The 72,089-nt window shown below is 43.4% G+C and overlaps 1 protein-coding gene across 1 annotated transcript; it reads left to right on the top strand.

The window, feature by feature from the left end:
- The first annotated feature begins 32,473 nt into the window (after window positions 1-32,473).
- On the top strand, window positions 32,474-38,210 carry LOC123397561 (disease resistance protein Pik-2-like). The gene is made up of 4 exons (XM_045092093.1): window positions 32,474-33,570; window positions 33,663-33,758; window positions 34,227-34,973; window positions 36,253-38,210. Exons 1-4 carry the CDS (start codon window positions 32,503-32,505, stop codon window positions 38,050-38,052), a joined length of 3,711 nt encoding a protein of 1,236 aa, XP_044948028.1. The 5' UTR covers window positions 32,474-32,502; the 3' UTR covers window positions 38,053-38,210.
- The last annotated feature ends 33,879 nt before the right edge of the window (window positions 38,211-72,089 follow it).

Here is a 72,089-nt window from a genome sequence, read left to right as displayed (position 1 = left end):
GACGAGTTGAGTACGCGTGGACGACGCCGGTCCACGGGTTCATGCCGTAGGTCCATGGCGGGGTGGGCTGCTGTTGACGAGGCGCCCGCCGTAGTTTGGTTGCTGCTGCTTCTCACGTCCGCCTCCGCGGAAGTCGTTGTGCCAGTCGCCACCGCCGCCGCCACCGCCACTGGGATGCCGCTGTTGCGGCATGGGAGGCGCGGGTGGCGTGAGGGACACCGGAAAGAACCCCGGGGGCACGGGAGGAGCTGGGGCCCGAGGCGCTAGTGGTGTGGGTGGTGGCGGAGCGCCGCGAGATGTACCTGCGGCGAGAGTGGTGTGCTGAACCCGTCGCTTGACCTGCTTCATCCGGCGTTCCTCCAAGCGAAGATAGGCGACGAACTTGGGGAAATAAGGCTCCGTCATTAAGGTGAGGTTGGAGCAGCGTTGCGGAAGTCCTCGTTGAGGCCGGCGGTGAGCGTGATGCGATGGAGATCGTCGCCGACCTTGGCGCCAATGTCGCGGAGTTCGTCCGACAACCTCTTGAGGCAGAGACAGTAATCATCAATGGGTTGATCATCTTGATGACAGCCAAACAATTCCTGTTGCAAAAGAACGCGACACTAAAGCTTGTTGTTGGTGAAGAGGCTCTTGAGTTTCACCCACAAGGCATGCACGTCATCACCATCGTTCACGAGGTGTGGAAGAGATCCTTCGAGATGGTGAGGAAGCACCACCGGATGAGCATAGCATCGATGGCAGTTCACTCAGAGTCATCCTTCATGGCACGAGAATCGATGGAGCCGTCAATGTCATCCACGATGTTCTACTCGCGAAAGACGAGCGAGAAGTAGGTTTTCCACGCATAGTACATGAAGTCATGGGGATCAAGGGTGACGGGAATGCACCCATGGATGTCAAGGTTGCGGATGTCAGCGGGATCCGGGCCGGCGAAGGGGTTGGTATTACCGGGGAGCAAGGAGTTGATCGACATGGGCGGCGGCGGGGGAGGAGGTGTGGCGGCGGTGCAAGTAGGGTAGTGCGGCGCGGTGATTGTGGTTAGATGAAAGGGAAGTGGATTAGGGTTTTGGGAGGGTGGCGCGGCTGTGGGTAGATGAGAGGGAGATGGCAACTGTGGTGGAGGGAAAGCAGCGGCAACAGCTGGGGCACATGACGAGTTGTACACCCAGGGAAGGGTCCTTGAGGCTGCTGACCTACGGCTGGTTGGGGAGTTCGACGTCCAAGAAATGGAGCGTGTGATCGTCGTTGGGCTCTGGTGCATGCACTGCCCATGACTGGAGCCTGAGACCTTCCATCAGCGTGCTACGGTTTGAGGCTCCACTGCCAAGCCTCGCTGCAAGGATGCCGCCGGTTGGCCCACCTGCAGACTCTCTTCTTCCTTCTTTGCCTGTGTGTGGCGATCGCAGCAGTAAAACTAGCAGCACATACCTCAGCTAGTCCTTTCCACCCATCCTCCAAGCTGTTATTGGATTCATGCATGGTACTTGGATGCTCCGCCAATCGATAAAAGATAGAAATATTCTAGGTACGGAAGGACGGTTTTGTTAGAACTAATCTAGCTAAGTTTTAGTTATATCTCATTCATCTTTTATAATTATTGGATGTTATAATTTAAGATGCGTGTGTGTTGATGTGGTTATATCTATTTTTTTTTATGTGAATGAGTTGATGGAAATTATATCTCATCTACATGAGTTCTAGGCACTCCCTTTTGAAACTCATCTAGGTTTTGCTAGAACTCATCTAGCTAAATTTTAGTTATGCCTCATTCACCCTTTTGGAACAAGTAAAAGAAGTATTAGAGAGGACGTGATGCTGAAATCATCAAAGGGGAAGAGCACAAAATTGGACATACCAAATCAAAGAAAGATTGAGTACAAAGTATTCAGAGTATTTCTACATTCTTTCTGTCTTGTACACCGCTGGGATAGTTTTTGGATTCAGTACAAAGTATTCAGAGTATTTCTACATTCTTTCTGTCTTGTACACCCCTGGGATAGTTTTTGGATTCAATACAAACCAGCGGATGTTCACCGGTAGAAATGAACATCTCCTACATGGGTGATGTGTTTTTGAATATGTGAGTGGTTTTATTACCGGAATGGGGTGTGAAACGATAAATCTTGGTTTTTCGTCGGCATCTATCCCTTTGCTCCATCAATTCGTATGGGATGCTTTTTTGTTTTTTGTTTTACCCAATTATAATCCCCATGACCAATTACTTTATCATAATTGTATTGTAGTGCTGCTTGTTACGCGTGAAGTTATTGCACAACTCTGAACGCAAATTCAGCCTAGCTAGTTTATTAGTTATAGGGAGAGAAATGAGTTCATATACTTCCTCCATCACGGTTTAGAAGGCACGCTTGGAAAATCTCTGACATCAAGGTAGTCATCGATTGGTTGTGAGATGTAGTAGGTGTAGATGCTAATGCGCCTAATCAACTGAGAAAATACTACTATTAATGCGTGAGCAGCAAATTAGAAGGGCGCATGCATAAGTAGTAGTACTAGTACTAATAAATAGGAGTAATTGCTTTCGCCCCTTAAACCTGGTCTATTTTGAAAAAGCACGCAAGTTTAACTGTGTCTTTTAAACCGTGACGAAAGGAGTAGTTGAATTATCTAATCTATGCCCTCTGTGTTGAAGTTGTGTTGAGCCCGATGTAGTGCTAAAGTGCTTGAGCCTAACCAATTTATAGCCGATATTGTGGCGGTATTATCGTTTAGGGCAACTCTAACGCACGATCCTGTTATATCCGGCTTTGTTTATATGGGCTCAAACAGACAAACGGCATGGTCCAACGCGTGACCGCAACTGAAATTTTTGTCCGTTTAGTGACCGTGTGATCCAATTTGACGACACATCCCATAGTCACTCTCATGCCTAGGTGGTAGAGTAGAAGGGAGATGCACATGGACGAACATTTAATAAGGTTTATCCTACTCATACTATTAGATTCTTAGTGCATATGGTTTTTGTCATTGTTTTACCAGTTTTGATTGAAACACACACGTCGAATAAACATTATGGAAGCATGAACAAGCTTTTGTGTCGCCACATTTTAATAGTCAGACCAGTGCGCCGGTTGTAAGAGGTGTATTATATATGAAACGGGGGACTGGGGGAGTTGTACGTGAACTGTACAAATCTGGGTTCGAATAGAAACTGGTGACATCAGAGAAACAAATGCAATTTTGACCGCTGTTTTTTGTTGTAATATATGTATGTGTGAACCATAATTTTTCGATCGATGCTCTTTGAGAGATGTTTCTTTTCTTTTGATTTTCAAGTTTTACTTGAAAATAAACAACATCAGAGGTACACCGATCCAAGACATCATTTTCTTCCAAACTGAAGGAAGTGCACGACTAACACTAATAACACTGGTGGTTGTTTTTGCAGCATGACCCCGTAGCAAAAAATCCGTTAAACTTCCTCACACTTCATTTTGGCCTTGTTTGTAAGGAAACAAAACCTTTAGGGCGGTATGCACACAAATGGTCGGGTCTTAGTTGCAAGATTTTGTTAATTTGCGTGGATGGAAAAGGAGTTTTTTCTTTCTTTCTTTCTTGTTTGAAGGGAGTGATGGAAAAGGAATTCATTCGTTGAGAAGAAGAACATAGTCACGCTGGGCCGACATATTAGAAGGGGGACTTACGGCGATTGTGCGAGAGATAAGGTGCATCCTGTAGTTCTAGTTCTACTTATCCATCGATAATTCCGAATGCCTTCCATGCCTATGCATATCCAATTCGAATCTCTAATATGAGAGTCACAAACAACTATTGAGCAGAATGGTACTAGATAATTCTAAGACATCTTTAGCTTGGGAAACCTTTGCTCTTTTATAAGGGACTTGAATGCCACCCTCACGATCAATAAGTAGCTTGGACCTCGGGTAGGTCGGAGGTCACGTGAGCAAATGATGCATTCACTTATCCTTTCATTTTTGGAAAGGTATAATTTCATACTAACTTTTGATCTCTATATCATGACCATACTTCTAGGCAACACACAATTTTGTAGTACAAAGTTTATGGGGAAAAAACTCCAATGGCTAATTTTTGTCTCAGGGAGAAAAGACGAATAAAGTAAAAACTAAATCCAAATAATAAATTATTGTGTGCCCACTAGGCTTTTTGCTTACCAGCGGCACGCGCGAGGTTGTGTCTACCGGTAACATTTGTCCAGATTAGCCATGAGACAAATGGTATCAGTGGCAGGCACAAACAATGCCCGTCACTGGTACTTGAGTTACCAATGACGGGCAAACAATATGTGCATGTCATTGGTATTTTTGTTCCACAACTATTATGTCCAAAAATTAGCCAATCCTGCAAACCATGACACCGATGCTTGAGTTACCAATGACGGGCAAACAATATGTGTTGCTCCCCTTCCCCCCCTCTCGGGCCAATCCCGCATCCACTGAATCTTTGCAAAGCCCGTCTGTGGAGCTGTCATCCGGTCCTCCTATGTGGCGTTATCACATGTGCACCTTTTGTGTTAGCTGACTTCGCATTGACATCACCACGTTCTACAATGAACCGTTTCACAAATAGGTTAATGCATAAAGGACTTTGAAATACATGCCCGTGAATGGCTTTCCTCCTTGTCCACCATGTAGCCCAGAGAGTTACTTCAGAGGAACAAAAGCATCGTGTGGCATTGATTCAATCATTGCAAAAGAGGCACTATTTTGCGCTGGGTTCAGTCGATGCAATTAAGTGCTCCATTAAAACCTCATTGACAAGAGCACATATGCTCCGAGACATCGAACACTCGAGCAAGGAATGCCTCCACGAATCTTCCATACGACACATAATCCACACGGCTTCCTCGCCTATAGGGCGCCGGTGGTACGCCGGCCTAGTAAGACGTGTCACTTCATGCTAATGTCACTCAATATCTTTTTGCTTTTATTTTTTCATATTTTAAAATCATATATTTTAAAAACTTCAATTTACTTAAGAAATTAAAATACCTTGAATAGGATTTTTTTAAACATAGTATCCGTATTTTCGGCAGAGTTTTTATTAAAATGATGATAATTGTCAAAATACATGTTCGTGCCAATCAAAATATGTCCCCGCATTTCGTAAAAATCTTTACAAATTTTTAAGAAGGATTATACAATGTAAACAAAAAGTTCGCGTAATTTCAACAAATGTTTTGTGTAATTAAAAATAATATGTGACATTTCATAGAAAATTTTTGGCATTAAAAAATCTTGAAATTTTTAAGTACGTAATATACAATGTAAACCAATGTTCTTGTTCGTAATAAAATACTTATTTCTATTAAAAAATGTACGTGACACTTTAAAGAAATAATCACGTGTTTCAAACAAATGTTTGTGTAATTTTACAAAAGGTCTATATAAATGCATAGTTTATTGTCTTTAAAAATACATGCAGCATGTATGTCAAAAATGTTGCCGTGTATTCAAAAAAGAGGTCAAAGCTTGTATGGTAAATAAAATGTATATACTGTTTTTGATAAATGTTCAACATTTATATGAAAAAAGTACCACTTGTCCTCTCAAAATGTACATTGTGTACTGAGATTTGTTTTTACATCTTTACCTATTAATAAATAACCTATTGCTTCTATGGTACGTCATGGAAATTGCTCCTGAAATTTGCAAAAATTACCCACCATGTCAGCGTTAAGTAATAAAAACCATTTCACAAAGCGAAAAATCTCGGACTGGGCCGGCCCATGTTAAAACCTCATATATTACGTTTTGCATCTTGGGAGAATATCCAACACACCATATGGCCTGGCCCATGCACAGGCCCAGTTTTTTTAGTTCCGTTTATTTATTTCTCTTCAGTTCCATTTAATTTTTCTATTTTAAATAATTTCGAACTTCAAATAACCTTTAAACTTTTAATAAACTTAAAATTTCAAATCAACATATTAAAAAAAGTAAAATGTTTGTGACTTCAAAAACTGCTCGGAGTTTTTGTAAAAAAATGCTCGCATATACAATAAAATGTTTGCAAGTTTGAAAAAATGTTTGTAGAATAAGAAAAGTCCACGATTTCAAATCGAACTCCATGTATTAAAAATTATTAAAAGCATTTAACAAAATGCTTTCTAATTGAAAATATGTTAATGCATTTACAAAATGTCCTAAAATTTTAAAAATAGCTAATGCCTGTTTTGACATTATTTTTTATTTACATTTTTCCTTTCTATTTTTGTTTACTTCTAATTTAAATAATTTAGAATTACAAAAGCATTTGCATATTAAAAAATAGGAATTTTGAATTAAAATGTTGACGAAAACATAAAATGTTTGTGGATTCAAAAAAGGCGACGGAGTTTTATAATTTTTTTTGCAAATTCCAAAACAATGTCCGTGACTTAAATAAATATATTACTGACTTATAAAAATGTTTGTTTATTCAGAAAAACTTCATGTGTTTAAAAAATGTTTGTGAATTTAAAGTAAAATCCTCCAACATAAAAAATTATGTTCGTCTTTTCTAGAATTGGTTGCCAATTCAAAAGAAAATATTTAAACCTGTTTGAAATATAAAAACTATTCACGATTTTTAGTAAATGTTTGTAAGTTGTAAAAAATGTTCTCGATTTTATAATTGTTCTCATATTTGTAAAATTGTTCATGAAAGTTCTAATGTATGTAGTTAAACATTAATGCTTCTAAGTCTTTGTGAAAATATACCCGTGTGATTTTTGAAGAATTAACTGTTGGATGGATCGGATTATTATTGTATGTTTTCTAAAATAAATTCTTGAAATTAAGAATAATTCTTTGAGTTACCAAGATTTTTGACAACCATGATACTTTTTTTTGAAAATGTAAAGATTGCTTCAACTTTTTTTAAAATATTTTCTTGCATTTGTGCAGAAAATTTCGAAATCAAGCAATGATGTGTGAAGATTTTGTTTTTTTTCTTCTGTTGCAACGCACGGGCCATTTTGCTAGTGTGATAAAAAAAGAGGAAACCAATAAAACCGACAAAGAAACAGAAGGAAAAGAGAAAAAAGAACAAAAGAAAACCAAGAAAAAAAACAAAGATAACCAGAGTATAACAAAGAGAAGAAAGAAAAATCAAAAAAGCTAATGAGAAAACAGAGAAAACAGAAGGAAAATGAAGAAAAAAAAGGAAAACCCAAGATAACCGACAAAAAAATAAAAACAAAAAGGTTTTCAAAGGAAAACAAACCCAAAGAAAAAGGGAGTAGAGCAAACCTACAGCATACAAAGAATGAACCGGGAAGCTTGTCTAGACCTGCCAGGTCTTTGCAAAAAAAGAAGGTTATCCTTCAGTCTACTTTCCTATACATTTTTTTAGCTTTTGGAAAGTCTATGACAAGTCAAGCTTGTTTCTATTTTGCAATCCTTACCTTTAGAAGCAAATGCCCATTTTTTTTCCTACCTGAGGACGATTTTGGAAAACAAGCAAAAGAAGTATTTCAGAGGACGCAATGCTGAAACGAAATGTCAAAGTAAACAAAGGCCCAAAACCGGACACCGGATAGTGTCCTTGTTCCCAATGGAATGACCGGACACCGGATAGTGTCATTGTTCGGGGATAGGCCGTCGGCACAAGAGGTCATTCTGGTAGTGTGTAAACACGAGCTGAAAATATTTCGTCACCGGTATGCATATCTATAAGACACACAGATGCCAATGGGGCATGGATGCAACAGTTAATTGATCATGAGGAGCCTACAAATTACAAGTGACACAAGTAGCTGAGCAAATTAATTACCCTGCAAGAGTGGCGCATCATAAGTGTAGTTGTAACAAATGTTCAGACTGACTTTCCAGCTTACTTTTGCAATTTGTAGTGCTAAGGTCCTGTCTGAGACAACTTTTACAATATCTAATGTTGGGGTCCTGTTTGATACAATCAGCTTTGGACCTGAAAACAAAAGAGCATGGCTGGAGTTACGGTGTGTGTGGAGGGGGCACAAAAATCTGGGACCTTAGCCTGACCGTGCATACCTGGATAATTCCAGACGGTGTAACAGCAAAGACAGAATCTTAACATAGTATTCAACACCTAACCAGATGTAATGGATCCTTGAAGAAGAATGGGTTGCAGCAGAACATTTCATTGACAAGTTGACTACTAGCAATCATTCCTGTTTTTTGTTTGCAACTTAACAAATAAAATGACCTCGATGCAAAAAAACCAAGCAAATGTTTTAGGTCATCCAGCTTCCCGTCATGATCGTGAGTGTGCAATGTGCATTCCCACGATGTAGTAATACAATGCAGACCATGGTCACGTCTGAAACTGAAATGTGAGAGTAGGAGTGAGATGAAAAACGAGACAGAAGCTAAAGAGGTGCATTTTGTAATTCCAGTAATCTACTTTTGATTCCTGATACCTTCTGAGCCTATACTCATCAAATTCGAACCCCTGTTATGCAGAGACAGCAAACAAGGTATGAAGACATGAGCTGATATTGGATACTTCTATAGCCGAACGAAATGACGAATAGGGTACTCATCTTTGCTTAGGCAAGCCTTTATCTTTATAAGAGAATTGGGCGGTAGGCAGTGATGTGAACTCACTAGTCCTCTGGAAGAACAATAACAATAGCTGCAAGTTCCTTTGTTATAGGTTTGGTCAGGTAGCTAAGCAACTAGCTTTAAATTATATTTTGGTGGTGTTTTTATTTACTGCATATCAGGCTGGGGGCTGCTAGAGACAGTATATGTTCCGAGAGAAGAGTGGGGTTGTTCGGTGCGTGGTTGTGGTGTTTGTTTGAGAGAAGAGTGGGGTTGTTTGGTGCGTGGTTGAGCTGCTAGAGACGTAAATTCAGCCGAGCTAGTTTATTAGTTACAGTGAGAGAAATTAAGTTCATATAGTTAAATTATCTAATCTAATGCCCACTGTGTTGAAGTTGTGTTGAGCCCGATCTAATCTAATGCCCGTTGTATCTTTTGCATAGTTAATTTTTTTTGTCTTTAAAAATACGTGCAACATGTATGTCAAAAATATTGTCGTCTATTTAAAAAAGTGGTCAAAGCTTGTATGGTAAATAAAATGTATGATTTTGATAAATGTCCAACATTTATATAAAAAAAGTTGCACGCGTGCTCTCAAAATGTACATTGTGTACTAAGATTTGTTTTTACATGTGATAAAAAAAGAGGAAACCGATAAAAGCCGACAAAGAAACAGAAGGAAAAGAGAAAAAGGAACAAAAGAAAACCAAGAAAAAAAACAAAGATAACCAAAGTATAACAAAGAGAAGAAAGAAAAATCGAAAAAGCTAATGAGAAAACAGAGAAAACCAAAGTAAAATGAAGAAAATAAGAAAAACCCAAGATAACTGACAAAAAAATAAAAACTAAAAGGTTTTCAAAGGAAAACAAACCCAAAGAAAAAGGGAGTAGAGCAAACCTACAGCATACAAAGAATGAACCGAGAAGCTTATCTAGAGCTGCCAGACCTTTGCAAAAAAAGAAGGTTATCCTTCAGTCTACTTTCCTATACATTTTTTTTAGCTTTTGGAAAGTCTATGACAAGTCAAGCTTGTTTGTATTTTGCAATCCTTACCTTCAGAAGCAAATGCCCATTTATTTTCCTACCCGAGGACGATTTTGAAAAACAAGCAAAAGAAGTATTTCAGAGGACGCAATGCTGAAACGAAACGTTGAAGTAAACAAAGGCCCAAAACCGGACACCGGATAGTGTCCTTGTTCCCAACGGAATGACCGGACACCGGATAGTGTCATTGTTCGGGGATAGGCCGTCGGCACAAGAGGTCATTCTGGTAGTGTGTAAACACGAGCTGAAAATATTTCGTCACCGGTATGCATATCTATAAGACACACAGATGCCAATGGGGCATGGATGCAACAGTTAATTGATCATGAGGAGCCTACAAATTACAAGTGACACAAGTAGCTGAGCAAATTAATTACCCTGCAAGAGTGGCGCATCATAAGTGTAGTTGTAACAAATGATCAGACTGACTTTGCAGCTTACTTTTTCAATTTGTAGTGCTAAGGTCCTGTCTGAGACAACTTTTACAATATCTAATGTTGGGGTCCTGTTTGATACAATCAGCTTTGGACCTGAAAACAAATGAGCATGGCTGGGAGTTACGGTGTGTGGAGGGGGCACAAAAATCTGGGACCTTAGCCTGACCGTGCATACATGGATAATCCCAGACGGTGTAACAACAAAGACAGAATCATAACATAGTATTTCAACACCTAACCTGATGTAATGGATCCTTGAAGAAGAATGGGTTGCAGCAGAACATTTCATTGACAAGTTGACTACAAGCAGTGATTCCTATTTTTTTTTTTTTTGCAACTTAACAAATAAAATGACCTCGATACAAAAAGACCAAGCAAATGTTTTAGGTCATCCAGCTTCCCGTCATGATCATGAGTGTGCAATGTGCATTCCCACGAGGTAGTAATACAATGCAGACCATGGTCACGTCTGAAACTGAAGTGTCAGAGTAGGAGTGAGATGAAAACGAGACAGAAGCTAGAGAGGTGCATTTTATAATTCCAGTAATCTACTGTTGATTCCTGATACCTTCTAATCCTATACTCATCAAATTCGAACCCCTGTTATGCAGAGACGGCAAACAAGGCATGAAGACATGAGCTGATATTGGATACTTCTATAGCCGAACGAAATGACGAATAGGGTACTCATCTTTGCTTAGGTAAGCCATTCTCTTTATAAGAGAATTGGGCTGTAGGCAGTGATATGAACTCACTAGTCCTGTGGTAGAACAATAACAATAGCTGCAAGTTCCTATGTTATAGGTTTGGTCAGGTAGGTAAGCAACTAGCTTTAAATAAACATGCCTTTAGTTTCCTTATCTTTTCCAAAAGGTGTAATTTCTGTTATCTTATTTTGACCCTTGCATCAAGATGTCGTAGCTATCAAACACACAATTTTATCGTACGAAGTTCATGGAAAACAAACCCCAACAGCTAATGCTCCTTCCTCAAAGAGAAAAAAATGAACCAAGTTGTGTTCCTAGTAAATTATACCGTGCAATCCTAAGAGTGGCATGACATCAACTTCACTAACGGTATATTTTGTCAAGTAAAAAAATAAAGCAAATGGCGTATCATACTAGAGGATAGCACACGCTTTGCCATGACGTTCTTCACTAATTGAATTGTCTTTTTTCTCCAACATATTATTGCGGTCGGTTACTTTGTTTTAGTTTTACCATCATTTACTTGTGGAGCAGGCTGCAAAGTAGTTCCCTATGAGGGGCACGGTCTCGCCGGCAAAAGGCAGGTCGGTGTCAACCTTTGCCCATGTTATGTTGCGTGCATGGGAAGAGAAAGCCCCCCCCCCCCTCCACAAAAAAGACAACCTATCATTCTCAACACACCGCTTCTTCTAAGATTACCTGTAGTTAGCACACTATTCCTCGATACTAACAAGACGAAACCTTTAACGTCAATGGTACTTTGTATGAACCACATTAGGCACAATGAATATGCATGTCTACTTTTAAAGCATTGTATAAGGAACATCAAAATTGCCAGAAGAACTAAGAAGCCATGTGTATCTGTCCACATTAGGTTTTTCATAAAAGAAAATAAGTAGTATTAGAGCAATCACTCCCTCAAATTCTTTTTTCCTATGGGGAATCACTCCCTCCAACTCACAAAGAACGGTGCTATACACATTACGCATTGATATAGTCTTCATAATGCAAACAAATGCAGTTGTAATAAATGTAACGAGGCTTGGTATCATTATGTTGTTGGATCAATTGTTACCTTAGTTATGATTTTGGTCGCATTTGTTGTTGCATTTAAATATTTTACATAGTTGTATATTATTTTTAATTTATGTTCTATGAGGACTATATGTATGGACTTTATGTATTTATTTTTTCAGTAATAACATTTGATGAAGAACTTTTATTAATTTGGTCACTTTTCAGAGTTCATTTGTAGTGCTTTTGAATTCTAATGTCATTTAGCTCAACAAAATTATTAAATGCATGAACAATAGAAAATGAAGTCACGAAAGGGTTGAAAATTGATGATGCGGCTTTGGATGGTGCATATTTACCCCACAAATAGTCTGAAGTTAAACTATGTTCAAAAAATGAAATACTTTTTGTAATAGATGAGTTTTCGTCCAAAACCCTGATACTTCGAAAGAGATTATCCAATTTGTACACGAAGTGCATCCAGTTTTTGCCGTAACCTTCTCAACTTTTTAGCACAAGCTTTGTGGGTGAAATTATGATACCAAGCCAAGTTTCAACCCTTTCTGAGTTTATTTGTAGTTCTTTTTAATTTCAAGGTCATTTAGCTAAAAAATATTTAAATGCATGAAAAATAGAAAATGAAGTCAGAAAAGGGTTGAAAATTTATTACGTGGCTTTGAATGGTGTATACTAAACGCACAAAAAGTCTGGAGTTAAAGTTCTAAAAAATGAAATCCCTTTATAACAGATGAGTCTTCCCCTGGAACTTTAATACTTCGAAAGAGATTGTCCAGTTTGTACACGAAGTGCATCTAGTTTTTGCTGTGACCCTCTCAACTTTTTAGCACAAGCTATGTGAATGAAATTATTATACCATGCAAGTTTCAATCTTTTCAGAGTTCATTTGAAATGCTTTTCAATTCCAGGATCATTTAGCTTAAAAAATGATTAAATGCATGAAAAATAATATAAAATGAAGTCAGAAAATGGTTGAAAATTGATGATGTGGCTTTGAATGGTACATATTGACCTCACAAATAGTCTCGAGTTAAACTATGTTCAAAAAATGAAATCTCTTTGTAATAGATGAGTGTTCGTCCGAAACCGTGATATTTCGAAAGAGATTGTCTTGTTTGTACACGAAGTGTATCCAGTGTTTGCCGTAACCCTCTTGAATTTTTAGCACAAGCTATGTGGGTTAAATTATGATACCATGTCAAGTTTCAACCTTTTCAGAGTTGATTTGTACTAATTTCAATTTCAGGTCATTTAGCTCAAAAAAATCATTAAATGCATGAAAATAGAAAATGAAGTCAGGAAAAAGTTGAAAATTGATTACGTGGCTTTGAATGGTTCATATTGACCTCACAAATAGTCTGGAGTTAAAATAAGTTCAAAAAATCGAAATTTCTTTGTAACAGATGAATTTTCGTCCGAAACCGTGATACTGCGAAAGAGATTGTCCAGTTTGTACACGAAGTGAATCCAAATTTTGCCGTAACCCTTTCAACTTTTTAGAACAAGCTATGTGGATGAAATTATGATACGATGCCAAGTTTAAACCTTTTCAGAGTTTATTTATAGTGTTTTTCAATTTCAGGATCATTTAGCATAGAAAATGATTAAATACATGAAAAATAGAAAATGAAGTCAGAAAAGGGTTGAAAATTGATGATGTGGCTTTGAATACTGCATATTGACCTCGCAAATAGTCTGGAGTTAAAATAAGTTAAAAAAATGAAACCCCTTTGTAATAGATGAGTTTTCGTCCGAAACTCCGATACTTTGAAAGAGATTGTCAAGTTTGTACACGAAGTGCATCCAATTTTTGCCGTAACCCTCTCAACTTTTTAGCACATGCTATGTGGATGAAGATATGATACGATGCCAAGTTTCAATCTTTCCAGAGTTTATTTGTAGTGCTTTTTAATTTCAGGGTCACTTAGTTCAAAAAAATCATTAAATGCATGAAAAATAGAAAATGAAGTTAGAACATGGTTGAAAATTGATTACGTGGCTTTGAATGATGCATACTGAACGCAAAAAAAGTTTGTAGTTAAAATATGTTAAAAATAACAGGAAAATGAATTTTCATAAAGTATTTTTTGTTAAAAACTTTAATATTTTTTTAAATGCCACCTACTAATGCAACAACTGCCTGCATACAACTAAAAACTCATTTATACATGGCCAGGATGCAGGCCCGCATAGAATGTAGGCCCAACAGGGCAGATATGAAATTTAGGCATTTACTCCTTGTGTTAGAGAGAAGCTCGGGACGATAGCCGCATCGGGGCTTATAAACCGTTGCAAGTGGCCCTCGCTCGGCGAGGTGGGACTAAACTTCCACCCCGCCTCAGCACCAACCCTTTAGTCCCGGTTGGTGCCACCAGCCGGGACTAAAGATGTCTTTTTGTCCCGGTTGGAGCCACCAACCGGGACTAAAGGTGAAATTTTGCCAGAGCAAATGGCGGGAGACCAAGCCTTTAGTCCCTGTTGGAGCCATGAACCGAGACTAAAGGGGCAATTTGTCAGTCGAAAGGGCAGGATCCCAACCCTTTGGTCCCGGTTGGAGCCACAAACCGGGACTAAAGGGTTTGGATATATAACGTCTGTGGCCCTCTCTCGCCAATGTTCCTCTCCACTCCGATGCCGAACCCACACGACGCCGCCAGGCTGCCGGATCGCCGCCGTCTCCGCTCCCCCGAACCCCGACGCCGCCGTCGCTGGCTCCTCTCGTCTCCGACCCCGATGTCACCGTCTCGTCTCATCAATCATTGGAAATCATATAGAGAATGGTTTACTAGAGGTGGATTTGAATAATTGTGCACTTTAAAAGAAGGCCTGATTAATCAACTCATCTCGCCGACAAAATCAATGGAAACAAACAGAGCATGCGAGGGATAACAACATATGTGTGGATGCAGAGAAGCGAGGTGTAAAGGTGAGCCTATCACCCGGTAGGGCATGTCGCACCCCTCCCCCCGCCACACTCCCCTCTTGTCCCTAGCCCCCGCCGCCGCCCTTTTTTCCATATAGATTGCATATACAACCAGAAATCAAAATATATTTCGTTGCTTCTGATGGCTAGATCAATTACCCTTTGCAGCAATGCGCACGTCCAGAAAAGCTAGCTAGCAAGCAAGCTAGCAGCTTAATTGATGAACAGTGCCTCCACGTTCACCGTACGCGTACGTGAGTACAGTGGCGGAGCTTGCCAATTTTTTACTGAAAAATTAGACCTAACACTAACATATATATGCATTCATGAGTAAACTTCCGATTTGATGGTCTTCCGGCGAAGCGACCGGGGAAACTGGATGATGCATTGCCGCAGGCTCGTCTTCAGTAAACTTTGTATTGCCTTTGATCTGGTGATTACACGGGGCTATATGTGAGTATATATAGCAGCTAGGATTGCCTACTCGGTTTGAAGTTCTAATCTCACTACTACTATAGATGTTGATCTATGTCCGACTAGAACGCAACATCAGGGGCGGAATCAGCATAAGGTTACGACTAGGGGTAAATTGGTTTGAGTGATGTACTTTAAAGGTTTTTTATACTTTATAAGAAGATACATAGACCAGTGTCACTACACCTAGGGCTATAGCCCTATTTACCCTAGGCTTGTTTCCGCCACTGCACAACACCACACGTCGAGGTTAGTCCTACATATTTCCTGCAGATCGGGACGGGAACTTTTAAAACTTGGGTGTGTATACATCTTATATGTAAAAAAATAATAATTCAACAAAATATAAAAAATCAAAATATTTTTGAAATAAAGTTGACCCAACACTAATTAACATGAGGTGGAGAGATTTACTTGCGCTATGCCCCTGTTAGAAGTGAATTGATTGAGAGAATCAACTGTATTCTTTATTGATAAGATGAACTATTTATACATGCCCAAGGGGCCCCACGAATGGCCCCACGACGGTTGATTAAATGACGGTTTAGGAAAATCATGGATTACCATCTAATTATTTTAATTAATTAATTCTTAACAGTCCCAACACTAATTAACATGAAGAGGAGAGATGTACTTGCGCTTTGGATTTGAATAAAGCAAAGATGGAGGGAGCCTGATGCCGGCGTCAACCACCGGAGTGGATTTGAATAGGTGGGGCATCTATCGAATGGGAGTGGATAGGTAGAGCAGGAGGAATGACTGCCTCGTCAGTCTTTGGCTCAGCTACCTGTTGCAACTGAACTGTAAATCTGGTTGACACCTTCAGTGTCCAAGTGGAGCTCCAAGTCATCTGCCGGCTGTTCCTTCTGTGCTAAAGTTCGGTTGATCTCTTGAACAAGCCCCCTTCAGTAGCAGCAGCAACCGGACTGATTCTCTTACATTGCTCTTCATGAAGAACCTCCCTCCCTGGAGGGATGTCTTGTTGCAGCGGGTCAGTAGGTTGATCAATGTCCAGTCATCGGCATGATCTCATGGCAAGGAATTCGGCGAACATTTTTGCAAGTCCTTGAGTTTCTCTAAGGATGGCAATGGATCGGGTTCGGCCCGGGTTGAACAATATCAAATCTATATCCACATCCACGAGTATGTTCTTTGCTCATCCATGAAAAAAACCACGGGCGAAAAACTGTGTCCATGTCCAAACCCGATGGATATCCATTGGTTATGGATATCCATCAGGTCCTATAAAAAGTGTTGTACATAATACCTTGAAAAATTAAATAACATAGGACAATATTCACATAGAGGCATAGATTCTCAAAAAATGGCATTGCAAAACATGAAATCAGCAATTCAGCATAAGTATGAAATTACATCCTTAATTCCTCACAAAATGACATATTAATAGAAGCACAATTTTCCAGTCTTCGTTTATTACAAAATGCATAGGAATATCCCAACATAATTCCACAGTCATAGTTTCTTACAACCATCACAGTTCTCACTACAAATGAAGGAAGGTATTCTTCTAGGCATCATCTTCATTCTTCATCGCATGATGGACTAAGTTTCAGTTATGATAGACTCGAACTCATCCTTCATGTGAACATATCATAACAACAATAATTAAAATCATGGAAGTAAAAATAAAACAACGAATATTATATCATGTAAAAATCAACTATAACAAGTTCAATATCTTACCATAGTTTCTTCATCATCATCAAGAACACTTTGAAATGCAGCAAAGAGACTGGAGTTGCTTCCCCTGATGCAAGATTTAAGTGATGAAGGAACACTCAGTACAAAATAAATGTTGTGTAATATGAATTAGATGAATGGTTGCAATCTGAGAGGATGAATTACCTATCATATCGGCACGAGACCAAGCTTGCATACACATGAGTGCTTCAGCCATACTTGGCACAAGTCGGCTACGATGTGAACTAAGTAGCCTGCCACTAGTACTAAAGGCTGATTCTGATGCCACCAATGTCACTGGGATAGGCAATATATCCTGAGCAATCTTCTGCAAAGTAGGATATTTTGCACCTGCAATCTTCCACCAACTTATGATGTCCATACCTTTGTCTGGTACTCTCTTGATAGTTTGCTCTTCCAAGTACAAGTCCAATTCTGTCCGCACTTGAGAACCAGAAATCATAGATTTTGAGGACATATATTGATCAAAAATATTCATTACATCATCTGCTCTGACAACTTGTGCAACAACAGTGCCCACAACCTCTGAAGTAGCCAGAATCTCATCATCTTCTCGATATTCTTCCAACAAATTAGCCATTAACTTCATTACTTCGTCAACTTTCACATCTGCATATTCAACTCCATAGAGAGAACCAAACAAAGCTTGCAACATATGAAGCTTGTACCTTGGATCAAGAATAGTAGCAATAGACATAAGACCATGTACGTCTTTCCAATATTTATCAAATTTGTGTTTCATTTGCTCGGACATCTTTTGTACAACCTTATTGTCACTAGCAGACCATTTCTGTATTGCCAACTGAATACCACATATTTTAGGAAAGAACGGATTTGCAGTGACATATTTAGTGCCTGAAAATACCTCAGTGACATCATAGAAAACTTTCAGCCTGCAACAAAGTTACTTAGCAATCTTCCAATCCTCTTTGGTTGGACAACAACTATATAGTTTCTCACGACCCTTTAGTTTTTCAAAAATATCTACATATTCTAATGCAATGGATAGCATTATGTAGGTTGAGTTCCATCTCGTTTTACAATCAAGAAGCAACCTTTTCTTGTATTCAATGTTTAGAGTTCGTGCCATTTTTTCAAATTTCTCGTGCCTCTTAGGAGTAGCAGACCAATATGCAACACTGTCACGAACCTGTTCTATACTCTTCTCCATGATATCCATACCATCCTTCACAATCAGATTAAGTATATGTGCAGCACAACACATATGCAAGTACTTACCCTCCAATATTAGTGAATTGGAATCCAACTTATCTGGCAAATGTTCCATTGCTTTTATCATTTGGTGTGCAATTGTCCAGAGTCACCATCGATATCTTTCTCTCAAGATGCCACTCAACAAGGGACTCATGCAGTGCTTTACATATAACTTCAGCATTATGTGGGCAAGGCACATAAACAAACCTAAGACAGAAGGAAAGCAAATATTTCAGATTACAAAGATTAAATTAACAACATTTACGATTTATAAGGATTTGAAAATAACATGCTCTTACCTCAAAATAATACTCGTTAGTTGCCAAAACTCATCGATGAAATGTGCGGTGACTACCATGTAACCTCTCTTTTGATGTCCTGCTGTCCACATATCTGTGGTGATGGCAACTCGATTTCTAAAGTTTGCAAAGTACTTCACCATCTTATCCTTCTCAGCTGAATACATATCCAAAATATCTTTTCTAATAGTATTCCTTGATACCATTTTAAACATTGGTTGCAATGTACTCCCTCCGTTCCTAAATATAAGTCTTTTAAGAGATTTCACTAGGTGTCTACATACGGAGCAAAATGAGTGAATCTATACTCTAAAGTATGTCTATATACATCCGTATGTACTCCAGTAGTGGAACTTCTAAAAAGACTTATATTTAGGAACGGAGGGAGTAGAACAAAATTTCCGGAAACCTGAATGATCGACCATAGATAGAGGGTACTCATGAACACATATCATTAGTGCAAGCTCTTTTCTAGCAATATCCTGATCAAACATAATGTTCTCCAAATTGGCTTTTCCCTCATCAACCTTTGACAACCTTAATTTTTGTTGCTTTGGGCCTATTGGTGCATGCCTAGCACCACAAGAGCTCATATGACTCAGCAAATGTGAAGTGCCACTGGAACCTTATTCTCTACTCCAATCGTTGATGCAGAGTCACAAACAAGAACATAAGTTATGCACAAGAAAACTAGACGTACATGAACAGGAACAAGAAACTCACCTTGACGGATGGTTGTTTGGTGTGGTCGTCGCCTCCACGGCACGGTCCTGCTCCCCGTCGTGGTGTGCGCCTGCCTTGCTGCACCTCCATGCCGCCATACTTCTCGTGCTGCGCACTGCCGCACACTGCATCGTCGTCAGGGCCGGGCCGGCAAAATCAGGGGCCCTGTGCCAAATTCTAAGATAGGCCTACCTCGTTCTAGACATCGTCCACGGCAGGCTGCGTGCATAAAACGTATTTTGAAGTGTTCTTTTTTCTTGACATTGTTTGTTTTGAAATGTCTTACCACATACACCTTGTGGTGAGGTGTTCTTTTAATTGCCTTGATATAATTTTTTTGCAGGCATTTGATTAAAATGTCTAGAAAAAACAAAGATATTTCCTCGTTATGCATCAAGTGATCGCAAATACAAAAGCATTTTGGCATTAGAAAATACCTTCGCAAATGGTCGAAAGCTTAGAACTGTGTAATTTAAATACTGCTTGACATCAGAAGTAATAAAAGCTATTTTTCTTTAAATCACGTCCATGAACTGGTTGTTTGACGCAACCCTTTTTACAAGCCTTATACGAGAGGTAGCTTGTTTGAATCCTGACAATGCAAATAACAAGCTTTTTAATGGGCCAACAGGTTGGCCACTGGCTACAAAATTCGGGGCAATTCGGGGCCCCTGTAAACTTGGGGCCCTGTGCGGGCAGCACACCTGCACATGCATCTGGCCCGGGCCTGATCGTCGTGTTCCACCTCGATGCGTTCTTGGAAAAGCTGAGATGGAGGAGATGGAGATGGAGTCGACCAGCCACCAGCCCGTGGAGTCGACCAGCCACCAGCCCATGCGACAAAACATGGTGCACGGCGGAGCCGCGGCGCCACTATTTCTAGGTCTACAGGAGTAAGAGTCGAGAAGATGAGAAGGTCCTTAATGGTGATTGACGAGTGGTATACCGAGGAGATGAGAATGGGAAGGAACGGTGGAGTAATTACTTGGTGCCTTGGTGGGGATTAGGGAAAGGAGCGGTGGGCTGGAGGAGACGTGGATTGGGAAAAGGAGCGGTGGGCTGGAGGAGACGTGGAGTAATTCCTTTGTGGGGATTAGTGGGGATTGGGTAAATTTCTTTTGATTTTTTATTATATATAAATATAACGTACAGGGTATATACACTTACGGGTCGGGTTCGGGTATATCCACGGGTATAAAATTATATACATGCCCTATCCATAATTAGTCGGGTCGGGTTTGGACAATGTCCATGGGTGTAAAATTGTATCCAAACCCTCTCCATCCGGGTTGGGTATCCGCGGATATCCGTGTCCATGGATAAAATTGTCATCCTCAGATTTCTAGTTCATGACTGTATGCTTGTACGAGCCCATCCGATGTTTCATGCCATAGTCACGTCCAGGCATTAGAGTAAGAGGGAGATGTACAGGCATTAGAGTAAGAGGGAGATGTACGAGGAAGCTGGAAGGAACAATGTGCATGTCATAATTGTAGTTATCCATTGGTAATTCCTGATGCCTTCTATGCCTATATTTATCTAATTAGATCTCTAATATATATGAGTCACAGCAAAAAATGCATAGAACAGTGCAAGATACTTCCAAGACATCCTTTGCTTGGGGAAGCCTTGCTCTTTTATAAGAGACATGGGTGTCCCTCTCCCTCAATCAATAAATAGCTTGGACCTTCGGTAGGTCCAAGATCACGCGAGCTTTAAGCAAGTGTTGCATTCACTTACCTTTTATTTTTGGAAACATATAATTTCATTAACCTTCTGACCTCTATAACGTGATGATGCACCTACAACATACAATTTTGTAATACAGAGTTTAAGAAAACAAATGCCAACTGCTAATTCCATTCCTCGCGGAGAAAAAGGAAGTGAAGTAAAGCTAAAGTCACGTGATAAATTACAATGTGGTCATCACATCAATGCTCACAACAGGAAATCTTAAATTGGATGTCACGTGCAAGATTTATTTTTCTTTTAGGTAGTTAACGCTAACCAGTTTGCAGCTAGTATTTAATTTGGAGGAAACCTTTTTTTAAAGGACCTATTGGAAACATAATTATTTATCGGGCCAAGGCTACCATCTAGCACGGGAACAACCATATTGATGTACTTAGAGATGAATTTGGCATGATTGAACAACATGATCACGAAACCAAAGCAATTATCTTATTCAGAGCTTCCAAGCACATAATGGTAATTTCTATGCCTACTGATAATCCACTACACATTTTTTAAAGGAGGAAAGCCTCCAGCCTCTCCATCAAAATGATGCATGCAACTATTTTATTAAATAAAGTATGGTATCAAAGTCGCAGATCCAAGTCTGGCTCACAAACGGAGCACAAATAAAAAGATATAAAAAGATGCCATAATCGGTGATAAAGAACATGCTACGATGACTAGACACCTAGCTTATTATTAGCTCGCCATCCAAATCGGTTAAAGATAACCCATGGCACCGTCTTTCAACGGCTGCACCCAATAAACAGAAGCTCTCTGGACTTGCATAATCCTTTACTCTTTAATGAAAGACAAGTTGAGAAAAGGGACATGACCTAAGCCATTTCGCTACAATGAGCTAGCCATTGCCACATGTAGCTTGACAGCCAGCGGAAAGCTCGGGGAAGAAGGTTTCTGTTAGTTGGCAAGAGAGGGATTGCATGCATCGATAATTACATTGATCATGCACTAGGCACATATATAGGTACAAGGGGTGCATTTCATGTCTTGTCTCCCAAGTTACATAAAAGGTACAAAGAGAGGGAGACGGGATAGGTGCAATATACAAAACCCAGACCTATACACGTGTACGCAGAGTATGCATGTTCAAGGAGACACAGAGACTGGACCGAAAGCCCTCGAAGGTCAAGGTTGGTAGTTCCTTTGTCATGACATCGGCGAAGTGCTGATCAGTGGGTACATGCAAGACTTGAATGCGGCCAAGCACAACATGCTCACGAACAAAGTGAATGTCGAGATCAATGTGCTTGGTGTGTCGATGCTGAACAGAGATGGCTGAGAGGTAGACCACTGAAACATTATCACAGAAGACAATCGTGGCCTTAGGAACCTCACACAACAACTCCTGAAGCAGCTGACGTAACCAGGAACAGTCCATGACTACATTAGCCACAACACGGTACTTCGCCTGAGCGAGATACCTTGGGCTGTCGTTTAGGCGACCATGATATCAGGGGGGCCCCCGAGGTAAACACAGTAACAGAAGTGGAGCAGCCAGTGTCCGGGTAGCCCGCTCAATCGCATCAGTGTAGGCAACGAGGTCGGTGTTGGAAATATGCCCTAGAGGCAATAATAAATTAGTTATTATTATATTTCCTTATTCATGATAATCGTTTATTATCCATGCCAGAATTGTATTGATTGAGAACTCAAATACATGTGTGGATACATAGACAACACATTGTCCCTAGTGAGCCTCTAAAGAACTAGCTCGTTGATCAAAGTCGGTCAAGGTTTCCTAGCCATAGACATGAATTTTCATTTGATAACGGGATCAAATCATTAGGAGAATGATGTGATGGACAAGACCCAAACTACGAACGTAGCATATGATCGTGTTAGTTTATTGCAATTGTTTTCTGCATGTCAAGTATCTATTCCTATGACCACAATATCATGCAACTCACTGACACCGGAAGAATATATTGTGTGTACCAAACGTCGCAACATAACTGTTGATTATGAAGGTGCTCTACAGGTATCTCCGAGGGTGTCTGTTGGGTTGGCATGGATCAAGACTAGGATTTGTCACTCCGTGTGACGGAGAGGTGTCTCAGGGCCCACTCGGTAGTACAACATCACAATAAGCTTGCAAGCGATGTGAATAAATAATTAGCCACATGATCTTGTACTGGGGAACGAGTAAAGAGACTTGCCGGTAACGAGATTGAACTAGGTATGCAGATACCGGCGATCGAATCTCGGGCAAGTAACTTACCGTTGGACAAAGGGAACACCATACGGGATTAACTGAATCCTTGACATAGAGGTTCAATCGATAAAGATCTTCGTAGAATATGTAGGAGCAATATGGGCATCCATGTCCCGCTATTGGTTATTGACCGGAGAGTGTCTCGGTCATGTTTGCATAGTTCTCGAACCCGCAGGGTCTGCACACTTAAGGTTAGGTGACGTTTCAGTATTACTGAGTTATGTGTGTTGGTGACCGAAGGTTGTTCAGAGTCCCAGGTGAGATCCCGGACGTCACGAGGAGCTCCGGAATGGTCCGAAGGTAAAGGTTTATATATAGGAAAGTGGTATTTTGGTTCCGGAAAAGATTCGGGTATTTCCGGTAGTGTAGTGGGAGTGACGAATGGGTTCCAGGGGTCTACCAGGAGGGGCCCACCCACCTCGAGGGGGAAGGGGGGCATGTGCCAAAGAGGTGGCGCACGAGCCCCTACTGGGCTGGGCAGTCGACCCCATAAGGGGCCCATGTGCCCAAGAGGAAAAGGTGGAGGGTGGAGGAGTCCTTGTTGGAGTAGGACTCCTCCCCCACGCCCACCCCCTTGTAGGACGTGAACTCCACCTCCTTGATCGGCGGCCAAAGGCCCTAGGGGAACCATAGGAAAGTGGTATTTGGGTTCCGGAAAGGTTTCGGGTGTTCCTGGTAGTGTACCGGGAGTGCCGAAAGGGTTTCTGGGGTCCACTGGGAAGGGCCCACCCACCTCGGTGGGCCACATGGGCCTAGGAGGTGGCGCACCAGCCCCTGATGGTCTTGGGCAGCGACCAGGCCAGACGGAGGGGCGGTCAAGCTTATTTAATTCGGAGCAACTTCCGGAGTTGGTTTCTCGCGACATGACGTCCGCATTAAAGTGATGACACCCTAGAGGTCGCGTCTTTCTGCGTTGCCATCCCGGCCGATCAAATTCTAGACATGTATGTCGGCCGCTGCATGCTCTAGGGCGGCATGCATGTGGCGCGAGCTGAGAGGTGTTTGGATGGGCCAGTGCGGTAAAACGCGGGCTTGAAAACGATCCGGACACCTCTAAAGCTCATTTACACTTGTCTCTAGTTTGCGGAAAAAAGTATGGATAGACAGTTCTTCGAATCAATACATACTTGCATTAGTAGGCTTCCGCGGACCGGACAAGCACTGAGAAACGCGTAAAAAAAATAAAAACACGCTTCCACAGTACCAGAGCGTATGCCTAGTATACGCTTCCCTCGGGGGTAGCTCATCATGACACCCAAATCACCACTCCTTTGGTTTGACACGCTGCCGTTCTTCGACGGCCGAGTCCGGTAGCGGGGCGGGATCTGGAGGGTGGATTGCGGCGGCGACCTGACTGCGGCTGGAGCGCCTACGGAGGCGACTCCGATTGCGTCGCCTCTCCGGTGGTTCTGTCGTGGCGCGGCGCTCGCGTGCAAAATACCTCACGCGTGTCACCCTCCGCCGCGGTGGATCCCAAGTTGCGTCGAAGCCTTTTCTGTGAGTATCCTGCAAGTTCCCCGCCCTAGCCCGGCAGTCAAGGTACAGTCTAATTTTTTTTTGTTTCAGAGTGCTAGTAATTCCGTTCCATTCTCTATTTTTAATCAGACCCAGCTTAACCAATGCCAAATCAGGTTGTAGAATTAAAATAGTTAGATCATGCCGCCCAATTAAACTGAAGGATGAATACAAATTAAACGATATTTTTCTTCTTCTTTTTAAAAAATGAGAGAGAACATTATAGTAACGCAGCACCTTTGGATCACTTTTCTTTAAAAAACGGTTTCCCCCGCTTTATATTCCAAAGCAACCAACATTGATACATAACATTGCCCAAGCTAGTAGCGCATCAAGCCCAAAAGAAAAATTAAAAGAAACAAATGCGCACCTCACAGAGAGCGGATGACCCATCACCGCTGCGTCCTCTCGAGACAAACCACCACATCGCGAGGCTCCTGTTAAATTGTGATTCAAATTCTACCGTATTGGACTAGACGTAGTACAAACGGTGTGGGCCTTTGCGTTGGTACCGACGCGTACGAGTACAACTCGTTTACTTGTCCTCCAAGGACTCTCATATATTGCCCTTCATATATACTTCATGTAGTCGCACCCAAAGACGACATGTCGTCTCGTGCTTGTAATACTCCACCCTCATAGTGATTGCGCCTTCGTGCGTCCGTGGTTTTCTCCCGCAAGGGTTTCCACGTAAAAATATGTGTCTCTCGTGTCTTGTTGATCTCGTTTTATCTAACAAGTGGTATACAGAGCTGAGGTTCTACATATACGAGATTTGTTTGAGATGAGAGGAGCTAGGGTTACGTCCGCCGCCGGGCGTTCAAACGATTCCGACTGGGATTCGTTTTTTCCGCAGCTGCCGCCGCTATTAAATCGATGCCGCGGTTGCTGCGTTGCCGCTGCTGGTCCATCGAGCCGTCAAATCGCAAGTACGCAAGTTGCTGCTGCTCCCGACGACATCATACATCGCCGAGTTACGCTGCAGTCCCGAGGGAACACGCCCGCAAGCTGATTCGCGATGTCTCGTGTACCGATCGATCGCCGAAGCCGCCGCTGTTGCTGCGAACAGTCGTTGTCGTCGTGTTCCGCTGCTGCCTCTACGTATCGCCTGGAATACGCGTGGAGTTCCGTGGAAGAACGATCCGCTGTGCTGCTGCTTTGCGATTTCTTTTCCAAGTAATCAATTGATCCATCAATCCATCCATCATCACGTGAAGGTCAAGGCTAGCTGCTAGTTTAGTTATTTTTTGGACTTTGTCAACTTCAATTACTACAGCCACTTCCGAAGCTACCAGGTGCTACCATTCTTAGTTCTTTTGCTCCGCATTTACTAATTCTGTTAAGAATTTTCTACCGGCTTGTACTACTTTGTGTACACAGATTTATCTACTCATGGCTTTCATGAAGTACGATCTTCCGCTGCTGGACCGTGACACAAGGTTTACCCTATGGCAAGTCAATATGCGGGCGTTGTTGACGCAGGCCGACTACGATGATGCACTGGACAGTTTTGGAAAGAATAGAATTGAGGATTGGACTCCTGAGGAGAAACGAAGGGACCGTAAGGCTTTGTCACAAATTCAACTCCACTTGCATGATAATATTTTGCAGGAAGTTTTGAGTGAGAAAACTGCCATCGCTCTATGGTTAAAGGTGGAAGGGATTTGCATGACAAAAGATCTCACCAGCAAAAGTAAGAACGGCCAGAGGGGCCGGTCGCAATCCAGAGACAAAAAGCAGTCTTGCAGATATTGCAAGAGAGACGGGCATGACATCTCAGAATGTTTCAAGTTGCAAAACAAGGAAAAAAGGAATGATACGTATAAACCGAAAGGTACAAACAAGGTGAAAATTCTGTTAATGTTGCTCGTGATGATAGTTTCGATGATGCTCTTGTTGTTATTGCTGGATGTGCTGAGACCAATGATGAGTGGGTACTTGACACTGCGTGTACTTTTCATATGTGCCCGCATAGAGATTGGTTTACTACTTTTGATTCTACTACTGCTACTGGTGCCGTTTTGGGTTTTGATAATTCACCATGCAAGATTGAAGGCATAGGTTCCATTCGAATCAAGATGCTTGATGGCACAATCAGAACTTTGACAGATGTTCAGTATATTCCGAAGATGAAGAGAAATCTTATCTCTGTGAGTGCCCTTGATGCAAAGGGATACAAGTATTCAGGTGGAGATAGCGTTTTGAAGGTCACCAAAGGTTCTCTCATTGTGATGAAAGGTGACTTAAGTTCGACCAATGGTCTTTATTACCTTCGAGGTTCTACCGTTTCAGGTAACGCTACTCCGGTTATTTTAAAGAATTCTGGTTGTGATGCTTCTAACCTTTGGCATATGCGTCTTGGACATATGAGTGAACTTGGTTTGGCAGAGTTAAATAAGAGAGGTCTTCTTAAAGGATATCAAACTGGTAAATTGAAATTTTGTGAGCATTGTATCTTCAGCAAACACAAGAGGGTGAAGTTCAACACTTCGGCTCATACAACTGAAGGTATTCTTGATTATGTGCATTCTGATTTATGGGGACCATCTCGCAAAAAGTCACTAGGTGGTGCTAGTTACATGTTGACTATTATTGATGATTATTCGAGAAAGGTTTGGCCTTATTTCTTGAAGCATAAATGGCAAGCTTTCTCAGCTTTTAAGGAGTGGAAGATTATGATTGAGAGACAAACTGAAAAGAAGGTAAAAATACTTCGCACTGATAATGGTATGGAATTCTGTTCTAAGCAATTTGGGAATTATTGCAAGTCTGAAGGCATTGTCAGACACCACACCGTTCCTTATACTCCTCAACAAAACGGTGTTGCTGAGCGTATGAACAAGACCATTATTTCCAGAGCCCGTTGCATGTTGTCCAATGCAGGTTTGCATAGGCGTTTTTGGGCTGAGGCCGCTTCCACTGCTTGTTATCTCATCAACCGTTCACCATCTATTCCTCTTAATAAGAAAACTCCAATTGAGGTATGGTCTGGTTCACCTGCTGATTATTCACAATTGAGAGTTTTTGGTTGCACTGCTTATGCTCATGTTGATAATGGAAAGTTGAAGCCTAGGGCTGTTAAGTGCATCTTTCTTGGTTATAAATCTGGTGTTAAAGGTTTTAAATTGTGGAATCCTGAAACATAAAAGATTGTTATTAGCAGGAACGTTATCTTTAATGAATCTGCTATGTTACATGATGTTCCATCTACTAATGTTCCTGTTGAGAGTGAACAGCAGTCTACTGTTCAGGTGGAGCATGTTATCGATTCAGGTGATACTTCTGATAAGGAAAATATTGATGCACATGATGAAGCCGTCTTTGATGATGAACATGTCACTCCAAATCAGCCTATTGTTCCACCCGGTTGGAATCTCGCACGTGACAGAGTTAGACGGGGTATTAATGCACCTGAAAGGTTAATTGAGGAGTGCAATATTGTTTATTTTGCTTTTTCTGTTGCAGAAGAAATTGAAGGTAATGCTGAGCATTCTTCATATTCCGAGGCTATTATTTCTGGTGATAGTAATAAGTGGATGACTGCTATGCATGATGAGATGGAATCACTTGAAAAGAATGGCACTTGGGATTTGGTAAGATTACCTAGAGAGAAGAAACCTATTCGTTGCAAGTGGGTTTTCAAAATAAAGGAAGGTGTTTCTCCTAATGATGAGGCAAGATATAAAGCAAGGTTGGTTGCTAAAGGTTATAGCCAAATTTCAGGTATTGACTATAACGAAGTCTTTTCTCCTGTTGTGAAGCATAGCTCTATTCGCACTTTACTTAGTATTATTGCCATGAATGATTTTGAGCTTGAACAATTGGATGTTAAAACTGCATTCTTACATGGAGAATTAGAAGAGGATATTTATATGGAACAACCTGAAGGTTTTGTTATTCCTGGAAAAGAAAAGCTTGTCTGTAAGTTAAAGAAATCTCTTTATGGATTGAAGCAATCCCCTCGACAGTGGTACAAGAGATTTTACACCTTTATGCTCTCTCAAGGTTTCAATCGGTCTAATTATGATAGTTGTGTTTATTTGAAAACTGTCAATGGTTCAGCTATTTATTTGCTCCTTTATGTTGATGATATATTAATTGCTGCAAAGAGCATGTCAGAGATTGATGAACCAAAGAAGCAATTGAGTAATGAATTTGAGATGAAGGATTTGGGTGCAACAAAGAAAATACTTGGCATGGAAATATCCAGAGATAGACCGTCTGGAAAATTATATCTCAGTCAGAAGGGATATATTGATAAAGTTCTTCGTCGTTTTAATATGCATAATACCAAGCCAGTAAGTACTCCGTTAGCTGCACACTTCAAATTATCATCAGCCTTATGTCCTGAGTCAGATGCAGATATTGAGTACATGTCTAGAGTTCCCTATTCGAGTGCAGTTGGTTCACTTATGTATGACATGGTTTGTTCTCGTCCGGATTTATCTTATGCACTGAGTGTTGTTAGTAGATACATGGCTAATCCTGGAAAAGAGCATTGGAAAGCAGTTCAGTGGATTTTCATATACCTGCGAGGTACTTCTAATGCTTATTTACAGTTTGGGAAAACTGGAGATGGACTTGTTGGTTTTGTTGATTCTGATTTTGCTGGTGATTTGGATAAGAGAAGATCGCTCACAGGTTATGTTTTCACCATTGGTGGTTGTGCTGTGAGTTGGAGAGCAACTTTGCAGTCTATTGTGGCTTGTTCCACTACTGATGCCGAGTATATGGCTATTTCTGAGGCATGCAAAGAAGCTATCTGGTTGAGAGGTTTGTACACTGAGCTTTGTGGAGATTCATCTTGCCCTACCATATTTTCTGATAGTCAAAGTGCTATATATCTTACAAAGAATCCAATGTATCACGAGAGAACAAAACACATTGATGTCAGATTTCACTATGTTCGAGATGTTGTTGCTAAAGGTGATTTGAAGGTATGCAAGATAAGTACTCATGATAATCCAGCTGATATGATGACAAAGCCAATCCCTACCAATAAGTTTGAGCTTTGCTCAGGCTTAGTTGCTATTTCTCACTAGTCCTATGGACTTTGACGCACAAGGTGTTTATGCTGATTTGGATGGAGTAATTTACTTTCTTCGACTACTGGAGGGAATTTGGCTCAAGCTGGAGATTGTTAAATTGTGATCCAAATTCTACCGTATTGGACTAGACGTAGTACAAACGGTGTGGGCCTTTGCGTTGGTACCGACGCGTACGAGTACAACTCGTTTACTTGTCCTCCAAGGACTCTCATGTATTGCCCCTCATATATACTTCATGTAGTCGTACCTAAAGACGGCCTGTCGTCTCGTGCTTATAATACTCCACCCTCATAGTGATTGCGCCTTCGTGCGTCCGTGGTTTTCTCCCGCAAGGGTTTCCACGTAAAAATATGTGTCTCTCGTGTCTCGTTGATCTTGTTTTATCTAACAGCTCCGATCCACCGCATACCAAGCAACACCTCTAAGAAAGGATGCGACGCCGACGACTCTGCTGCCCGTACAAGCCCTAGTGTTTCCCCTGGCATGCGGAGGAAAGTAGGGGATGGCTACCCCGATACCCTCCAGGAAGGACTGGTGCCACCGCATCACAAACGGATGAACCGACAAGGATTTCTCCCGCACTCCAAACCCCACCGCTCAACCGGAGCCGACCAGCCAGACCACCTCCCAACCCCATGGGCCACCGCGGTAGCGCCGCCACACGCCTTGTCACACTGCGAACGGCACATGAGGCCAAGAAAAGCCCGGAGAGAAGCGCCAAGCGACATAGCAGCAGCACCGAAGCCAAGCGGGAGGAAACAACCTCCATCACTGTCGCGCGAGAGGCCTGCGCCTCCGGCACCGTCGAGGTCGCTGCCTGGACAAGGCACCAGGGCATACCAGTCCACCCTTTGCCCGGCCAGGCCCGAGACGGGCCTGCTAAGCCCCGTTGGCTATGCTGCAGTAGGATGGCGTCGGTGCCACCAGCACACACCAGCTCGTCGCCGCTCCCTTGCCTCCCGGAAGTACCACCGCAGGCCCGCGCCGCCGTGGGCCCGCCCATGCCCAAATGGACCACGAAGGGCCCGGATCTAGGCCGAGTGGCTGCCGCGAGTTCGCGCTACAGCGACACCTCGTCGCTAACAGCGACGCCGCCATCCAGTCGTCTCCCTGCGAACCCCGATGCCACACGAACCATGGCCGCCTAGGAGCACCCCCTGGTGCAGCTCCGCCCCGCACCGGAGAGCCACCGGGAGGGGAAGATCAGGGGGCCGCCGCCACCACCGTTCCCGGGGCCAAGCCGATCGTGGGTGCTAGCGACGGCGGCGGGGAGTAGGGGGGGAGGGGGGCTAGAGGAGGCGGAGGCTGGGGGCGGCCAGTCGCCCGCGGGGGCGATGTGGTCGCGGGAGGAGGACGGGGAAGGATGGAGCGGCTTGGTATATTTGATCAGTCTTACTGATCACTCTTCTTTTAGGGATGCGGCTAGCGAGCGCCGGTGCGCTTGTTCGCACAAACGCACCTTTAAAAAAGAAAGTAGCCCCATATGCTCCATGAGGACAGCCCAAAAAAGAAATCACGTGCATTTATTATCGTCTCAAATAATCAAAAAGTCATAACTTTTAATTCGAGTGTTGGAATTTAGATTCGTTTTCACTATTGAATTTTGCGACGAGTTCTTTAAAACTAGATCTCATATGAATAGGTTTCGATGAACTTTTTTCCCGAGCAACTTTGTGTGCTATAGAGGCAATTTTAGTGTTATAGGCAAGCAACTCATTTCCCCTCCTAGTATGAATACCTATCAATGAAGGATTCTTATAAGTTGGTTATCATGACTACTAGTTGACTAGATTCATCTCTAAAAGCTTTACATCTTAGTCAATGATCTTGGTAATATTTCTATTCATGAGGATTGGGTACATGGTTTTAGACAACTTGTATGATTTATTGTGGACAACTGGATACATGGTTTTAGAAAATTGTACGGTTGATTGTGAATAACTTGAAACATGATTTTAGGCAACATTATAGTTGATTGTAAGCAACTATGACACCTAAACCAATCAAACTCGCTTTAGAATTCCGATCCGCTTTCATAATTGAGATTCTAATGACGAGTTCTTCGAAACTAGATTCCATATGGATATATTTTGATAAACTTTTTTTGGGCAACTTCGTGCGTAACGGAGGCAACTCTAGTGCTATAGGGAAGCAACTCCTTCTTTTATGTTAGCAAAAGTTTACGGGTACAAATATCCTAGTGAAGTTGATTGCATGTAGCAGTAAAGACGCTTTATGTTTTGTGTGATTTTATCGATTTAACACAAACAAATCTAACAGGCATGCCTACTTGGCTAAAAAGAAGGACCTCCGACCTATAGAACTGGACTTGCCTCCGTTGCACATAAAGTTGCCAAAAAAAAGTTTATCAAAACATATTCATATAGGATCTAGTTTTGAAGCATTCATGGCGAGAAACTCAAACGTGAAAACGGATCTCAATATTGACACTTGGTTCAAAAGATATAGCTTTTTGAAAAAAAAGGAAGAAAAGTAATTAATTGTGGTGGAGGAGAGCACTAGTCGCGTGCGGGGTTTAGGTCGCGTGCGCTCGGGACAGATAAAAAGTGCAGCTGCACATTTGGGTTCTTTTAGAGGGAACCTTTTGATCAACCTTTGATACAAAGCAACCCAGTTAAACTAATCTGAAAGCCAACATGAGCTGGGATTGGGCATGTGGGTGCGTACGATGGTGCTAAATTACTTTGTTAGGACCCCAGCGCACATGATGCTGCCTCGAGCCTTGTAATGATGAGGAAGAAAAATGCCCACTTGACATAAAAGCTGGTTGCTGAAATGGAGTCCCCTTATTAATCCACCCACCCATAGCAGCTGTTGGACTCACATTTGCCATTAGCACCAACACGTCGACATCACAGCCAGGAAGCAGAGCCATGGAGGCGACGGGGGTGAGCTTGGGCAAGGCCGCGCTCGGTGGCGCACTGGGCTATGCCACATCCAAAGCAGCGGAGGAAATCGCCCTGCAGCTCGGTGTTGAGCGTGATGTGAATTTCATCAAGGACGAGCTGCAGATGATGCAGTCCTTCTTGATGATGGCTGATGAGGAGCAAAGTCAGAACAAGGTGCTCATCACCTGGGTGAAACAGATCGGTGGACTGGCCTACAAAGTGGAGGACAGCCTCATGGATTTTGGCCTCTATTCGGAAAGAAAACCATTTTTTGGGTGCATCCCCCGCAACCCAGGTGATCGACGCCGCATCGCCAAGGAAGTGAAGGAGCTGAGAGCCGAGGTGGAGGACGTGAGCAACAGGAACCTGCGCTATCGCCTCATCAAGGATAGCTCAGGCTGCAAGCCTACCACTGCAGAGGACCAGGCCAGCTTTGCTACTGCGGCAATGTTTGGCATCAACGAAGCAACACTTGCTACCCTTGAGCACGAAAAGTCATCAGAGGCGGATCTCCACCAGCTGGTTACCAACAACGATGTGGACCTTAAGGTGATTGCCGTATGGGGAAGCAGCGGTGATCTCGGGAAGACGTCTGCCATCCAGGACATTTATGATGACCCGAAGGTATTGAAAAGGTTTGGATTTCGTGCCTGGATTAGGTTGATGCATCCTTTCAACCCACAAGAGTTCCTCCGAAGCTTGGTAACGCAATTTTACGAGAATTTCTATGATGAGGTTGGAAAGTCAGAACAAGTAACTAGTGTTGGGGCCAACGTTCTGGCCAAGATGGAGAAGATGGATAAAAGTGATTTAGTCCGTGTGTTTAATGTGCAGTTGTGTAGCAATAGCTACCTGGTTGTCATAAATGACCTGTCCACAATAGAAGAGTGGCACTGCATTAAGAAGTATTTTCCTGACAACAAGAAACAAAGTAGAATCGTTGTTTCCACACAGCAAGTTGAACTTGCAAGCTTGTGCACAGAGAAACCGTACCAAGTTTCAGAGTTCAAGCAGTTGTCATGTGATCAAACTATTTATTTGTTCCACAAGAAGGTACATCATTTTCTCGCATGGTTTCTCCTATAAAATTGTTTTCAGTTTTTATGGATGATTGATTCTTCTTTTCATTCCGTGTAAAATTGCAGAATTTAGAGGAGCCGGTCAGCATGGGCAGTGTTTGTTCGGAAATGTTTAACACTCATGAAGCAAGGCTGGCTGATATGGAGAATGAGAAACTTAAGGTGGGACTCCACCTACTGATTGAAATTCAGATCTTGAATATAATGTTTGTGGGCTATATTTTAGTTGCATAAATGTTCTTAGTTGCCCCTTTTATCCTCACACACAAATACACACTAAAATTTTACCTAGTCAAACTTGATACTCTGAACATCTAGATCTAGGTATGAATGAGTTAATCCTGATGTTCAAAGAAATTTAACAAAATTTAAATTTTGAGGGAAATAAACTAAGGCATGTTGAGAGACAAACCATTTGTTTGACGTGGACCTGTTTATATGTTATAACAAGTAGCTTGCTACTTGATCTATTCCATTTCGGGTATGACTTAGATAATTTTTGGGGCATACTGGTCTTATTAAAAGTGTGCACATGAAATGCCTCAATATTTAAAGATATGCAGGCAGTCTAGCTGTGAAAATGTGTAGAGCACAGATACAAAAATTCTCATAGATCTAGTTTTTGTTCAGGGTATGCATGCACCATGTTCTACCGAGCCAGCTTCTGACCTAAACAAAGTTACTACTACGTACCAAGATAAACACAGCAAGCCCACCGATGACATACAGGAGGAAAGCCAAGATCCTCACAATGCAGGCGAAGAGAACATTTGCAATTCAACTGCTATAAAGAAGTTTGATCGCAGCAAGACACTGGCTGATGAAGTGCTCTATGGGCGAGAAACAGAAAAATCTGATGTTATAAAATTAATTCGCCAACCATACACCCATCAAGAATGTAAGGTGATCTCAGTTTGGGGAATGGGTGGTCTTGGAAAAACCACTCTTGTCCGAAGCATCTACAAAAGCCAAGAGCTTGGTGGCTGGAAGCGTGCTTGGGCCACTGCATTGCGTCCTTTTAATCCAGAAGTACTCCTTAGAGATGTGACTTTGCAGCTTCAGAGTACTATTCAAGAAGGTCCTGCTGGATCACCAACAACTGGAGCGCAAAAGAAAACCATATCAGTGATGAAGCTTCAGGAGTTGAAAGACGAGCTAGCTCGGGTACTAAAAATGAGAAGCTGTTTTGTTGTTCTTGATGATATATCGTCCACTTCTGAATGGGATTTGGTCAAGTCATTTTTGGATAATGCTGGAAGGATCATAGTCACCACAAGACAAAAAAACATTGCCAAACATTGTTCAAAAGAGTACAAGAACATGTACTGTCTTAAAGGTCTGAAACATGCTGCTGCACTTGACCTCTTCATAAAGAAGGTATCTTTGTTTGCAGTATCGTTTTTTTCTCGTTGATAAGCACATTTCTCTCAATCCAAGATCTGGAAGTATAAAAGCTGATGTCTCCTTTGGAAAACATGTTTAAACTCTAATAGTTCATACCAAAATATTAGATCTAGGAAGATGTCCACCAGTAGATCTAGGAGACTTTTATATCTGGACCAGCTTGATGAGTACCGGGCAGGCAGTGTAGTGGGTTAAGGGGACTTGGACACTGTAAGCGGAACCTATTGATTCGTGGTACGTTGGGGCCTCCACGAGGTCGTGGGTTGCCGATTTCCATGGGCTGGCACGTTTGTGGATGCTATCGTGAGTATGCTGGTGGTGTTTGCTATTGATATGGAGGAGGCAGGGATAGCAGCAAGCATGTGGATGTTCCCACGTGAACCATGGCAGGCGGCTCGCTAGATCTGTGGGGCATCGTCTATCTCCCAGGCTCACCATGACATCCGCCATGCATATGTGTTGTGGCTTCACTTAGCAATGTATCGAAATGTCGAGGAACCCATGCCATTTCATCCTAGCGACGTGGCTCAAACACATTTTCAGCTAGTTTCTGAGTGCGTTAGCAGTGAGTTTACGATGACCATGCTTAGGCTAGTTTGGGTTGTCGGCATCATGAGGCAGGCCGTCGGATGATGACTCAAATATAGTCTGACTTCGTGCAGTGGTCCAACACCCAGGTTGTCGACCGTGGTTGATACAGTACTTGGTAGTTCTGCATCATTATGCCGTGTTCATGGCATCTTGCATACTCATCTTGATCCTGATAAGGCTTCCTCCTCCTGATTGCGTGGGTCACGCTGCCTACTTGGTCTGTTTGACGGGTGCATCTTTGTCCATGGTGTGAGGTGGTGATTCACTGACGTTGATGGCCCACCATTTTTTTCTCAAGTTCGGTTAGCCCAGCTCTCCCCTTGTTTGCTTATAGCTTGTGCTATTGTGTGCATATTTGAATTACCGTGCTCGTGCTCTGTGGTGAACATTCAAACTGAAGCAGTATCAGGGATGACAATGTTTAATGTACCCAAGATTTGTTTGGTAAATGCTCCATATGCAGAGAATTTCAAGTTCATATCCCTTCCACATATTACTAGTAACTAAAATGTTAAATCGAAGTACAAGGGAAAGTTCCATGGTAAAGTTATACCCTTTGTGTCATGGCTTTGCTTCCAGGATCCACAAGTGGATGCTAGGACAAACAAGTTCATATTCTTTAATCCAAATAGTTAACTTTCTCAACTCATGTCTGTTGCAGGTATTCAGGGGCAATATTGCAAAAAATGATTTAGGCCCAGCTATGATGGAGCAAGCAAGACTTACCCTGCAGAAATGTGATGGACTTCCCCTGGCAATATCGACTATTGGTGGATTCCTTGCCACTAAGCCAAAAACTGCCATTGAATGGAGAAAGATGAATGACTGTATTAGCACTGAATTGGAGATAAATCCTGAACTTAGGACAATAAAGACAATTCTTATGAGGAGCTACGATGGTTTGCCATACCATCTCAAGTGTGTTTTCTTATACCTGTCCATATTTCCAGAAGACCACAGAATAAGGTGGGGTCGCTTGGTGAGGCGGTGGATTGCAGAGGGTTACTCGAGGGATTTGCATGGCATTACTGCAGTTGAACTTTGTCGGAGGTACTTTGATGAGCTCATGGATAGGAGTATGATCCTGCCAGGGGAAGGGATAGACCCCTACAGTCAGAAAATCTATTATTGCCAACTTCACGATATGATCCGTGAAATATGCATCTCAAAGGCCAGGGAGGAAAACCTTGTTTTCACTTTGGAGGAAGGATGTTGTGTGAGCGACACACAAGGTGCATTACGTCATCTTGTGATAGGCAGCAATTGGAAAAGGGATAAAGATATGCTGGAGAGCATGCTGGACATATCACACGTACGGTCATTGACCGTGTTCGGAGAGTGGAGATCGTTTTTCATCTCTGACAATATGAGGTTCCTCCGGGTGCTTGACTTGGAAGACACATTGGAGTTAAGGGATCATCATCTTGATCAAGTCGGGCAGCTCCGTCACCTCAAATACCTTTCTTTACGAGGATGTGCCACTATTTATTGCCTGCCTATTTCTTTGCGGAATTTGAGGCACCTTGAAACGCTGGATGTTAGAGGTACTTCTATATATGAGTTACCAACAACAATCACCAATTTTCGGAAGCTACAATACCTTGTCGCAAATCGTGTTTTCTTCAGAGCACAAGTTGTAGATGATCATTTGAGCAGGCATGATATGTTCAATCTATGCCGTTTCTCTAAGGAGCGTCCAGAAAATGTTGTACTTCCTAGAGGGATTGGTAAACTGAAGGGCCTTCATACACTAGGTGTTATCATTGTTTCTGGTAGCAATGGAAATGCCATTCTAAAAGAGCTGGGTGAGCTTAGTCAGCTGCATAAGCTGAAAGTGGATGGTATCAGCAGCAGAAATAACAAAGAGCTATGGTCTGCCATTGCAGGTCATAACCAACTTCAATCTTTGTCAGTTGAAGCTGAGGACGCTTTTGAAGAGGGGCGTAATTTAGATGGTTGTTTGGGTGAGGGTCTGTTGCCACCAAGCAGTATTGAGAGCCTCACTCTGTGGGGTAAGCTGGTCAATGCAACAGAATGGATTCATAAGCTTCAGAATCTCTCCAAGTTGGTGCTAACGTATAGCAGTTTGGAGCAAGATGATGATGCCATACAAGCCCTTGGATTTCTACCAAATCTTGCAGTTTTACGCCTGAAGTATATGTCGTTCATGGGGACGCAGCTACATTTCCAGCAGAGCTCATCTTTCCCAAGTCTCATGGTGCTGCAGCTCTACGGATTAGGGAAACTCCAGTCGGCGCTATTTGAAAAAGGCACAATGCCTATGCTCGAGCTGCTACACCTTGTCGGGTGCGAAGCGCTGAATGCAATCTCTGGGCTAACAGCCCTAAAAAGCCTCAAGGAAATTCAGTTGCGTAGTAATCAGCTTGATGAAAATCTGAGGGAGGAGGTGGAGAGGCAGGTAACGGAGCATCAGAAGCACGTCAGAGTGAATATTATTTGAGACTGAACTCTCGGTAGGTAGACACGTTAGGCCTCATTTGGTTACTAGGTAATTTATCCACTAGTGAAACAGATCCACACGTGGAATTGGTTGAAACCATCATGTCACCAATCCCCCTCGTTACTCTGGTGGATTCGTTCCACGTATGAAGGGCGATTCTTTTTAACCCTACGGTTTGGAGTGGAACGTAGTGAATTGACCCGTGGATATTCCCTGCATGGGCTAAACCAGACAAGTTTCTAGGCCTCATCCGGGAACAGTTCCACGTCTTGATGATACTGTTGGGGAACGTCGCATGGGAAACAAAATTTTTCCTACGCGCACGAAGACCTATCATGGTGATGTCCATCTACGAGAGGGGATTTCCGATCTACGTACCCTTGTAGATCGCATAGCAGGAGCGTTAGTGAACGCGGTTGATGTAGTGGAACGTCCTCACGTCCCTCGATCCGCCCCGTGAACCGTCCCACGAACCGTCCCGCGATCCGTCCCACGATCTAGTGCCGAACGGATGGCACCTCCGCGTTCAGCACACGTACAACTCGACGATGATCTCGGCCTTCTTGATCCAGCAAGAGAGACAGAGAGGTAGAAGAGTTCTCCGGCTGCGTGACGGCGCTCCACAGGTTGGTGATGATCTAATCTCGGCAGGGCTCCGCCCGAGCTCCGCAGAAACGCGATCTAGAGGTAAAACCGTGGAGGTATGTGGTCGGGCTGCCATGGCAAAAGTTGTCTCATATCAGCCCTAAAACCCCACTATATATAGGAAGGAGGGAGGGGAGGAGGCAGCCTCAAAACCTAAAGGTTTGGCCGAAATTGGAGGTGGAGGAGTCCTACTGCAATCCTACTTGGAGTAGGATTCCACCTTCCCACTTGGAAACTCTTTCCACCTTGTGTTTTTTCCTTCTCAAACCTTATGGGCTTTAGTGGGAACTTATTCCAGCCCACTAGGGGCTGGTTTATCTCTTCCCATAGCCCATGAGACCCCTTGGGGCGTGACACCCCTCCTGATGGTCCCTCGCACCCCTCCCGGCACTCCCAGTACACTACCGATGAGCCCGAAACTTTTCCGGTAATGCACGAAAAACCTTCCGGTAACCAAATGAGGTCATCCTATATATCAATCTTCGTTTCCGGACCATTCCAGAAACCCTCGTGACATCCATGATCTCATCCGGGACTCCGAACAACATTCGGTACCCAACCATATAACTCAAATACACATAAAACCACGTCGAACCTTAAGTGTGCAGACCCTGCGGGCTCGAGAACTATGTAGACATGACCCGAGTGACAACTCGGTCAATATCCAATAGCGGGACCTGGATGCCCATATTGGATCCTACATATTCTACGAAGATCTTATCGTTTGAACCTCAGTGCCAAGGATTCATATAATCCCGTATGTCATTCCCTTTGTCCTTCGGTATGTTACTTGCCCGAGATTCGATCGTTTACCAGCAAGTCTCTTTACTCGTTCCGTAATACAAGATCCTGCAACTTACATTAAGTCACATTGCTTGCAAGGCTTGTGTGTGATGTTGTATTACCGAGTGGGCCTCGAGATACCTCTCCGTCACACGGAGTGACAAATCCCAGTCTCGATCCATACTAACTCAACGAACACCTTCGGAGATACCTGTAGAGCATCTTTATAGTCACCCAGTTACGTTGCGATGTTTGATACACACAAAGCATTCCTCCGGTGTCAGTGAGTTATATGATCTCATGGTCGTAGGAACAAATACTTGACACGCAGAAAACAGTAGCAACAAAATGACACGATCAACATGCTACGTCTATTAGTTTGGGTCTAGTCCATCACATGATTCTCCTAATGATGTGATCCCGTTATCAAGTGACAACACTTGCCTATGGTCAGGAAACCTTGACCATCTTTGATCAACGAGCTAGTCAACTAGAGGCTTACTAGGGACAGTGTTTTGTCTATGTATCCACACATGCACTGTGTTTCCAATCAATACAATTATAGCATGGATAATAAACGATTATCATGAACTAAGAAATATAATAATAACTAATTTATTATTGCCTCTAGGGCATATTTCCAACAGTCTCCCACTTGCACTAGAGTCAATAATCTAGTTCACATCACCATGTGATTCCAACGAATCCAACACCCATATAGTTATGCGCTCTGATCACGTCTTGCTCGTGAGAGAGGTTTTAGTCAACGGTTCTGAAACTTTCAGATCTGTGTGTTCTTTACAAATCTTTATGTCATCTTATAGATGCTGCTACTATGTGATGTTCAGAAATACTCCAAATATCTACTCTACTATACGAATCCGTTTCACTACTCATAGTTATTCGGATTAGTGTCAAAGCTTGCATCAAATAACCCTTTACGACGAACTCTTTAACAAACTCCATAATCGAGAAAAAATCCTTAGTCCATCAGTTACTAAGGATAAATTTTGACCGCTGCTAGTGATTCAATCATGGATCACTCTCTGTACCTCTCAACAGACTTTGAGTCAAGGCACACATCAGGTGCGGTACCCAGCATGGCATACTTCAGATTCTACGGCCAAGGCATAGAAGACGACCTTCGTCTATTCTCTTTATTCTGCCAAGGTCGGGTTTTGAGTCTTACTCAAATTCACACCTCACAACGCAACCAAGAACTCCTTCTTTGCTGATCTATTTTGAACTCCTTCAAAAACTTGTCAAGGCATGCATCTTGTTGAAACTTCTATCAAGCGCTTTCGATCTATCTCCATAGATCTTCGATGCTCAATGTTCAAGTAGCGCAATCCAGGTATTCCTTTGAAAACTCCTTTCAAACAACCTTGTATGCTTTACAGAAATTCTACATTACTTCTGATCCACAATATGTCTACCACATATACTTATCAAAAATTCTATAGTGCTCCCACTCACTTCTTTGGAAATACAAGTTTATCATAAACCTTGTACAAATCCAAAATCTTTGATCACCTCATCAAAGTGTATATTCCAACTCCGAGATGCTTGCACCAGTCCATTGAAGGATCGCTGGAGCTTGCATACTTGTTAGTATCTTTAGGATCGACAAAACCTTCTGGTTGTATCACATACAATGTTTGCTCAAGGAAACCGTCGAGGAAACAATGTTTTGACATCCTATGTGCAATATTTCAAAAATAATGCAACAACTACTAACATAATTCTAACAGACTTTTAGCATCGCTACGAGTGAGAAAGTCTCACCATAGTCAACTGTTTGATCATGTCGGAAACATCTTTGCGACAAGTCGAGCTTTTCTTAATAGTGACTTATCACCATCGTCGTCTATCTTCCTTTTAAAGATCCATCTTTACTCAACAGTCCTATGACCATCAAGTAGTTCTTCCAAAGTCTACACTTTGTTTTCATACATGGATCCTCTCTCGGATTTCATGGCTTCCAGCCATTTGTCGGAATCCGAGCCCACCATTGCTTTCTCCATAACTCGTGGGTTCACTGTTGCTCAACAACATGACCTCCAAGACAGGGTTACCGTACCACTCTGCAGTAGTACGCGACCTTGTCAACCTACGAGGCTTGTAGTAACTTGATCCGATGCTCGATGATCACCATCATCAGCTTTCACTTCAATTGGTGTAGGCGCCACAGGAACAACTTCCTGCACCCTGCTACACACTAGTTGAAGTGATGGTTCAATAACCTCATCAAGTTCTACCACCCTCCCACTCAATTTTTTTCGAGAGAAACCTTTCCTCGAGAAAGGATCCGTTTCTAGAAACAAACACTTTGCTTTCGGATCTGAGATAGGAGATGTACCCAACTGTTTTGGATATCCTATGAAGATGCATTTATCCGCTTTGGGTTCGAGCTTATCAGACTGAAACTTTTTCACATAAGTGTCGAAGCCCCAAACTTTCAAGAAACGACAGTTTAGATTTCTCTAAACCTCAGTCTATACCGTGTCATCTCAACGGAAATATGCGGTGCCCTATTTAAAGTGAATGCGGTTGTCTCTAATGCATAACCCATAAACAATAGTGGTAATTCGATAAGAGACATCATAGCATGCACCATACCAAATAGTGCGTGGCTATGACGTTCACACACATCATCACACTATGATGTTCCAGGTGGCATGAAGTGCGAAACAATTTCCACATTGTCTTAACTGCGTACCAAAACTCGTAACTCAGATATTCATTTCTATGATCATATCGTAGACAATTTATCCTCTTGTTACGACGAACTTCACTCCTGAAACAGAATTGAACCTTTCAATATTTCAGACTTGTGATTCATTAAGTAAATACTCTTGTATCTGCTCAAATCATCATTGAAGTAAGAACATAATGATATCCACTGCGTGCCTCAGCACCTATTGGACTGCATACATCAAAATGTATCACTTCCAACAAGTTACTATCTTGTTTCATCTCAATGAAAACAAGGCCTTGCGCATGTGGTATGATTTGCATGTCAATAGTGATTCAAAATCAAGTGAGTATAAAGATCCATCAGCATGGGGCCTCTTCATGCAATTTATACCAACATGACTCAAGCGGCAGTGCCACAAGTAAGTGGTACTATCATCATTACCTCGTATCTTTTGGCACCAATATCATGAACATGTGTAACACTACGATCGAGATTCAATAAACCATTGAAGGTGATTATTCAAGCAAATAGAGTAACCATTATTCTCTTTAAATGAATAATCGTATTGCAATAAACACGATCCAATCATGTTCATGCTTAACGCAAGCACCAAATAACAATTATTTAGGTTTAACACCAATCCCGATGGTAGAGAGAGTGTGCGACGTTTGATCATATCAACCTTGGAAACACTTCCAACACGTATTGTCACCTCGCCTTTAGCTAGTAACCGTTTATGCCGTAGCTTTCATTTCGTGTTACTAATCACTTAGCAACCGAACCGGTATCCAATACCCTCATGCTACTAGGAGTACTAGTAAAGTACACATCAACATCATGTATATCAAATATACTTCTTTCAACTTTTGCCAGCCTTCTTATCTACCAAGTATCTAGAGTTGCTCCGCCTCAGTGACCGTTCCCCTCATAGCAGAAGCACTTAGTCCCGGGCTTGGGTTTAATCTGGGGTCTCTTCATTAGTGCAGCAACTGCTTTGCCGTTTCACAAAGTATCCCTTCTAGCCCTTGCCTTTCTCGAAATTTGGTGGTTTTACTAACCATCAACTATTGATGCTCCTTCTTGATTTCTACTCTCGCAGTTTCAAACATCGCGAATCGCTCAAGGATCATTGTATCTATCCTTGACATGTTATAGTTCATCACGAAGCTCTCACAGCTTGGTGGCAGTGACTTTGGAGAACCATCACTATCTTATCTCGAAGATCAACTCCCACTTGATTCAAGCGATTGTCGTACTCAGATAATCTGAGCACACGCTCAATGATTGAGATTTTCTCCTTTACTTCGTGGACAAAGAATCTTGTCAGAGGTCTCATACCTGTTAACAAGGGCACAAGCATGAAATCACAATTTCATCTCTTTAGAACATCTCTCATGTTCCGTGACGTCTCAAAACGTCTTCGGCGCCTTGATTCTAAGCCATTAAGTATTTTGTACTGAACTATCGTGTAGTCATCAGAAACGTGTATGTCAGATGTTCACAACATCTATAGACGACGCTCGAGGTGCAGCACACCGAGTGGTGCATTAAAGACATAAGCCTTCTGCGCAGCAACGAGGACAATCCTCGGTTTTACAGACTCAGTCCGCAAAGTTTGCTACTATCAACTTTCAACTAAAATTTCTCTAGGGACATATTAAAAATAGTAGAGCTATAGCGCAAGCTACATCGTAATTCGCAAAGACCATTGGACTATGTTCATGACAATTAGTTCAATTAATCATATTACTTAAGAACTCCCACTCAAAAAGTACATCTCTCTAGTCATTTGAGTGGTACATGATCCAAATCCACTATCTCAAGTCCGATCATCACGTGAGTCGAGAATAGTTTTAGTGGTAAGCATCTCTATGCTAATCATATCAACTATACGATTCATGCTCGACCTTTCGGTCTCATGTGTTCCGAGGCCATGTCTGCACATGCTAGGCTCGTCAAGCTTAACCCGAGTGTTCCGCGTGTGCAACTGTTTTGCACCCGTTGTATGTGAACGTTGAGTCTATCATACCCGATCATCACGTGGTGTCTCGAAACGAAGAACTGCCGCAACGGTGCACAGTTGGGGAGAACACAATTTCGTCTTGAAATTTTAGTGAGAGATCACCTCATAATGCTACCGTCGTTCTAAGCAAGATAAGGTGCATAAAGGATTAACATCACATGCAATTCATAAGTGACATGATATGGCCATCATCATGTGCTTCTTGATCTCCATCACCAAAGCACCGGCACGATCTTCTCGTTACCGGCGTCACACCATGATCTCCATCATCATGATCTACATCAACATGTCGCCATCGGGGTTGTCGTGCTACTCATGCTATTACTACTAAAGCTACGTCCTAGCAATATAGTAAACACATCTGCAAGCACAAACGTTAGTTTAAAGACAACCCTATGGCTCCTGCCGGTTGCCGTACCATCGACGTGCAAGTCGATATTAACTATTACAACATGATCATCTCATACATCCAATATATCACATCACATCGTTGGCCATATCACATCACAAGCACACCCTGCAAAAAAAGTTAGACGTCCTCTAATTGTTGTTGCATGTTTTACGTGGTGACCATGGGTATCTAGTAGGATCACATCTTACTTATGCAAACACCACAACGGAGATATATGAATTGCTATTGAACCTCATCCAAGGACCTCGGTCAAATCCGATTCAACTAAAGTTGGAGAAACCGACACTCGCCGGTCATCTTTGAGCAACAGAGTTACTCGTAGCGATGAAACCAGTCTTTCGTAAGCGTACGAGTAATGTCGGTCCGAGCCGCTTCGATCCAACAATACCGCGGAATCAAGAAAAGACTAAGGAGGGCAGCAAAACGCACATCACCGCCCACAAAAAATTTTGTGTTCTACTCGAGATTACATCTACGCATGAACCTAGCCCATGATGCCACTGTTGGGGAACGTCGCATGGGAAACAAAAATTTTCCTACGCGCACGAAGACCTATCATGGTGATGTCCATGTACGAGAGGGGATTTCCGATCTACGTACCCTTGTAGATCGCACAGCAGGAGCGTTAGTGAACGCGGTTGATGTAGTGGAACGTCCTCACGTCCCTCGATCCGCCCCACGAACCGTCCCACGAACCGTCCCGCGATCCATCCCACGATCTAGTGCCGAACGGATGGCACCTCCGCGTTCAGCACACGTACAGCTCGACGATGATCTCGGCCTTCTTGATCCAGCAAGAGAGACAGAGAGGTAGAAGAGTTCTCCGGCTGCGTGACGGCGCTCCACAGGTTGGTGATGATCTAATCTCGGCAGGGCTCCGCCCGAGCTCCGTAGAAACGCGATCTAGAGGTAAAACCGTGGAGGTATGTGGTCGGGCTGCCATGGCAAAAGTTGTCTCAAATCAGCCCTAAAACCCCACTATATATAGGAAGGAGGGAGGGGAGGAGGCAGCCTCAAAATCGTTTACCAGCAAGTCTCTTTACTCGTTCCGTAATACAAGATCCTGCAACTTACATTAAGTCACATTGCTTGCAAGGCTTGTGTGTGATGTTGTATTACCGAGTGGGCCTCGAGATACCTCTCCGTCACACGGAGTGACAAATCCCAGTCTCGATCCATACTAACTCAACGAACACCTTCGGAGATACCTGTAGAGCATCTTTATAGTCACCCAGTTACGTTGCGATGTTTGATACACACAAAGCATTCCTCCGGTGTCAGTGAGTTATATGATCTCATGGTCGTAGGAACAAATACTTGACACGCAGAAAACAGTAGCAACAAAATGACACGATCAACATGCTACGTCTATTAGTTTGGGTCTAGTCCATCACATGATTCTCCTAATGATGTGATCCCGTTATCAAGTGACAACACTTGCCTATGGTCAGGAAACCTTGACCATCTTTGATCAACGAGCTAGTCAACTAGAGGCTTACTAGGGACAGTGTTTTGTCTATGTATCCACACATGCACTGTGTTTCCAATCAATACAATTATAGCATGGATAATAAACGATTATCATGAACTAAGAAATATAATAATAACTAATTTATTATTGCCTCTAGGGCATATTTCCAACAGTCTCCCACTTGCACTAGAGTCAATAATCTAGTTCACATCACCATGTGATTCCAACGAATCCAACACCCATATAGTTATGCGCTCTGATCACGTCTTGCTCGTGAGAGAGGTTTTAGTCAACGGTTCTGAAACTTTCAGATCTGTGTGTTCTTTACAAATCTTTATGTCATCTTATAGATGCTGCTACTATGTGATGTTCAGAAATACTCCAAATATCTACTCTACTATACGAATCCGTTTCACTACTCATAGTTATTCGGATTAGTGTCAAAGCTTGCATCAAATAACCCTTTACGACGAACTCTTTAACAAACTCCATAATCGAGAAAAAATCCTTAGTCCATCAGTTACTAAGGATAAATTTTGACCGCTGCTAGTGATTCAATCATGGATCACTCTCTGTACCTCTCAACAGACTTTGAGTCAAGGCACACATCAGGTGCGGTACCCAGCATGGCATACTTCAGATTCTACGGCCAAGGCATAGAAGACGACCTTCATCTATTCTCTTTATTCTGCCAAGGTCGGGTTTTGAGTCTTACTCAAATTCACACCTCACAACGCAACCAAGAACTCCTTCTTTGCTGATCTATTTTGAACTCCTTCAAAAACTTGTCAAGGCATGCATCTTGTTGAAACTTCTATCAAGCGCTTTCGATCTATCTCCATAGATCTTCGATGCTCAATGTTCAAGTAGCGCAATCCAGGTATTCCTTTGAAAACTCCTTTCAAACAACCTTGTATGCTTTACAGAAATTCTACATTACTTCTGATCCACAATATGTCTACCACATATACTTATCAAAAATTCTATAGTGCTCCCACTCACTTCTTTGGAAATACAAGTTTATCATAAACCTTGTACAAATCCAAAATCTTTGATCACCTCATCAAAGTGTATATTCCAACTCCGAGATGCTTGCACCAGTCCATTGAAGGATCGCTGGAGCTTGCATACTTGTTAGTATCTTTAGGATCGACAAAACCTTCTGGTTGTATCACATACAATGTTTGCTCAAGGAAACCGTCGAGGAAACAATGTTTTGACATCCTATGTGCAATATTTCAAAAATAATGCAACAACTACTAACATAATTCTAACAGACTTTTAGCATCGCTACGAGTGAGAAAGTCTCACCATAGTCAACTGTTTGATCATGTCGGAAACATCTTTGCGACAAGTCGAGCTTTTCTTAATAGTGACTTATCACCATCGTCGTCTATCTTCCTTTTTAAGATCCATCTTTACTCAACAGTCCTATGACCATCAAGTAGTTCTTCCAAAGTCTACACTTTGTTTTCATACATGGATCCTCTCTCGGATTTCATGGCTTCCAGCCATTTGTCGGAATCCGAGCCCACCATTGCTTTCTCCATAACTCGTGGGTTCACTGTTGCTCAACAACATGACCTCCAAGACAGGGTTACCGTACCACTCTGCAGTAGTACGCGACCTTGTCAACCTACGAGGCTTGTAGTAACTTGATCCGATGCTCGATGATCACCATCATCAGCTTTCACTTCAATTGGTGTAGGCGCCACAGGAACAACTTCCTGCACCCTGCTACACACTAGTTGAAGTGATGGTTCAATAACCTCATCAAGTTCTACCACCCTCCCACTCAATTTTTTTCGAGAGAAACCTTTCCTCGAGAAAGGATCCGTTTCTAGAAACAAACACTTTGCTTTCGGATCTGAGATAGGAGATGTACCCAACTGTTTTGGATATCCTATGAAGATGCATTTATCCGCTTTGGGTTCGAGCTTATCAGACTGAAACTTTTTCACATAAGTGTCGAAGCCCCAAACTTTCAAGAAACGACAGTTTAGATTTCTCTAAACCTCAGTCTATACCGTGTCATCTCAACGGAAATATGCGGTGCCCTATTTAAAGTGAATGCGGTTGTCTCTAATGCATAACCCATAAACAATAGTGGTAATTCGATAAGAGACATCATAGCATGCACCATACCAAATAGTGCGTGGCTATGACGTTCACACACATCATCACACTATGATGTTCCAGGTGGCATGAAGTGCGAAACAATTTCCACATTGTCTTAACTGCGTACCAAAACTCGTAACTCAGATATTCATTTCTATGATCATATCGTAGACAATTTATCCTCTTGTTACGACGAACTTCACTCCTGAAACAGAATTGAACCTTTCAATATTTCAGACTTGTGATTCATTAAGTAAATACTCTTGTATCTGCTCAAATCATCATTGAAGTAAGAACATAATGATATCCACTGCGTGCCTCAGCACCTATTGGACTGCATACATCAAAATGTATCACTTCCAACAAGTTACTATCTTGTTTCATCTCAATGAAAACAAGGCCTTGCGCATGTGGTATGATTTGCATGTCAATAGTGATTCAAAATCAAGTGAGTATAAAGATCCATCAGCATGGGGCCTCTTCATGCAATTTATACCAACATGACTCAAGCGGCAGTGCCACAAGTAAGTGGTACTATCATCATTACCTCGTATCTTTTGGCACCAATATCATGAACATGTGTAACACTACGATCGAGATTCAATAAACCATTGAAGGTGATTATTCAAGCAAATAGAGTAACCATTATTCTCTTTAAATGAATAATCGTATTGCAATAAACACGATCCAATCATGTTCATGCTTAACGCAAGCACCAAATAACAATTATTTAGGTTTAACACCAATCCCGATGGTAGAGAGAGTGTGCGACGTTTGATCATATCAACCTTGGAAACACTTCCAACACGTATTGTCACCTCGCCTTTAGCTAGTAACCGTTTATGCCGTAGCTTTCATTTCGTGTTACTAATCACTTAGCAACCGAACCGGTATCCAATACCCTCATGCTACTAGGAGTACTAGTAAAGTACACATCAACATCATGTATATCAAATATACTTCTTTCAACTTTTGCCAGCCTTCTTATCTACCAAGTATCTAGAGTTGCTCCGCCTCAGTGACCGTTCCCCTCATAGCAGAAGCACTTAGTCCCGGGCTTGGGTTTAATCTGGGGTCTCTTCATTAGTGCAGCAACTGCTTTGCCGTTTCACAAAGTATCCCTTCTAGCCCTTGCCTTTCTCGAAATTTGGTGGTTTTACTAACCATCAACTATTGATGCTCCTTCTTGATTTCTACTCTCGCAGTTTCAAACATCGCGAATCGCTCAAGGATCATTGTATCTATCCTTGACATGTTATAGTTCATCACGAAGCTCTCACAGCTTGGTGGCAGTGACTTTGGAGAACCATCACTATCTTATCTCGAAGATCAACTCCCACTTGATTCAAGCGATTGTCGTACTCAGATAATCTGAGCACACGCTCAATGATTGAGATTTTCTCCTTTACTTCGTGGACAAAGAATCTTGTCAGAGGTCTCATACCTGTTAACAAGGGCACAAGCATGAAATCACAATTTCATCTCTTTAGAACATCTCTCATGTTCCGTGACGTCTCAAAACGTCTTCGGCGCCTTGATTCTAAGCCATTAAGTATTTTGTACTGAACTATCGTGTAGTCATCAGAAACGTGTATGTCAGATGTTCACAACATCTATAGACGACGCTCGAGGTGCAGCACACCGAGTGGTGCATTAAAGACATAAGCCTTCTGCGCAGCAACGAGGACAATCCTCGGTTTTACAGACTCAGTCCGCAAAGTTTGCTACTATCAACTTTCAACTAAAATTTCTCTAGGGACATATTAAAAATAGTAGAGCTATAGCGCAAGCTACATCGTAATTCGCAAAGACCATTGGACTATGTTCATGACAATTAGTTCAATTAATCATATTACTTAAGAACTCCCACTCAAAAAGTACATCTCTCTAGTCATTTGAGTGGTACATGATCCAAATCCACTATCTCAAGTCCGATCATCACGTGAGTCGAGAATAGTTTTAGTGGTAAGCATCTCTATGCTAATCATATCAACTATACGATTCATGCTCGACCTTTCGGTCTCATGTGTTCCGAGGCCATGTCTGCACATGCTAGGCTCGTCAAGCTTAACCCGAGTGTTCCGCGTGTGCAACTGTTTTGCACCCGTTGTATGTGAACGTTGAGTCTATCATACCCGATCATCACGTGGTGTCTCGAAACGAAGAACTGCCGCAACGGTGCACAGTTGGGGAGAACACAATTTCGTCTTGAAATTTTAGTGAGAGATCACCTCATAATGCTACCGTCGTTCTAAGCAAGATAAGGTGCATAAAGGATTAACATCACATGCAATTCATAAGTGACATGATATGGCCATCATCATGTGCTTCTTGATCTCCATCACCAAAGCACCGGCACGATCTTCTCGTTACCGGCGTCACACCATGATCTCCATCATCATGATCTACATCAACATGTCGCCATCGGGGTTGTCGTGCTACTCATGCTATTACTACTAAAGCTACGTCCTAGCAATATAGTAAACACATCTGCAAGCACAAACGTTAGTTTAAAGACAACCCTATGGCTCCTGCCGGTTGCCGTACCATCGACGTGCAAGTCGATATTAACTATTACAACATGATCATCTCATACATCCAATATATCACATCACATCGTTGGCCATATCACATCACAAGCACACCCTGCAAAAAAAGTTAGACGTCCTCTAATTGTTGTTGCATGTTTTACGTGGTGACCATGGGTATCTAGTAGGATCACATCTTACTTATGCAAACACCACAACGGAGATATATGAATTGCTATTGAACCTCATCCAAGGACCTCGGTCAAATCCGATTCAACTAAAGTTGGAGAAACCGACACTCGCCGGTCATCTTTGAGCAACAGAGTTACTCGTAGCGATGAAACCAGTCTTTCGTAAGCGTACGAGTAATGTCGGTCCGAGCCGCTTCGATCCAACAATACCGCGGAATCAAGAAAAGACTAAGGAGGGCAGCAAAACGCACATCACCGCCCACAAAAAATTTTGTGTTCTACTCGAGATTACATCTACGCATGAACCTAGCCCATGATGCCACTGTTGGGGAACGTCGCATGGGAAACAAAAATTTTCCTACGCGCACGAAGACCTATCATGGTGATGTCCATGTACGAGAGGGGATTTCCGATCTACGTACCCTTGTAGATCGCACAGCAGGAGCGTTAGTGAACGCGGTTGATGTAGTGGAACGTCCTCACGTCCCTCGATCCGCCCCACGAACCGTCCCACGAACCGTCCCGCGATCCATCCCACGATCTAGTGCCGAACGGATGGCACCTCCGCGTTCAGCACACGTACAGCTCGACGATGATCTCGGCCTTCTTGATCCAGCAAGAGAGACAGAGAGGTAGAAGAGTTCTCCGGCTGCGTGACGGCGCTCCACAGGTTGGTGATGATCTAATCTCGGCAGGGCTCCGCCCGAGCTCCGTAGAAACGCGATCTAGAGGTAAAACCGTGGAGGTATGTGGTCGGGCTGCCATGGCAAAAGTTGTCTCAAATCAGCCCTAAAACCCCACTATATATAGGAAGGAGGGAGGGGAGGAGGCAGCCTCAAAATCGTTTACCAGCAAGTCTCTTTACTCGTTCCGTAATACAAGATCCTGCAACTTACATTAAGTCACATTGCTTGCAAGGCTTGTGTGTGATGTTGTATTACCGAGTGGGCCTCGAGATACCTCTCCGTCACACGGAGTGACAAATCCCAGTCTCGATCCATACTAACTCAACGAACACCTTCGGAGATACCTGTAGAGCATCTTTATAGTCACCCAGTTACGTTGCGATGTTTGATACACACAAAGCATTCCTCCGGTGTCAGTGAGTTATATGATCTCATGGTCGTAGGAACAAATACTTGACACGCAGAAAACAGTAGCAACAAAATGACACGATCAACATGCTACGTCTATTAGTTTGGGTCTAGTCCATCACATGATTCTCCTAATGATGTGATCCCGTTATCAAGTGACAACACTTGCCTATGGTCAGGAAACCTTGACCATCTTTGATCAACGAGCTAGTCAACTAGAGGCTTACTAGGGACAGTGTTTTGTCTATGTATCCACACATGCACTGTGTTTCCAATCAATACAATTATAGCATGGATAATAAACGATTATCATGAACTAAGAAATATAATAATAACTAATTTATTATTGCCTCTAGGGCATATTTCCAACAGTCTCCCACTTGCACTAGAGTCAATAATCTAGTTCACATCACCATGTGATTCCAACGAATCCAACACCCATATAGTTATGCGCTCTGATCACGTCTTGCTCGTGAGAGAGGTTTTAGTCAACGGTTCTGAAACTTTCAGATCTGTGTGTTCTTTACAAATCTTTATGTCATCTTATAGATGCTGCTACTATGTGATGTTCAGAAATACTCCAAATATCTACTCTACTATACGAATCCGTTTCACTACTCATAGTTATTCGGATTAGTGTCAAAGCTTGCATCAAATAACCCTTTACGACGAACTCTTTAACAAACTCCATAATCGAGAAAAAATCCTTAGTCCATCAGTTACTAAGGATAAATTTTGACCGCTGCTAGTGATTCAATCATGGATCACTCTCTGTACCTCTCAACAGACTTTGAGTCAAGGCACACATCAGGTGCGGTACCCAGCATGGCATACTTCAGATTCTACGGCCAAGGCATAGAAGACGACCTTCATCTATTCTCTTTATTCTGCCAAGGTCGGGTTTTGAGTCTTACTCAAATTCACACCTCACAACGCAACCAAGAACTCCTTCTTTGCTGATCTATTTTGAACTCCTTCAAAAACTTGTCAAGGCATGCATCTTGTTGAAACTTCTATCAAGCGCTTTCGATCTATCTCCATAGATCTTCGATGCTCAATGTTCAAGTAGCGCAATCCAGGTATTCCTTTGAAAACTCCTTTCAAACAACCTTGTATGCTTTACAGAAATTCTACATTACTTCTGATCCACAATATGTCTACCACATATACTTATCAAAAATTCTATAGTGCTCCCACTCACTTCTTTGGAAATACAAGTTTATCATAAACCTTGTACAAATCCAAAATCTTTGATCACCTCATCAAAGTGTATATTCCAACTCCGAGATGCTTGCACCAGTCCATTGAAGGATCGCTGGAGCTTGCATACTTGTTAGTATCTTTAGGATCGACAAAACCTTCTGGTTGTATCACATACAATGTTTGCTCAAGGAAACCGTCGAGGAAACAATGTTTTGACATCCTATGTGCAATATTTCAAAAATAATGCAACAACTACTAACATAATTCTAACAGACTTTTAGCATCGCTACGAGTGAGAAAGTCTCACCATAGTCAACTGTTTGATCATGTCGGAAACATCTTTGCGACAAGTCGAGCTTTTCTTAATAGTGACTTATCACCATCGTCGTCTATCTTCCTTTTTAAGATCCATCTTTACTCAACAGTCCTATGACCATCAAGTAGTTCTTCCAAAGTCTACACTTTGTTTTCATACATGGATCCTCTCTCGGATTTCATGGCTTCCAGCCATTTGTCGGAATCCGAGCCCACCATTGCTTTCTCCATAACTCGTGGGTTCACTGTTGCTCAACAACATGACCTCCAAGACAGGGTTACCGTACCACTCTGCAGTAGTACGCGACCTTGTCAACCTACGAGGCTTGTAGTAACTTGATCCGATGCTCGATGATCACCATCATCAGCTTTCACTTCAATTGGTGTAGGCGCCACAGGAACAACTTCCTGCACCCTGCTACACACTAGTTGAAGTGATGGTTCAATAACCTCATCAAGTTCTACCACCCTCCCACTCAATTTTTTTCGAGAGAAACCTTTCCTCGAGAAAGGATCCGTTTCTAGAAACAAACACTTTGCTTTCGGATCTGAGATAGGAGATGTACCCAACTGTTTTGGATATCCTATGAAGATGCATTTATCCGCTTTGGGTTCGAGCTTATCAGACTGAAACTTTTTCACATAAGTGTCGAAGCCCCAAACTTTCAAGAAACGACAGTTTAGATTTCTCTAAACCTCAGTCTATACCGTGTCATCTCAACGGAAATATGCGGTGCCCTATTTAAAGTGAATGCGGTTGTCTCTAATGCATAACCCATAAACAATAGTGGTAATTCGATAAGAGACATCATAGCATGCACCATACCAAATAGTGCGTGGCTATGACGTTCACACACATCATCACACTATGATGTTCCAGGTGGCATGAAGTGCGAAACAATTTCCACATTGTCTTAACTGCGTACCAAAACTCGTAACTCAGATATTCATTTCTATGATCATATCGTAGACAATTTATCCTCTTGTTACGACGAACTTCACTCCTGAAACAGAATTGAACCTTTCAATATTTCAGACTTGTGATTCATTAAGTAAATACTCTTGTATCTGCTCAAATCATCATTGAAGTAAGAACATAATGATATCCACTGCGTGCCTCAGCACCTATTGGACTGCATACATCAAAATGTATCACTTCCAACAAGTTACTATCTTGTTTCATCTCAATGAAAACAAGGCCTTGCGCATGTGGTATGATTTGCATGTCAATAGTGATTCAAAATCAAGTGAGTATAAAGATCCATCAGCATGGGGCCTCTTCATGCAATTTATACCAACATGACTCAAGCGGCAGTGCCACAAGTAAGTGGTACTATCATCATTACCTCGTATCTTTTGGCACCAATATCATGAACATGTGTAACACTACGATCGAGATTCAATAAACCATTGAAGGTGATTATTCAAGCAAATAGAGTAACCATTATTCTCTTTAAATGAATAATCGTATTGCAATAAACACGATCCAATCATGTTCATGCTTAACGCAAGCACCAAATAACAATTATTTAGGTTTAACACCAATCCCGATGGTAGAGAGAGTGTGCGACGTTTGATCATATCAACCTTGGAAACACTTCCAACACGTATTGTCACCTCGCCTTTAGCTAGTAACCGTTTATGCCGTAGCTTTCATTTCGTGTTACTAATCACTTAGCAACCGAACCGGTATCCAATACCCTCATGCTACTAGGAGTACTAGTAAAGTACACATCAACATCATGTATATCAAATATACTTCTTTCAACTTTTGCCAGCCTTCTTATCTACCAAGTATCTAGAGTTGCTCCGCCTCAGTGACCGTTCCCCTCATAGCAGAAGCACTTAGTCCCGGGCTTGGGTTTAATCTGGGGTCTCTTCATTAGTGCAGCAACTGCTTTGCCGTTTCACAAAGTATCCCTTCTAGCCCTTGCCTTTCTCGAAATTTGGTGGTTTTACTAACCATCAACTATTGATGCTCCTTCTTGATTTCTACTCTCGCAGTTTCAAACATCGCGAATCGCTCAAGGATCATTGTATCTATCCTTGACATGTTATAGTTCATCACGAAGCTCTCACAGCTTGGTGGCAGTGACTTTGGAGAACCATCACTATCTTATCTCGAAGATCAACTCCCACTTGATTCAAGCGATTGTCGTACTCAGATAATCTGAGCACACGCTCAATGATTGAGATTTTCTCCTTTACTTCGTGGACAAAGAATCTTGTCAGAGGTCTCATACCTGTTAACAAGGGCACAAGCATGAAATCACAATTTCATCTCTTTAGAACATCTCTCATGTTCCGTGACGTTTCAAAACGTCTTCGGCGCCTTGATTCTAAGCCATTAAGTATTTTGTACTGAACTATCGTGTAGTCATCAGAAACGTGTATGTCAGATGTTCACAACATCTATAGACGACGCTCGAGGTGCAGCACACCGAGTGGTGCATTAAAGACATAAGCCTTCTGCGCAGCAACGAGGACAATCCTCGGTTTTACAGACTCAGTCCGCAAAGTTTGCTACTATCAACTTTCAACTAAAATTTCTCTAGGGACATATTAAAAATAGTAGAGCTATAGCGCAAGCTACATCGTAATTCGCAAAGACCATTGGACTATGTTCATGACAATTAGTTCAATTAATCATATTACTTAAGAACTCCCACTCAAAAAGTACATCTCTCTAGTCATTTGAGTGGTACATGATCCAAATCCACTATCTCAAGTCCGATCATCACGTGAGTCGAGAATAGTTTTAGTGGTAAGCATCTCTATGCTAATCATATCAACTATACGATTCATGCTCGACCTTTCGGTCTCATGTGTTCCGAGGCCATGTCTGCACATGCTAGGCTCATCAAGCTTAACCCGAGTGTTCCGCGTGTGCAACTGTTTTGCACCCGTTGTATGTGAACGTTGAGTCTATCATACCCGATCATCACGTGGTGTCTCGAAACGAAGAACTGCCGCAACGGTGCACAGTTGGGGAGAACACAATTTCGTCTTGAAATTTTAGTGAGAGATCACCTCATAATGCTACCGTCGTTCTAAGCAAGATAAGGTGCATAAAGGATTAACATCACATGCAATTCATAAGTGACATGATATGTCCATCATCATGTGCTTCTTGATCTCCATCACCAAAGCACCGGCACGATCTTCTCGTTACCGGCGTCACACCATGATCTCCATCATCATGATCTACATCAACATGTCGCCATCGGGGTTGTCGTGCTACTCATGCTATTACTACTAAAGCTACGTCCTAGCAATATAGTAAACACATCTGCAAGCACAAACGTTAGTTTAAAGACAACCCTATGGCTCCTGCCGGTTGCCGTACCATCGACGTGCAAGTCGATATTAACTATTACAACATGATCATCTCATACATCCAATATATCACATCACATCGTTGGCCATATCACATCACAAGCACACCCTGCAAAAAAAGTTAGACGTCCTCTAATTGTTGTTGCATGTTTTACGTGGTGACCATGGGTATCTAGTAGGATCGCATCTTACTTATGCAAACACCACAACGGAGATATATGAATTGCTATTGAACCTCATCCAAGGACCTCGGTCAAATCCGATTCAACTAAACTTGGAGAAACCGACACTCGCCGGTCATCTTTGAGCAACAGAGTTACTCGTAGCGATGAAACCAGTCTTTCGTAAGCGTACGAGTAATGTCGGTCCGAGCCGCTTCGATCCAACAATACCGCGGAATCAAGAAAAGACTAAGGAGGGCAGCAAAACGCACATCACCGCCCACAAAAAATTTTGTGTTCTACTCGAGATTACATCTACGCATGAACCTAGCCCATGATGCCACTGTTGGGGAACGTCGCATGGGAAACAAAAATTTTCCTACGCGCACGAAGACCTATCATGGTGATGTCCATGTACGAGAGGGGATTTCCGATCTACGTACCCTTGTAGATCGCACAGCAGGAGCGTTAGTGAACGCGGTTGATGTAGTGGAACGTCCTCACGTCCCTCGATCCGCCCCACGAACCGTCCCACGAACCGTCCCGCGATCCATCCCACGATCTAGTGCCGAACGGATGGCACCTCCGCGTTCAGCACACGTACAGCTCGACGATGATCTCGGCCTTCTTGATCCAGCAAGAGAGACAGAGAGGTAGAAGATTTCTCCGGCTGCGTGACGGCGCTCCACAGGTTGGTGATGATCTAATCTCGGCAGGGCTCCGCCTGAGCTCCGCAGAAACGCGATCTAGAGGTAAAACCGTGGAGGTATGTGGTCGGGCTGCCATGGCAAAAGTTGTCTCAAATCAGCCCTAAAACCCCACTATATATAGGAAGGAGGGAGGGGAGGAGGCAGCCTCAAAATCGTTTACCAGCAAGTCTCTTTACTCGTTCCGTAATACAAGATCCTGCAACTTACATTAAGTCACATTGCTTGCAAGGCTTGTGTGTGATGTTGTATTACCGAGTGGGCCTCGAGATACCTCTCCGTCACACGGAGTGACAAATCCCAGTTCGATCCATACTAACTCAACGAACACCTTCGGAGATACCTGTAGAGCATCTTTATAGTCACCCAGTTACGTTGCGATGTTTGATACACACAAAGCATTCCTCCGGTGTCAGTGAGTTATATGATCTCATGGTCGTAGGAACAAATACTTGACACGCAGAAAACAGTAGCAACAAAATGACACGATCAACATGCTACGTCTATTAGTTTGGGTCTAGTCCATCACATGATTCTCCTAATGATGTGATCCCGTTATCAAGTGACAACACTTGCCTATGGTCAGGAAACCTTGACCATCTTTGATCAACGAGCTAGTCAACTAGAGGCTTACTAGGGACAGTGTTTTGTCTATGTATACACACATGCACTGTGTTTCCAATCAATATAATTATAGCATGGATAATAAACGATTATCATGAACTAAGAAATATAATAATAACTAATTTATTATTGCCTCTAGGGCATATTTCCAACAGATACACGTGGATCAGAATGAGATCCCGACTGATACACGAGGGGTCAGGCACAAACCAAACAAAGCCTTAGGCCTTGTTTGGTACTAGTGTTTTTGAAGAGATTGGTGGGGATAATCCTCCAAGGGATTTGGTGAAAGCCTAACCTTCACCCAATCCCTCCAAATCCCCATTTATCCCCAATACACTAGGTAGGGATAGTGTATTGGGTATTGAGAAAAATGCACTATAATTTGGGGATTTGAGAGGAAACGTGGGGATGAAACATGTCAAATACACTAGAACCAAATGGTGTTATGGGATGTGTGGGAATTATGTTGGGTAACGTAGCATAAATTCAAAATTTTCCTACGCATATTCAGATCTTCCTATGGAGAGACCAGCAACGAGAGAGGGGTAAGAGCATCTTCATACCTTTGAAGACCGCTAAGCGGAAGCGTTGCTAGAACGCGGTTGATGGAGTCGTACTCGCAGCGATTCCGATCTAGTGCCGAACTACGGCACCTCCGCGTTCAACACACGTGCAGCCCGGTGACGTCTCCTGCACCTTGATCCAGCAAGGAGGAGGGAGAGGTTGGGGAAGAACTCCAGCAGCACGACGGCGTGGTGTCGATGGAGAGACGAGGTCTCCCGGCAGGGCTTCGCCAAGCACCGGCAGAGAGGAGGAGGAAGAAGAGCAGGGCTGCGCCGAGAGAGAGGGAAAACCGTGTCTCTCAATGGCAAAAACCCCTCTCTATTTATAGGAGGAGGGGGAAGGGCTGCGCCACCCCTAGGGTTCCCTCCCTAGGGGCCGGCGGCCACCAGATGGGAGAGGGGGCGGCGGCTAGGGTGGGAGGGGGTGTGGCGCACCACCTGGTGCGCCTAAGGCCCACCTGCGCCTAGGGTTGCCCCCTCTCCCCACCACTTGTGCATTGGGCTGGGTGTGGGAGGCGCACCAGCCCACCTAGGGGCTGGTTCCCTCCCGCACTTAGCCCATCTAGCCTCTCGGGGTCGTTGCCCCCCTTCGGTGGACCCCCGGGGCAACCTCCGGTGGTCCCGGTGGTCCCGGTACGTTACCGGTGATGCCCGAAACACTTCCGGTGTCCGAAACCATCCGTCCTATATATCAATCTTTACCTCCGGACCATTCCGGAGCTCCTCATGACGTCCGGGATCTCATCCGGTGCTCCAAAAAACTTTCGGTAACCTCGTATAACAATTCCCTATAACCCTAGCGTCATCGAACCTTAAGTGTGTAGACCCTACGGGTTCGGGAGACAGGCAGACATGACCGAGACACCTCTCTGGCCAATAACCATCAGCGGGGTCTGGATACCCATGGTGGCTCCCACTTTCTCCACGATGATCTCATCGGATGAACCACGATGTCAAGGATTCAATCAATCCCGTATACGATTCCCTTTGTCTGTCGGTATAGAACTTGCCCGAGATTCGATCGTCGGTATGCCTATACCTTGTTCAATCTCGTTACCGGTAAGTATCTTTACTCGTTCCGTAGCACGTCATCGTGTGACTAACTCCTTAGTCACATTGAGCTCATGATGATGTTCTACCGAGTGGGCCCAGAGATACCTCTCCGTCACACGGAGTGACAAATCCCGATCTCGATTCGTACCAACCCAACAGACACTTTTGTAGGTACCCGTAGTGCACCTTTATAGTCACCCAGTTACGTTGTGACGTTTGATACACCCAAAGCACTCCTACGGTATCCGGGAGTTGCACAATCTCACGGTCGAAGGAAAAGATACTTGACATAAGAAAAGCATTAGCATACGAACAATATGATCTAGTGCTAGGCTTAGGATTGGGTCTTGTCCATCACATCATTCTCCCAATGATGTGATCCCGTTATCAATGACATCTAATGCCCATGATCATCTATTGACTAACGAGCTAGCCAACTAGAGGCTTGCTAGGGATACATTGTGATCTATTTATTCACACATGTATTACTGTTTCCTGTTAATACAATTATAGCATGAACAATAGACGGTTATCATGAACAAGGAAATATGATAATAACCATATTATTATTGCCTCTAGGGCATATTTCCAACAAATTAAGGGGTTTGACCGGGATAATTCCCATAAATTCCCTAAAATACACTAGTACCCGGGACTCCTAGATTTCTGCATAGTATTCAAAGTAGGAGTACTTTTCCAATTTGAGCATTCAATAAGCAAAACCAAATCGTAAAATAAAGTAGTATTCAAATTAGCATGCATTCAATTATAAGCTAATACATCATCACTTTTGTCCGTACATCGTCGAATATTATCACTAATACTCCTCGAATACTATCATACATATAGCATCACTAATACATCTAGAACCGTAGCGCCCGACGGGTATCGGCGCGGGCGGTGGACACCCAAAGAGAAGGAACCATCACAGGATCATAGCTCCAGTGAGATCCCCGAAGAACCTGCCAGGTATGCTCGAACCTGCCCTCCAACGCAACCATGTAGCGACTGACGTGCTCATCCTCCTCGCTGACACGGTGACGTACCACCTCCGCGGTGTCCGGAAGCCTCGACACCCTCACTGGCCCACACGACCGCCACCAAACAAGGATCGGTCAACGACGGGCTGGCTCCTCACCAACCTACGCCCCCGAAAGGCACCTCCCAATACCAGCCGGGCGGAGCCCAGTCCCGGACAGGGCCCCTCTGATCAAGTAGGTGTCCTCCGCCGAGTCGACGACGAGGATGCGGGATAGGCATCGTAAAATGAACTAAAAAAATAAACTAGTTCTATTAATTTTCTTGCTAAAAATAAACTATTAACACTTAAGCATATACAATAGCAAAATTAAACTATTAACACTTAAGCATATACAATAGCAAAATTGAGCAATAATCTAAGAAACACTATTAATACTTAAGCATATACACTATACAATAGCAAAATTCCTCCTCTTCTTATTTTCATTTTTCTTCTCCTCCTCTTCTTTTCTTCTCTTCTCCTCCTCTTCTTTTCTTCTTTTCTGATACACTATACACTATATACACTATAGCAAAATTCCTCCTCTCCCTTATACACTATACACTATATACACTATACACTTAAGCAAATACACTATACAATATACACTTTTTCTTCTTTTCTTCTCCTCCTCTTCTTATTTTCATTTTTCCTAATCTTATTTTCTTATTTTTGTTCATATTTCTTCTTCTTGTAACCCTAACCTAATTCTAAATATTACTAACCCTAATAATCTAGCACAAACCTAATAACAATAGGAATTAAATGACAAAAAAATCTTTTTCTTTTTCTTCTTTTCTTCTCCTTTTTCTTCCTTTCTTCTCCTTTTTCTTCTTCTCTTCTCCATTTTCTTCTTTTCTTCTATACTGGCCGGAGTGTTGGGGAGGAGGGGGCGGGGGGCTTATTGGCCGGAGGTGTCGACGGCGCGCGGCGAGGAGGACGGCGCGGAGGACGGCGCGACGGCGAGGAGGACGGCCGACGGCGAGGAGGACGGCGCGGCGGCGAGGAGGACGGCCGACGGCGAGGAGGACGGCCGACGGCGAGGAGGACGACACGCGGCTGCGAGCAGGACGGCGGGCAGCCTGACGGCGTCGGTTAGTTCGTCGTTGTGCCGCGCCGGGCAGGAGAACGAGAGGAAGAAGAAGAGAAATGGACGAATTGGGTTGGAAATTTTTGAAGTCCCGCTTATATAGGTGGATCTATAGTCCCGGTGCGTGGCTCGGGCAGGGACTAAAGACCCCCTTTAGTCCCGGGTGGAGCCACGACCCGGGACTAAAGGCCTCTTTTCGGGCAGACCAAGAGGCGGGAAGCAGGGGGTCTTTAGTCCCGGTGCGTGGCTCCAGCCGGGACTAAAGGGGGTCTTTAGTCCCGGGGCGTGGCTCCACCCGGGACTACAGCCCCTTTAGTCCCGGTTTGGGACACGAACAGGGACTAAAGGCTCCTTAGGGCCGGGACTAAAGCCTCGAGGGAGGCATTGAGAATTGGGGCGACGTGGCCGGACCTTTAGTCCCGGCCCAGAGGCAGGCCGGGACTAAAGGGTCCAGGCCAAAGGCCCGTTTTCCACTAGTGGGGGTAGGTTGCTTGGATCATGTGGGTAGTGCGCTTGCTCAATTATTCTCCAAAGTTGTGTTGACCTGTGATTTAAATGAGACTTGATACGAAAAACCCAATTAGCAAAATCATTCTTCACAAGTTTAGGACGATGATCAAGGTTGATGATATGTGGTGGGTGGACCGGTCCTCCATAGACCACGGGAGGAGCAATCGAGGCAAAGGTATCCATCCCACTCTTTCCTTGAGGCAACTTATTCTTATCACTACTAGCCCCCTCCTTGCCGGAGTTGGAATCCGAATCCAAGGTAGAGGGGTTAACCACTCATAACGGACTTGTAATGAAAGCTACAAAATAAATAGAACATAGTTAAGCATCATAGAATTGTTAGCAAGAACTAATTTTATACAACAACAAAAAACTGAGTTTCTACAAAAAAGAACTAAGTTTGTACAATAAAAAAGAACTAAGATTGTACAAAAAATAACTAAGTTTCTACAAAAAACTAAGTTTACACAACAAAAGAGAACTAAGTTTGTACAACAAAAAAGAAATAAGTTTATACAACAGAAAAGAACTAATTTTATACAAAGAGAACTAAGTTCCTCCAGCGAAAGTCATGTCATTTGATGCATAGGATAGGAATTTTTCCACTGAGGCCTCCTTTGGTTTAGAGGAATTTCACATGAATTAATTCTATAGGATAGGATTCTTGTAGGAATTTTTCCTTTAGAGACATGCATTGGGCCTGCAATCCATTGCCATGTTTTTTCCCTATGAAATGTGAAGGATTGATTCCTATCCTATATATATAGGCTTAGTAATTTGCTAATGAGGAAATATACCTACTACCATTGGGCAACTAACCCTAACCATAAGCAAAATGAGAGAGGGAGGGGCGCTGGACTTACCGCGGAGGTGCTCGGGGGCGTCGGGCAGCGGCGACAACGGCGGGTGGAGTCGGCGGCGATGTTGGGCAACGAGGATCGAAAGGAGGACGGGGTGGAGTTTGGATCAAGAGGAAGATGAAAGGACGATAAGGGTTTTTTACTGCGTCGATCGGGATCCTAGTGCTGGCGTGGGCCTATGGGCCTAACATGCCACGCCTGGCCTAATTTGGCAACACCGGCACTAAGCAAATGGCTATGGCATGCAAATTTGGCTGTCGTCGGCACTATTTGAAAATATTAGTGCTAGCATTGGTTAGAAATGGCGCGCCACAAACAAGAGTTGTGGCTAGCCATTTCTCCACTAGTGAAGGTTGGAACAATATCCACAACTTAATTGGAGGCTCCTAACAATATCACGAAGCTTCACCACAATAGAATATGGCTTTGAGGTGACCTCTTCCGTCTACGGTGCTCAAACACCCAGGAGTAACAACATCCTCAAGGGGTTAGTGGAGTAATCAAATTTCTCTTGGTGAAAGTGTAGATCAAGGCCTTCTTCTATAAACCCCAGAGCATCAACAAGATTCGATGGCTAGGGAGAGAGATCGGGCTAGAATACGCTTCAAAGCAACAATAGAGCTTTGGTTGGGTAGAGTTGAGGTCTCTTGCAGAAGAAGACCCCCTTATATAGTGAAGGAAAATCTGACCGTTTTCTGCTCACAGGTCGTGTATAAGCGGTAGTACCGCTTGGATGAGTGGTACATCTGCTTACACGAAAGATCCTGGCTTCGCATACAACTGACATAGTCAGGGGGTGGTGGTGCCGCCGGAGCGGTACTACTCTCTTCGCCAGCGGTACTTCCGCTTGGCACTGTAGGAAGAGCGGACTTAGCGAAAACAGAGGAGGGCAGTACCATGCGCAGCGGTACTATCGATGTCTATTGTCGCTCTAATTTCGCTCGAGTGGAGAGTTTGGCAAGGGAGCAAAAAATAAGCGGTGGTAGGGCGAAAGTGGAGGGCGAAAGTACCGCCCGAGCGGCACTACCGCTTCACAAAGGCAAAGGCTCCAAAAGATCATATAAGCGGAAGAGTCCATTGCATCGCATAACAATAGTACCGCTGGGGCGGTACTGCTGCTCTCGAGCATGGAACTTCCGCTTAGATGATTCTGAGGAGACTTAAGTGAGATCAGAAGATCCAAAGTGCTGGGAAAGGAAAGGGGTGCAAATGTGTACGTGTTAATTTCATCCAACCTTTCCAAATACGGACCCCTTCTTGATAGAATGGGTTTTCCTACGACTCGAGTCCACCAACACTAAATCGATAGAAAATAACCGTCCTCTCTTTTAACCACTAAGGGGAAGAAAACCATCTTGTGCCACCTGATAATCTCTGAAAGCTTAATGCACACAGTTAGTACTTAAATGGCATTGTCATCAAATACAAAAACTACTGGAGAATTATGCTCTTACATGGGTGACTATGCTAGTTAGCTTGGGATGACTTGGCTTAGAAGTGGGATGCATCCAGGCCGAATGTTTTTTTTGTATATATGGGATGCATCTAGGACGAATGTTTTTTTGTATATATAGGTCGCTGTTTGGATAGCTCTTGTCGTCCTGAATCCAACAACTTGGGTTTGCTCGATTCGGAGCTCGTATGCGAAAGTTATGGCTGTTTCAGTGGCGAGCGGTAGTACCGCTCGACCTAGCGGTAGTACCACTGGCTGGCGGTAGTACCGCCCCTGGTCAGCGGTAGTACCGCTCCAGGAGCTTAGTACCGCCTGCCTAGCGGTTGTTCGTGGACGGACCTTTTTGCGAAACTTTCTTGGCGGTGGTAGTGCCTTTGCACTACCAGGGGCCCAGCGGTAGTACCGCTGGAGTGCGAGCGGTAATACCGCTGGCTGGCGGTAGTACCGCCCCTGGTCAGCGGTAGTACCGCTGGAGTGCCAGCGGTAGTACCGCTGCAGCCAGCAGTAGTACCGCTGGAGCTCGGGCAGAGAGTGGGGGTAACGGTCTGATTCCTTCCCCCACTATATAAAGGGGGTCTTCTTCCCCCTTGGCCTTATCCATTTGTTGAGCTCTTGTTCTACCTCCATTGTTGACATTCTTAGAGCTTTCTTACTCTCAATCCCTCCAATGATTCTTGCTTGTTCTTGAGGGAGAAGAGAGAGGAGATCTAGATCCACATCTCCACCAATCACTTTCTCCTCTATGTGAGGGGAACCCCTTGGATCTTGATCTTGGAGTTCTTTGTGAGCTCCTTGTTCTTCCTCTCATATTTCTCCATAGCTTTCGTTGTTGTGGAGGGATTTGAGTGTGAGGGACTTGACCACCTCGTGTGTTCTTGCCATTGCATTAGTTGCATCGGTTTGAGTTCTCCACGGTGATACGTGGAAGTGAAGTTTGAGAAGCTTATTACCTTTGGTACTTAGTACCCTAGATATTGTTCTTCGCGGATGCTTTGGCGTCCTAGAAGCTTGGTGGTGTCTCGGAGCTCAATCATTGTGGTGTGAAGCTCCGGGCAAGCGTCGGGGTCTCCAATTAGGTTGTGGAGATTGCCCTGAGCAATTTGTACGGGTTCGGTAACCGCCCCCAAGGGTTGCCACGTGTACGGGTTCGGTGACCGCCCCAAGGTTTGCCATTTGTACGGGTTCGGTGACCGCCCTCAAGGGTCCCTTAGTGGAATCACGACATCTTGCATTGCGCGAGGGCATGAGGAGATTACGGTGGCCTTAGTGGCATCTTGGGGAGCATTTTGCCTCCATACCGCTCTAACGGAGATTAGCATCCGCAAGGGTGTGAACTTCGGGATACATCATCGTCTCCCCGTGCCTCGGTTATCTCTTACCCGAACCCTTTACTTATGCACTTTACTTTGTGATAGACATATTGTTTATTGTAATATATCTTGCTATCACTTAGTTGTTTATCTTGCTTAGCATAAGTTGTTGGTGCACATAGGTGAGCCTAGTTGTTTGTAGGTTTTGTGCTTGACATATTAAACGTTAGTTTTATTCCGCATTTGTTCAAGCCTAAACCTTAATTATTTTAAAGCGCCTATTCACCCCCCCTCTAGGCGACATCCACGTCCTTTCACCTGTGGGCCACATGGGCCTAGGAGGTGGCACACCAGCCCCTGGTGGTCTTCGGCAGCCACCCCCAAGAGGCCCATGCGCCAAACTTTGTGGAGGAGGCGGAGGAAGAGTCCTCCCAGGGGTGTCCACCTCCCTTGTGGGAGGTGGACTCTCCCCCCACTTCGACCGAACCCCTTCTCCTTGGAGGAGTGGATAAGGAAAGTCCACCTACACCTTCCTCCGATATATACTGGAGGTTTTGAGGGCAGCCATCACCTGACAAGCCACGTGCTGCCCTCTCCTCTCTAGATCGTCTTCCTCCTCTAGAGTAGTTCGGTAGAGCTCAGCGAAGACCTGCCGCATTAGTTCACCACCACCGCCACCACGCCATTGTGCTGCCAGAGAACTCATCTACCTCTCCACCCTCGCTTGCTGGATCAAGGAGGTGGAGATCGTCATCGAGCTATACATGTGTTGAACGCGGAGGTGTTGTCCGTTCGACACTAGATTATGATTGGATCATGGGATGGCTTGCGATTTGGATCGCGAAGACATTTGACTACATCAATCGCGTTTCTTAATACTACCCGCTTAACGATCTACAAAGGTACATGGATCCAAACTCCCCTCCCGTAGATGCTCATCACCATGGATAGATTTTGTGCGTGTGTAGGAATTTGTTTGTTTCCCATGCAACGTTCCCAACAGTCGGTGGCGGAGGAGGCCGTCAGTGTGAGACCTATAGCCATGGTGCCGTGTATATACCGCAGAATACGTTTCACCAGGGTGCAGTGAGTATCTCCGACCGCGAAAACGTGAGGTATTGCAGGGCCGACAATGGATGCTGTTAGTATGATGTCGTCGACGTAGAGAAGGAGGTACTTAGTGCTGGCGCCGTGATGATAGACGAAGAGCGAGGTGTCGGAGCGGGTGAACTGAAACCCCATTTGCTAAAGGAAGGCCGCCATACGCTGGTACCAAGCCCGGTAGGCCAGCTTCAATCCGTAGAGAGACCGGGAGAGAAGACATACGTGATCCGGGTGTGCAATGTCGATGAAGTCGATGGGCTGCTCACAGAACACTTGCTCCTGAAGGTGACCGTGCAGGAAAGCATTGGACACGTCCAGCTGGTGAACGAGACGGCCAACTGAAGGACAGTGTGAATCGTGCCTGGTTTAACAACTGGTGCAAAGGTGTCGGTGAAGTCCACACCAGCTCACTGGCAAAAGCCGCATACCAACCATCGCGCCTTATAACGCGTGAGAGAACCATCAGGGTGGGTCTTGTGGTGAAACACCCACTTGCCAGTGATGACGTTGGCATGGGGAGGCCACGGAACAGGCTGCCATGTATAGTTGCGTTGAAGGGCATCGAATTCCTCACGCATCGCAGCGAGCCAGTTCGGACCCCGAAGGGCGGCACGAGCCGAGGATGGTAGCAGGGACGGTGACGATGTCGAAGCAGTGCACGCGTACTCGTTGGCGGTGTAGCGCATGCTGGGCCGAAACGTCCCGATGCAAGCCCAAGCCACCACCCAAGAGAGAGGCGCCGCAGCCTCCGGAGTTCCAATGCAGACGACACGTGTGGATGTTGATGAGAAGGATGGCGAAGGCGAAGGGCTTTGTGTTGAACTACAACATGCAAGGGATGAACAAGTCACCCGGCGAGTTGTTTGCGATGCTGAAAGTCGCAGAGTCTGAACTCCGTGAAGAGCATCAAGTGTTGATGGTGAATAAGACCACTAGTTTCAAGAGAAAGGGCAAAGGGAAGAAGGGTAATTCAAAGAAGAGCGGCAAGCCTGTTGCCAATCCGACGAAGAAACCCAAAGCTGGACCTAAGCCTGAAACAGAGTGCTACTATTGCAAGGGTATGGGTCACTGGAAGCGCAACTGCCCCAAGTATCTGGTTGATAAGAAGGCGGCCAAAGTAAAATCAGGTATATTTGATATACATGTTATTGATGTGTACTTAACCGGCTCTCGTAGTAGTGCCTGGGTATTCGATACCGGTTTTGTTGCTCATATTTTCAACTCGAAACAGGAACTGCGGAATAGGCGAAGGCTGGCGAAAGATGAAGTGACGATGCGCGTAGGAAATGGTTCCAAGGTTGATGCAATCGCCGTCGGCACAGTTTCACTTTAGTTACCATCAGGATTAGTTATGAACTTGAATAATTGTTATTTAGTGCGTGCGTTGAGCATGAACATTACATCTGGATCTTGTTTATTGCGAGACGGTTACTTAAGTCAGAGAATAATGATTGTTCTATTTCTATGAGTAACATCTTTTATGGTCATGCACCCAATATGAGAGGATTGTTCATATTGAATCTTGATAGTGATAATACACATATACATAACATTGAGACCAAAAGAGTTAGAGTTAACAATGATAGCGCTATGTTTTTGTGGCACTGCCGCTTAGGTCATATTGGTGTAAAGCGCATAAAGAAACTCCATACCAATGGACTTTTGGAGTCACTTGACTTTGATTCACTTGACACGTGCGAACCATGCCTCATGGGCAAGATGACTAAAACTCCGTTCTCCGGAACAATGGAGCGTGCCAGTGACTTGTTGGAAATCATACATACCGATGTGTGCGGTCTGATGAGCGTGGAGGCACGCGGCGGATATCGTTATTTTCTCACCTTCACTGACGATTTGAGTAGATATGGTTATGTCTACTTAATGAAGCACAAGTCTGAAACATTTGAAAAGTTCAAGCAATTTCAGAGTGAAGTTGAAAATCATCGTAACAAGAAGATCAAGTTCCTACGGTCTGATCGTGGGGGTGAATATCTGAGTTTCGAGTTTGGTGCTCACTTAAGACAACGTGGAATTGTTTCACAGTTGACACCGCCTGGAACACCACAGCGTAATGGTGTGTCCGAACGTCGTAATCGTACTTTATTAGAGATGGTGCGATCTATGATGTCTCTTACCGATTTGCCATTATCTTTTTGGGGTTATGCATTAGACACAGCTGCATTCACTTTAAATAGGGCACCATCAAAATCCGTTGAGACGACACCATACGAACTGTGGTATGGCAAAAGGCCAAAGTTGTCGTTTCTTAAAGTTTGGGGATGTGATGCTTATGTAAAAAAGCTTCAGCCTGAAAAGCTGGAACCCAAAGCGGAAAAGTGCATTTTCATAGGTTACCCAAAAGAGACAGTTGGGTACACCTTCTATCTCAAATCCGAGGGCAAAGTGTTTGTTGCTAAAAACGAAGCTTTTCTCGAGAAGGAGTTTCTCTCGAGAGAATTGAGTGGGAGGAAGATAGAACTTGATGAGGTTGTCGAACCTCTCATCCCTCTGGATGGTGGGGCAGGGCAAGGGGAAAGCCCTGTCGTTGCGACGCCGGTTGAGGAGGAAGTTAATGATGATGATCATGAAACTCCGGTTCAAGTTCCTATCGAACCACGCAGGTCGACGAGACCACGTGCTGTTCCAGAGTGGTACGGTAATCCCGTTTTGTCAATCATGTTGTTAGACAACAATGAACCTGCAAATTATGAAGAAGCAATGGTGGGCCCAGATTCCAACAAATTGCTGGAGGCCATGAAGTCCGAGATAGGATCCATGTATGAAAACAAAGTGTGGACTTTGGAAGTACTACCTGAGGGCCGCAAGGCTATTAAGAACAAATGGATCTTTAAGAAGAAGACGGACGCTGACGGCAATGTGACCGTTTATAAAGCTCGACTTGTGGCAAAGGGTTTTTCACAAGTTCAAGGAGTCGACTACGATGAGACATTCTCACCCGTAGCGATGCTTAAGTCCGTCAGAATCATGTTGGCAATAGCTGCATTTTTCGATTATGAAATCTGGCAGATGGATGTCAAAACGGCGTTCCTTAACGGTTTCCTTAAGGAAGAGTTGTATATGATGCAACCCGAAGGTTTTGTCGATCCTAAAAAATGCTAACAAGGTATGCAAGCTCCAGCGATCCATTTATGGACTGGTGCAAGCATCTCGGAGTTGGAATAAACGCTTTGATGAGGTGATCAAAGCATTTGGGTTTATACAAGTGGTTGGAGAATCTTGTATTTACAAGAAAGTGAGTGGGAGCTATGTGGCGTTTCCAATATTATATGTGGATGACATATTACTGATTGGAAACAAGGTAGAGTTTTTGGAGAGCATAAAGGATTACTTGAATAAAAGTTTCTCTATGAAGGACCTAGGAGAAGCTGCTTACATTCTAGGCATTAAGATCTACAGGGATAGATCGAAACGCCTGATAGGACTTTCACAAAGCACATACCTTGATAAAGTTTTGAAGAGGTTCAAAATGGAACAGTCCAAGAAAGGGTTCTTGCCAGTTTTACAAGGTACGAGATTGAGTAAGACTCAGTGCCCAACAACTGATAAAGATAGAGAGCATATGAGCACCGTCCCCTATGCTTCAGCCATATGATCTATCATGTATGCAATGTTGTGCACTAGACCGGACATTAGCCTGGCCATAAGTATGGCAGTCAGGTTCTAGAGTAATCCAGGAGTGGATCACTGGACGGCGGTCAAGAATATCTTGAAGTACCTGAAAAGGACTAAGGAGATGTTTCTCGTGTATGGAGGTGACGAAGAGCTCGCCGTAAAGGGTTACGTCGATGCAAGCTTTGACACAGATCCGGACGACTCTGAGTTGCAGACCGGATACGTATTTATTCTTAATGGGGGTGCGGTAAGCTGGTGCAGTTCCAAACAAAGTGTCGTAGCTGATTCTACATGTGAAGCGGAGTACATGGCTGCCTCGGAGGCGGCTAAGGAGGGTGTCTGGATGAAGCAGTTCATGACGGATCTTGGAGTGGTGCCAAGCGCACTGAATCCAATAACCTTGTTCTGTGACAATATGCGTGCCATTGCCTTAGCAAAGGAACCACGGTTTCACAAGAAGACCAGACACATCAAACGACGCTTCAACCTCATCTGTGACTACGTCGAAGGGGAGGACGTAAATATATGCAAAGTGCACACGGATCTGAATGTAGCAGACCCGCTGACTAAACCTCTTCCACGGGCAAAGCATGATCAACACCAGAACTGTATGGGTGTTAGATTTATTACAATGTAATTCGCATGGTGATGTGAGGGCTAGATTATTGACTCTAGTGCAAGTGGGAGACTGTTGGAATTATGCCCTAGAGGCAATAATAAATATAATAATTATTATAATTCCTGTATCAAGATAATCGTTTATTATCCATGCTATAATTGTATTGAATGAAGACTTATATACATGTGTGGATACATAGACAAAACACTGTCCCTAGCAAGCCTCTAGTTGGCTAGCCAGTTGATCAAAGATAGACAGGGTCTTCTGACTATGTACAAGGTGTTGTTGCTTGATAACTGGATCACGTCATTAGGAGAATCACGTGATGGACTAGACCCAAACTAATAGACGTAGCATGTTGATCGTGTCATTTTGTTGCTACTGTTTTCTGCGTGTCAAGTATTTGTTCCTATGACCATGAGATCATATGACTCACTGACACCGGAGGAATGCTTTGTGTGTATCAAACGTCGCAACGTAACTGGGTGACTATAAAGATGCTCTACAGG

This window comes from Hordeum vulgare, chromosome 5H (assembly GCF_904849725.1).
Source record: "Hordeum vulgare subsp. vulgare chromosome 5H, MorexV3_pseudomolecules_assembly, whole genome shotgun sequence".
Lineage (NCBI taxonomy): Eukaryota > Viridiplantae > Streptophyta > Magnoliopsida > Poales > Poaceae > Hordeum > Hordeum vulgare.
Note: the sequence above shows the minus strand (reverse complement) of the source record. Positions and strands in the feature narration are given on the sequence as shown.

Excerpts from the sequence above, each read along its gene's own strand:
- LOC123397561 (XM_045092093.1), top strand. The coding sequence starts at position 32,503 with ATGGAGGCGACGGGGGTGAGCTTGGGCAAGGCCGCGCTCGGTGGCGCA. Across the intron at positions 33,571-33,662 it reads TTTATTTGTTCCACAAGAAG|AATTTAGAGGAGCCGGTCAG; the intron begins GTACATCATTTT and ends GTAAAATTGCAG. Across the intron at positions 34,974-36,252 it reads TTGACCTCTTCATAAAGAAG|GTATTCAGGGGCAATATTGC; the intron begins GTATCTTTGTTT and ends TGTCTGTTGCAG.